At 36.1% G+C, this 72089-nt stretch overlaps 3 protein-coding genes and 1 pseudogene across 4 annotated transcripts in view; 1 reads left to right on the top strand and 3 right to left on the bottom strand.

Annotated features, from left to right (window-relative positions):
* RECQL (RecQ like helicase) overlaps positions 1 to 17121 on the top strand; it is a 33250-nt gene extending 16129 nt beyond the window's left edge. The window contains exons 6-15 of the mRNA XM_019630370.1: positions 3404 to 3602; positions 8565 to 8731; positions 9492 to 9573; positions 10587 to 10735; positions 10823 to 10940; positions 11458 to 11596; positions 13091 to 13182; positions 14223 to 14442; positions 15387 to 15516; positions 16112 to 17121. Of these exons, the coding sequence (XP_019485915.1) occupies positions 3404 to 3602; positions 8565 to 8731; positions 9492 to 9573; positions 10587 to 10735; positions 10823 to 10940; positions 11458 to 11596; positions 13091 to 13182; positions 14223 to 14442; positions 15387 to 15516; positions 16112 to 16264 (1449 nt within the window). The 3' untranslated portion in view covers positions 16265 to 17121. The remainder of the gene's footprint in view (positions 1 to 3403; positions 3603 to 8564; positions 8732 to 9491; positions 9574 to 10586; positions 10736 to 10822; positions 10941 to 11457; positions 11597 to 13090; positions 13183 to 14222; positions 14443 to 15386; positions 15517 to 16111) is intronic.
* On the bottom strand, positions 1840 to 2696 carry LOC109375144 (U6 snRNA-associated Sm-like protein LSm3; annotated as a pseudogene).
* Positions 17000 to 39295, bottom strand: PYROXD1 (pyridine nucleotide-disulphide oxidoreductase domain 1). Of its 2 annotated transcripts, XM_019630371.1 has the most exons (12): positions 39093 to 39295; positions 36726 to 36806; positions 32254 to 32373; positions 29624 to 29752; positions 27632 to 27705; positions 24504 to 24664; positions 23719 to 23819; positions 22543 to 22678; positions 21576 to 21688; positions 20874 to 20996; positions 18061 to 18198; positions 17000 to 17424 (listed from the first exon to the last, which is right to left on the bottom strand). In XM_019630371.1, exons 1-12 carry the CDS (start codon positions 39174 to 39176, stop codon positions 17176 to 17178), a joined length of 1509 nt encoding a protein of 502 aa, XP_019485916.1. In that variant the 5' UTR covers positions 39177 to 39295; the 3' UTR covers positions 17000 to 17175. The 2 variants fall into 2 exon arrangements, with proteins under 2 accessions (XP_019485916.1, XP_019485918.1); XM_019630373.1 differs by lacking the exon at positions 36726 to 36806 and having other exon boundaries at positions 17010 to 17424; positions 39093 to 39251.
* Positions 39296 to 66294: 26999 nt separating this feature from the next.
* Positions 66295 to 71437, bottom strand: IAPP (islet amyloid polypeptide). The gene is made up of 3 exons (XM_019630369.1): positions 71349 to 71437; positions 70938 to 71029; positions 66295 to 66590 (listed from the first exon to the last, which is right to left on the bottom strand). Exons 2-3 carry the CDS (start codon positions 71012 to 71014, stop codon positions 66401 to 66403), a joined length of 267 nt encoding a protein of 88 aa, XP_019485914.1. The 5' UTR covers positions 71015 to 71029; positions 71349 to 71437; the 3' UTR covers positions 66295 to 66400.
* Positions 71438 to 72089: the final 652 nt, after the last annotated feature.

Below are 72089 nucleotides of genomic sequence, written 5' to 3'. Positions count from 1 at the left end.
CCTGATAAGATTCATGCATTTTGTTGTATTTGGTTCATATATCCATAGATTTCCCCTTATTTCTTTTTTGTTTCTTGTGCAAATTACTGTATTTGTTGAAGAAACCAGGTTTTTTGTTTTGTAGTTACCTACGTTCTGGGTTTTCCTGATTGTATCCTTGTAATGTAGTTTAACTTGTTTCTTTTAGTTAGATCTAAAAGCTTGATTGGATTTAGTTTTTTTGGTTTTGTTTTGTTTTTTTCCTGGGCGTGTATGTCCCGTGGCATCACTAGGGAGTTACATGATACCTGGTTATTTTTTGTGATGTTAACCTTGATCAGTAGACTCAGGTAATATCTGTCTGCTCTGTAATTATCAATTTCTCTGTCAGCTTTTCCTCTAATGGTTTTAGCAGCCACTGATGATTATTGCTTATCTTAGAGCTATTACTTAATTAGGGGGTTATAAAATGGTAATATCTGATTCTATCACTCCTTCAAGTATTAGCTAGACTTTTTCTATAAAGAAGAACTTTTTCTTTATTAACTCTCTTTACAGATTGAAAATTCCTCCCCTTTCTTTACCAATTTTCAGAAAGTTTCCAGGATTCTCCAGAAGTGGTTAATAAGATCTTTTTTTTTCTCTTCAAGTATCATTATAAACATGAATTTTAAAAACATTTGATATATTTTAATTCACAGTTATTCTTTTTTATGCTGAAATAGTCCCATCTTTGTGCAGTGAGTGTATTTAAATTGGCTCCTGAACCTTTTTTTTTTTTCTTCACCCCATAGCTTTTGACTCTTTGCTTTCTTTTATAATAAGGTACTGAAGGCTCATTTTCTATATATTTCCTGTCAGACCTGGAATCAGCCATATCTCCAAGAAGTCCTGGCTCCTTTAGTTTTTCCCATATGTTTTTGTTTTATTTAAATTCTTGTATCATTATAACTGCTCTCTCATTCAACAGAATGAACCTACGGAGAACTTTGCCTTCTAGTACTGTACATCCTGAAAACCGAAAAAGCACTTTACACACACACACACACACACACACACACACACACACACACACACACACATACATTTCAAGTATTTAGAAAGGTGCAGATAAGTACAAGTTCATACCATATCCCTACTGCTTGAAAAGTTAGGGAGAGAAAGGATAAGTCAAGTCCAGTTTTCATGTCATTTTTACTTGTAGTTCATAGGATGAGAATAGAACTTTTTTTTGAACCTTGCTTCTCCACTTATTCTGCCAGAAGTTCTATTTTTTTGTTTTTTTTGGTTTTTTTTTGTTTGCATCTGCCCATTTCTGAGGATATAGGCTTATGTTTGCTCCCCTAAGATTTCTAGGACATTTAGGACCAGTTGTAACGTTTAGTATACTTTGGCTATTTCTTAATAAATTAGGAATATCTCAAGGAGTTAACAAACTGCTTTGCTGGGATGAAGAGAGCAGCTTAGACTTGCTCTTTCTATCACGTTTACCATTGTTTCTTTTTTTGTATTAAAAAATCAGAAAAAGGAAACATCAAATTTAATTTAAGTTTTAAGAAAATCAGAAATTGTCTGAAAAAGCAATGGAACAAATCATCTAAAAAAGGAAGAGTGCTGCATCATGGTGATCACATTTATTGGAAGGGGTGGAAAAAAATAAAAATGCCACTTCGCTTAACAATTTGTGAGTTATCTGCAAATCAACTCCTTTCAGGAGTGGAAGAATCCTTGGTCAGTTTTTAGTATCAAAATTTATGCAGGTTTTTTTTGTTTTGTTTTGTTTTGTTTTTTAATATTCTTACATTTAAAGAGGCAATCCCACAAAGTCTCCTGTTTTCCACACAGGATAAATTCCTTGCTTCAACCAGCTCTCAATGGAGGGGCAACTAGTATAACACCTTCTTCTCAGACAAAGGACACTGGAATATTCCATTTCGTTGACTTATATGAGGTCGGACAGTTAAGTTCATGAACTTGTTGCAACGATGTTGCTAACCTTTTTTTGATATCAGAGGGATCATTCATTATGAATTTGTACCAATTGGACAAACAGTTAACCAAGTTTACTATTTGGAAGTGCTGAAAAGGCTGCGTGAAAAAGTTAGATGAACTGAACTTTTTGCCAACAATTCATGGCTCTTGCATCACAACAATACACCAGCTCACACGGCACTGTCTGTGATGGGGATTTTTAGCTAGTAAACAAATAACTGTATTGGAACACGTCCCTACTCTCCTGATCTGGCCCCCAATGACTTCTTTCTTTACCCAAAGATACAGGAAATATTGAAAGGAAGACATTTTGATGACATTCAGGACATAAAGGGTAATATGATGATAGCTCTGATAGCCATTCTAGAAAGAGAGTTTCAAATTTTCTTTGAAGGGTGGACTAGGTACTGGCATTGGTGCATAGCTTCCCAAGGGGAGTACTTCAAAGGTGACTGTAGTGATATTCAGCAATGAGGTATGTAGCACTTTTTCCAGGATGAGCTCGCAAACTTAATTGTTCGACCTCGTATACCTCTTCATATGTTTCTTTATCAATATCTAAGTAGTCACAGTTTCTTCCATATCTCCCAGTATCATATTTAATTGTTAATCATAAGCATGTAATCTACCTCAAAGCTCTCTGTCATTTTGCATTTTCACATAAAATGAGCCAGGGGCTCTTCTATGGGGTTGGTAGTTTATTGCTGGTTCAAGTCGTCTGACATGTTTCAAACCCTCACATCATTGTTTCTTTATTTTTCCTTTCATCCTAATTAGGTGAGAAGGAAAAATATGACACTTACTGTGTAAAATATTGTATAAAATAGTAACAGAGCACTAAGAACCTAATAACTATTAACTCTGAAGATTTACTTTTGTTATATATATATATATAAAACATATAAATATATATTTCATTTTATGAAATCTTACTTCAGTGACTAAAATACCTTATAAAACCTAAATGAAGAAGTTATGAGTAGATTTGATAGCATCATTAAAGTAGCTAATCAAGAATAAATTGTGTTCGCAGACATATGTAATGATTACAAATATAATGTTAATATTTACAAAACACTCCTTTATTACCATACTTATTGGATTTAGGTCACATTTTGGCATTTATTATGAACAGTTTAGAATTGTGCCTTCATAGAATAAATGCTTATTGTTGTGTCCTGACATTCATGACTTGTTCTCCTTTTGTCAAATGAGATTATTCTTTTATTAGCAGTTTGGGTGTAGGTCAATAACTAAAATCCTATTTACACAGCTGCCATGCAGTTTAGTCTTGGGACATGGTTCCAGTTTTAATGAATTAAACATTTGCTGTTACAACAGCTCAAGGCTATTGCTTTTGAGTAATAACCCTCTTCGTTTACCACTTACTACTCCAGCCTGCTGTCATTGTGTCTGTTTTTCCTTTCAATAGAGTCACGTGAAATGGGTTCATGATGAAATGGTAAATAAAAACTCCAAGCTAAAGCTAATTTATGTGACTCCAGAGAAAATTGCAAAAAGCAAAATGTTTATGTCAAGACTAGAGAAAGCCTACCAGGCAAGGAGACTCACCCGAATTGCTGTGGATGAAGTTCACTGCTGCAGCCACTGGGGTCATGATTTCAGACCTGGTATGTATGTCGTCTGCAGAAAACTCGATGCCAGGGGCTATTTCCTTACTCAGCTTTACATGATGGGGAAATCCCCGCTTCCATTACAGTTATTGTCTCGGGTAGTTATTACTCATTTTGTCTTGCCTTAATGTAAGGGGAGCCCAGAGGCAGAATCTTTAATCTCTTTACTCTCTCCACATAGTATTTAATTGCCTTTATCCTTTGAAACGTATGTTTATTAGGAAATAATATGCTCTCCACCTTTAGCTGTGAGATTTAGTGACCTCTCGTTCTCTCTTACACTTGTTGAGGGATTTGCATCTGCTTCCAAGTTGTCGTCTTCAGCCCTCATTCTGAGTGTCATTAGCTTCCACTTCCGGACCTGTGCCCGACTAGCTCCTCAGTGGTAAAGGGTCATGGGATATTTTACTCTTTTCTTTACTCTTCGCACCTAATCCTCCAGTCATACATAGCCTGAAGCAGATTACTCAGACTTGTTCTATGCAAAAAAAAAAATCTTAAATTAAAAAGTCCTGCTTTATGATTTCAACCTGTTTTTCTTCTGAACCTTCCTTCACGCTCATGTGGACTCCCTGGGTTCCTCCTTAAACCCTCCTCGTAGGTGTCCATAGCCCCAGTTTCTACATGACCGTCACTCTTTTTCCCATCCAGACGCTGTGGTGTTGCCACTTCTGTTATATTTCCCCTGGATTACCAGTCTGCTTCAGGCACGCACCGGACTGAGATGCTGGATCCGTCCAGGCTTCTGCTTTCTTCATTCCTGCTGTTTGACTGAGAACATTGTCGGAAATGAGTTGCATGACTGCATTAGTATGCACCTCAGTCCAGCTTTCATCATGCTCAGTTATCCTTCTACTTGTCCCTATTTCATCTCCTGTATACATTTCTCCCAACAAATGTACGTCTCCTCTTTCATTCCAGATTGTATGTGTTTGAGTCTTTTTTTTCCCCCCTTCTGGTGAGTCTGGCTTTAAAGTTTGTGTATTTTGTTTATCTTTTAAAAAAACCAGCTCTTTGTTTCATTGATCTTTTTTTTTTTTTTTTTTAAGAATTTTTATTGGGGAATTGGGGGATGGGATGGGAACAGCATTGGGGAATTGGGGGAAGGGGAACAGACAAGTTGCTGTCCTTTTGTTCTTCAGTCTAGTTGTGGAGGACGTTGCTTCACTGGTCCAAGTTGGCACCATCATTGGGCTCTTCCTGGGCGAGGCAGATCAGTCGCTGGCTTCTGGACGCCACTCACAGCGGCTGCTGGCTGCTCACTCTGGCTGCTGGCTACATACGGTAGCCCATGGCAACCCACCTGCTGTCGCCAGTGGCTCACAGCAGCCCAGCTCCAGGTTGAGCTGTTCAGCATTTTAGCTGTGGAGGGCAGTGTCACTGGCCCTCATATGTGGGATCTGAACTGGGGCCCTCTGGCGCCCCAAGCCAGCTCTTAACCAACGCGCCACTTGGCTGGCCCCTCATTGATCTTTTAGATTATGTTATTAGTCTCTATTTCATTTATTTCTACTATGATTTTTGTTATTTCCTTCCTTCTACAAATTTGGGCCTCGTTTGTTTTTCCTTTTCTAGTTCCTTGAGGTATAAAGTTAGGTTGTGTATTTGACATCTTTCTTCATTCTTAATGTAGGCATTTATTGCTATGAACCTCCCTTTTAGAACTGCTTCTGTGAATTCCCATAAGTTTTGGTATGCTGTATTTCTATTTTCGTTTGTCTCAAGACATTTAAAATTTCCTGTTCATTTTTTCATGTGTATCTAATTTAGCCTGACTACTGCTAAATCTTCCTCACCTCCCCCCAAAAAACCTTCCTTTTTTTCTTTCATTTCTGCAACTAGGACTCACTATTTGCCCTGTTCTACTAGATGTTCTGACCAAGAACTTTTGGTTTGCTTTCCTTCTCCCCACTTCTCTCAAGCTATTTCCCATTAAGTTTTCCCCTATCCTAGAAAATCATTCAACCACTCACATATTTGCTCAAGCCAGTTTTAGCAGTTACTTCTCAGTCAGGGTCCAGTCAGGAGACAGAAACCATACCAGTTATTTGAACACAGAGAAATTGATACAAAGAATTAACTAGGTAAAATTTGGTTATAAATAGCCAACTGAAAAAAGTAAAAGCTCTGTGGTATCATTGAGGTAAAAACTGAAGAAGCAACTACCATTGCTAGGGCTGGGGGCATAGGAAGAAAAGGTTGGAACTAACAAGGTTTGGAAACCTGGAGGAGGGGCCTCGTGGAGCTGAAAGAAAGAACTCCTTGGTGCTGGTGCCTCTTAATGGAGGCAGAGGTGTATGGGCCCATGATGAAGCTGGCTCTCCAAAGATTGGGAAAAGTGCCACCTGTATTCAGCTGCTGCTAAGGAGAGACTGCTGCTGCAGGGAGGAAAAAGCCTTGCTGGGATGACGTTGTCGAGAACACAGGCAAGCCCCCAGTTAGTAAACAGGAAGGAATAACACCCTCCTTCGTCCCCAGCCTTGTACTCTGCCCATCTAGGACCAGTTGGCAGAGCAGAAAAGTAGTGTGCACATTCCCGGCCCCAGCACCACAAAGCAGAGGATGGACGGGTGGAGTTGGAGCTGAGAACAAATAACTTAATAGATGACACGTCATCCTTGATTTAGTCCACCACCAAGTCCCATTAGCCCGACCTCTAAATTGAATCTCAAGCTTGTCCACTTCTCTTTGTCTGTACTGCTGTCTCTTAAGTCCAGCAGGCTCCTTCCCACTGGTCTACAGTAGGCCCCAGCTAGTCTCTTACTCCAGTCTTACCCTTTTCCTGCTCATTCTCCACACACCAACCAAAGTGATCTTTTCTACATACAAATCAAACCATGTTACTCCCCTCCCTAAACTACCCAGTAGGTTTTCTTTGTACTTCGAATAAAATCCATATTCTTAACTGGGGCCTGTAAGGCCATATGTGATCTGCCCCCTATTTGTCTTTGATTTCCTTTTCTTCCCCCCTCATTATATGTTCTAACTGCACTGAGTTTATCACTATGAGCACTTAACTCTCTCTGATAATAAGATACATTCCACTCATTGTATTGTCTGGTTTCTTTGCTTGAATTCTAGTTCCCTCTGCATAGCATCTTTGTCATGTTCACCACTTTCTCTCCAGTGCCTAGAGATATTCTTGGCATATAATACGAAGTATCGGACATGTTTGATGATGAACGGGTGAATCTTGGACTGTTTCCTCCCCTTTCCCTGTCACCCCAACTCCCCCAGGACCCTGATGGTCACTAGGACCTATGGGGTCTGGTTCATATGTTTTTTTCTATTCTTTCTTTTCTTTCTGATCCTGTATCATGCCTTATTTCTTATTCTCTATTGTTTTCTAGTCTGTTGCTGCCACCTTTTAACTGGTTTTCCTTTTTTTGGTCTTTTGCCTATTCCAACCCATCCTTTGCCACCAAAAGATGATTTCTGAAACCTAACTCTTTTTATGTGTCTTGTCTGCTTTTAAAATTGCACGATAACTCCTCATTTCCATTAGTAGGATAAAGCTTCTTAGAATCAACTAAGTCTTACCTTAAGCCTGCCTTTCTCTTTATACCCTTCTGTGTAACAGTGTCAGTCAGGGTTCGGGCAGGGAAGCAGAGCCTAACTATGACTGTTAGGAGATAAGGGATTTATGTTAGGAAGTAGACCCCCCACAATCGTGGGAGGAGCTGGGGAAGTGAAGGTCTGAAGAGGGAGTGGAGGCTCAGGGAAAAGTCCCCGACTAGTCCTGAAGCACTGGCGTGGGAAGAGCAGCATGAGCTTGTAGGGGAACCTACAGCTGGCACAGCCAGTGCCAGAGGCGGCTGCAAAGGGGACGCTCGCGAGAGGTCTCTGGTAAGCCACTTTCTTCGAGTAGCTGTTGCCTCTGGGTTCGCTGCCAAGCAGCTAGTGGGGCCCCTGTTGGTGAGCAAGGCCTGTGGTCGTGAGGAAGAGCTGACGGAGGAGTGGAAAGAGCTAGGACAAGCTAGACCTGGCTGGGCGTCTCTCCATCAGCCTCTGTGCCTGGAGAGGCCTCAGGCAGTAATGGCAGCTGGTTCACTTCTGCCTCCCATTCCTTGCTCAAGTTCCTCTTTGGGGCCAGATCTAACTCAGAGCCATACAGGGAGTACAGTTCCCTGCTTACCGGAGTTGACAGTAGCTCCATCCAGCACTTTGCTCTGTGGTTTAGACCCACAGAACTGCTTGTTGTTATCTGACCCTGCCGAGTAATGTCGTACGTCTGCCGTGTATATGCTGCTTCTGCCTGCCGTTTTCTCCCTCCCTTCCTAGTGAACTTCAGCTCATTCTTCAGGACCCAACTCAAGTGTCGGCTCCTTGCAAACCTCACAACTTCCCAAGCAGTTAGTCTCCTCTAGTTTCATAGGCGACATTTAGCAAGTTCTGCCACATTTTCTTTTCACTTTTCTCCAAATAATTTAAGTACTTAAGGATAACTTATCTAGTGATTTAAATGTGTATGACAAGGGTGACCCCAGAATGGTCCCCCTGAAGCAGGTTATATAAAAAGCAGTGCCCTCACCAACCTTTTTCTGGTCTGCACTTGTCGCTCTTGGGTGCTCCTGGTGGGAGAAGGGTCCTGGCTGGTGGCCTCTTTCACCTCTTGTCATCTGTAATAGAGTCAAACACTATGGCTTCTCCCACAGCCTCTTGAATTCTCTGTGCAGCAGGTGTAGACCAGTGCATAGCTGCCTGGAAACGTGCAGGTATTCCCTCTCTTCAACAAGGAGTTCCACTTGTGGCCAAGAGCAATGTTTTTGAAGAACCCGTTAAAAGTATAATAAAGCCTGCCTATTCAAGAAAGGCCGCAAGTGCAGATTTACTGAGGTCGAGAAGTGTGGACATCAATTACACAGCAGTTGTTGATTATCTGTATTATGTTAAAAGGCTTAATTTACTCTCTTCCTTAAAGGATGGAAAGAGGGCCACTTTGTATTTTCTTTTTTCCAGATTATAAGGCACTGGGTATCTTAAAACGGCAGTTCCCTAACACAGCACTAATTGGGCTGACTGCAACTGCAACAAATCACGTTTTGAAGGATGTTCAGGAAATACTGTGTGTTGAAAAGTGTTTTACTTTTACAGCTTCTTTTAATCGGCCAAATCTTTATTATGAGGTATGTAACTTTTATATCGGCTTACAGCTTTAGTGAAGGATTATGGCAGAGAGGTTACCTTTTCATTATGTTCATTTACATGAGTAACAGTTAACTACATTGAAAAGTTTTTAAAATCAGGAGGTAATTATAAGCAGATTCATTAATGAATGCTTTCTTCTTATATCTCTTGTGCTTTTATCTCTTCTACAGTAGGTTAAGTAGAAGACACTGACTTGTTAAATTTATGTACTTTTTTGTAAGGATGGAGAGAAAGCACAGACTGATACCAAGGACCCTAACGACATCCTACTGAAATTAATTAGAAAATAATGCAAAATTAATATGTCATTAAAGATTTGCTAATACTACCTATTTACATTATATTTGATATATAACCTTGAAAGTTAAATAACCTAACAGCTGTTTGTTCTTTCTAATCCTTTTAAGAATGGACTTCATATTTTTCCAAGTTTTTGTTAAATAGTTATTTATGCCATTGTTTATGGTTTTATAAAAGTAGCAGCAGACGGTAAAGTCTGAATTTTTACTGCTTTTCACTGCTTCTGTGCCTCCTCATCTCTGGTAAATTCAAAAATAAGGATGAAGAAGAGGCTGGGAGGTGGCAGGGGTGAGGCAGACGAGGTGAATCAGACGAGGGAGTGAGAGTAACAGAAAGAAACGCTATGCTCATGAAAGAATAGTGTCTTGAAAGTTTTAAGTAAGTGATTACTTGGATGGTACTCATTAATATACTTTTTAATAAGTTAGCTTTTTTTAGGTTCGGCAGAAGCCCTCAAACACTGAAGATTTTATTGAGGATATTGTGAAGCTCATTAATGGGAGATACAAAGGGCAATCAGGTAATAAAATAAACCAACTTTGAAGAATGAGAGGGAACTTTAAAAAAAATTACTAATATTGCACTGATACAATATGCTGATAAATGATTAGCACCAAAATATATGAATGTATGGCGGAAGAAACTTGAACATGTTGTAGCAAAATTAATTTGCTCGGTGATCTTAGAAACTGGGTGTGGCATTTGCTAATGATTATAAGAACCTTAAAATTGATTTATTTTTGCTTATTTATACTTAATTGCTTTAAAGAATGGATTTAATGACATAATGTTCATTTTAAACAGCACATTTTAGTAAGTATCCACTGTTTATAAAATAAAAGGTAAGCACTGATGTTCTAAACGGATATAAAATATAGTCCCTTATAGGAGAGGCCACATTAAGGAAATAAATAGTACATATTGAATGAGTTAAGTATAGGTGGAGTTGAGCATATGTATACATTCATTCAAGGATTAATAAATAAGCAAGTGTTCCTGAAACAAAGAGTCTGTGTAAAAGTAGCATTTCAAAACTGTCCTATGGATTTTTGGGAGGTATTAATGGGTGCCCTGGGTAGAAGGAGTTCCAGGGTGAAACAAGTGCGAAAGGCCGCTGCTAATTATTCCTCCTGAAAATTTAACACATTAGAGGTTCCGACCAGCTCTGCAAATAAATAAACTTGTTTAATTTTGTTCAGTGCAGTTCCCCAAACTCATCTGCATGTGAAACTTTTTCCCCAGCACACTTGCTAACATCTTATGGAGAAACCAGTGTGAGCAATACTACGTAGTGGGAGATAAAGTTGGAGAGAGAAGAGAGGTAATGGGAGCCAACACTGGTGGCTTGGCTCGTTTCTGCTGGGGATCAAATCTTGAATGATACCACAAAGTTAATGTGTTCAGGGCTTGGACTTTTTCATAGATCCTTTTCCCCCCATGCATTGTATTAATCAGTATTTGAGTGTGTGTGTTAAAAATTCTCTTCCAGGAATGCATTGTATATATCTAACAACTGGACATATTTTCCTACAGGAATCATATATTGCTTTTCTCAGAAGGACTCTGAGCAAGTTACAGTCAGTTTACAGAAACAGGGGATTCATGCAGGTGTATACCATGCCAATATGGAAGCAGAAGATAAGACCAAGGTTCATGAAGGATGGTCAACCAATAAAATTCAGGTTAAGTATACATCTTCAATAGTAGCCTAATTCACCTTTAAGAATATTTGAGCTTGACTTAACATGTAAAATGTTAAAACATTTTAGGTAGTCGTGGCAACGGTTGCCTTTGGTATGGGAATTGATAAGTCAGATGTGAGATTTGTGATTCATCATTCAATGAGTAAATCGATGGAAAATTATTACCAAGAGAGTGGACGTGCAGGTGTGTATAACTTAAACCCAGAAGTCATTTTTTCAATAGCTTTTCCAGAAAGCACACAATAAATGCTGTTTAATAATTCTGTATTTTTAATCTCTATTAGCTACTATTTTTAGAGTAAACCATTAAGTCTTCCAGTTTTATACTTATTTGCCTATGGAGAAATTACATTTATGTTCTATTGGAGTGTTATGAATTATTTCTTCTTATGTTTACTAAGATTATTTGATGTCCATCTTTGCCTCCTGAATTTTTACTTGGTAGTTTCCAATCTATAACTAAAATAACTGGATTACTTATGGACCCATTTTTTAACTAATAAAACTGATTGCTGATAAGTCTCTAGTTATTTTTTTTTTTAATTGAGGGCAGCTATTACGAACTAACTTTCACATCTGTCTGAAATTTCTAGATGTAATATATTTAGACAATGAAGCATTGCCAGCTAATTTTACATATATTATTTTTGCTTGTTTTGAATTTTTAAAGTAATGCAGTCTCAACATCTTTCATACTACAGGTCGAGATGACATGAAAGCAGACTGTATATTGTATTATGGCTTTGGAGATATATTCAGAATAAGTTCAATGGTGGTAATGGAAAATGTGGGACAACGGAAGCTTTATGAGATGGTGTCATACTGTCAAGACATAAGCAAGTAAGCCACATACTTTTTCATAACTTTTGTTAATTAAAGACAAACACAATTTGAAAGTCTATGATGTTACTTTGAGTACTTAGAAAAGTCAGTAAATACACTGATAGAACATCAAGTGCAAACATGTAAAATCAGCTGTGTGAAGGGTGGAAACCAGTACATGAATCTGCAGGACCTGCCTTAATCCAAGAAAAGATATTCTCTCTCTCTCTTCTCTCTCTTCTCTCCTCTCTCTCTCTCTCTCTCTCTCTCTCTCTCTCTCTCTCTCTCTCTCTCTCTCTCTCTCTCTTTCTCTCTCATAAAGGTTTTGACACAAATTGACAGTTCAAGCTTTTTTTCTCTGGCACTTGTGTACAGCTACGTGCATTAATAATTTTGAAAAGGTGTTGTAAGAGATGTTTTGAGAGTTGAGCTTAGGAACACATACCATCCTACCAAGCTGATGGGCTGATGAAATAATTGAGAGCAGGATCAAGTTTCCCCTTAAGAAATAAATGTAAATCTATTTAGGGTGGCTCTAGTTAGAGCATATAGCTCTCTGATGGCTTCTTGGTCTTAGTCATCTTTGTACTCTTATTGCCCATCCCATAAAAAGGACTCAGAAATTTTGAAATGATAAGCAGTGGCTGGACAGTGACAGAAAATGTAATTTTTTTCCTATAGTTGCTTCAATAATCTAGTTAAAGTAATGAGAAAATGAAATTTTTCTTAGATGTCCGGTAGATCCCATGAAGCATGTTTTGGGGTTTAGACTTGAATTGATACTGTGAAATACGAGAAAACTTTTTTGCTACCAGGAAGATTAATAGTTGTAAAATATTGAATCTCAAAATGAATCTCGGACTTCTTAAAAGCTGTATTTATCAAGTACATATGGAAAAAATATGTGGTGGGCAGACTAATGGTCCCCAAAGATGTCCACATCCAAATTGCTGGAACCTGTGAGTATATTACCTTACAGGGCAAAAGGGAATTAAATTAAGGTTATAAGTGGAATTAACATTGCTAATCAGCTGATCTTAAATTAGGGAGATTATTTTGGATCATTTGGGTGAGCCCAGTGTAATCATGAGGGTCCTTAAATGTGGAAGGAGGCAGAAGAGGGGAGGAGGTCAGAGTGATGTGATATGAAGATTCAGCCCCCTGTTCTTGGCTTTAAGGTGGAGGAGAAGGGTCCAGGAGCCAAGCAACACAGGCAGTCTCCAGAAACTGGGAAAACCAGTTCTTACAGGAGACAGATTCTCTCCCCTGGAGCCTCCAGAAGAAATATAGCTCTGCTGACATCTTGATTTTAACCCAGTGAGACCCATGTCAGACCGCTAGCCTCTAGAAACGTAACATAATAAATTTATGTTGTTTTAAGCCACTAAGTTTTTGGTAATGATATGGCAGCAACAGGAAACTAATACAATATATAAGCCTGTATTTTGAAATAGGGATTCTTAAAACTTTATTGGATGACTTTATAATTTGTATCTCTAAATGTGTTTGCAGATGTCGCCGTGTATTGATAGCTCAACATTTTGATGAAGTGTGGAACTCAGACGCGTGTAACAAAATGTGTGACAATTGCTATAAAGACATTTGTGAGTTCATTGATTTTTAAACTTTTATAGGCTCATAGATATGAATAGGACTACACAAGGGCAGTATTAGACCCCAAAATGGATTTGAAAGATTATACAAGGTATGAATAGAATCTTCCAGATTCAAAAGTAACAATAGCTTTGAAACAAAGGCAAATAAAAAGGCCATATGTTTATGCATATATTTTATATTGCCATGCTGAGGGCATGTGAAATTTTTAAAAAATGAAGGAAAAACTTTAAATTCCTCTGAATAAAAATGCTACTTACATAAGAAAAGGCTAACCTCATCATAATCTCCAGTAGTTTATAGTAACTGATTGGGGAGAGAACTTTAGTGCAAAATAAGAGATTATAGTGAATCATTTTTGATCCAGATAATGGCTACTCATAAGACACTAATTTACCGTGTTTTAATGCTCTATTTTAGCTTTTCTTTCATCCTTTGGTTTTTAAGAGCTAGACTAACCAGTTCCTCACTGAATTCTGATGCTTTGGTGGATGAAAGTCACCGCAATTTTAATTTTGCAGCTAGAGAAAACTTGTTTGTGAGTTTATTAGACCATGTTAACAAGAGCCTGATATATAAATTAGGATGCTAGCTAGTATCAGTTAATAACTGGGGATATCTGTCCAGGACATTCTTGTGTCCAAATCAGAGTAGCTGTGAAGCCATACTCATTTTCAGACTAAGGCTTAATGAGCACACATCAGGTAAATATGCAGGATAAACTGGCTCTCCCATAAACACCTCTTGGTATCTGCCATCATCATGACTGGCAGACACTCTGGTTCCTAGAGCATACCCAAAGGCCATCTGATAACCAGCTTATTTTCTTTACATCACTGTAAATGCCAGTGTCTTAGGCCTATGACTTGGTTAGTGCTGGAGACTTGGGAAATGGCCTAGTTTTAATGCAGAACACATTAACAAATCAATCTGATGCCTTGTTTTTAAACCCGTTTTACCACTTAGGATAGCCCATCTTTGCCCTAATTTCTAACCCCAGTTGCCTATAACCATGTCTCTTTCATTATAGCATTTGAAAGAAAGGATGTAACAGCCTACTGCAGAGATCTCATCAAGGTCCTGCAGCAGGCAGAGGAAATGAATGAAAAGCTCACGCCACTGAAACTGATGGATTCCTGGATGGGAAAGGGTGCAGCAAAACTGAGAGTAGCAGGCGTTGCTCCTCCCACACTTCCTCGTGAAGACCTGGAGAAAATTATTGTGCACTTTCTTCTACAGCAGTATCTTAAGTATCTACAAACCCATTTCTTGTCCTTTATGTTGTCTTTATGACTATTTTAAATAGCGCACTATACTTTTATTTTTTATTCATGGAATAAGTATATACAGAGGGTGCTAAAAAAATATATACACATTTTGAGAAAGGAAAAAAAAACTATATTAATATTGTTATACTCTAAGTATATACCAATAACAAAAGATGAATATAAGTCACATTTGACTTCTGCAATTACAAGAGGTGCCCCAAGTGGTTACCATCAGTGTAATTTTAATAATTTTTTCCTTTCTTAAAGTATATATACATTTTTTTGGCACCCTCTGTATTTTCCCAGATTACTTTGAAGAAAAACCCTAATTTGGATATATAACAATAACAATTGTAGAATACTTTGTTATAATTTTCACGTATATTACCTCATTTAATCTTAGCAACTTTGTGAGATGGGTAGAATAAACATTCTCATTATCTTAATTTTAGAAATAAGGAAACTAAGACTTTACAGGCATTAGTTATATCTCAGTAGATCCATAAATAGGAGAGATGTTAAACTTAATAAAATGGTAGAATGTCCAAAACCAGTATTACCAAAAAAATGATGGTTTATTCAATCACAAGAATTAAAAATTGGCCAAGTAAAAATGGATAGAATATTTTCTTCCACAGTCATGAGTCTTTCTCATTTTTATAATTGCAGAACAAATGGTTTTGCAGTTGTTTCATGTGAACTTTGAACACTATACAAAATTTACCTAATAAGCTACTTTAATTGATCAGTGTGTCAAAAACACAGAACTAAAATACTTTCTATAAAGATAAATTGCACTTTTATAGTGTAAGTTTATTTTATATCAATATATTACTTAAAATTATTGCACTTCTGGTTATTTTTATAAATTTCATTGTTTTCTGTAATTCAGAACCTTTCTAATTGTTGGCTTTTATCTTCTGCAGAGAAGACTACAGTTTTACAGCTTTTGCTACCATTTCATATTTGAAAATAGGACCTAGAGCTAATCTCCTGAACAATGAGGCACATGTTGTTACCATGAAAGTAAAGAAGTCCACGCAGAGCTGTTTCAGGGTAAATGACTGGCTATTAATTTTCAACTATTTTAAAAATACGTTAAAGCCTATGGGATGCTTTTAACTAGTACTCTCCTAGGCCCAGTTAAACATAAGAGGTAAGTCAGTTTTGTTCTTAGAATTTGGGTATGGAAGAAAGAAAAGATACCTTTGTTTTCTGTGCAGACATTAAGTGGAAGAATTTAGACTAGCTTTTTAACATAGATGAGGGATTTCCAACCTTTTGGAATGTTAATAGTCCATTTTAATGTCTGATTTTGTGTTGCGCCCTGCCCTTGTGATACTGGTCATGATCAATGTTGGCTGAGAAGCCTGCTGCTGAAAACCAGTTATAAATACTATCGAGCCTGCAAAAGCATGTGATGCACAGTTGTGTCTAAGGACACTTCAGGCGCCCTTTAGGGGTTCTCTGATGGCAGAACCCCTTTTATTCAAGATGGGGCTCATTCATATTTCAGTAGAAATTTGAAGATAAAAACCAGACCACTGGACACTTAAAGAGCTGATACAGAAGAACTACTGAGATTTTTAATCTCATGAGGAAAACAGAATAGCCCAATTTTAACAGTGTTTGCTTTGTTACTGTTTTGTAGATTGAACCATCTGAAACTTGTCATTCTAAAGGAGCTGATAAAAAGAGGGAAGAAAAAAAGTCAGGTAACTTCCAGAAGAAGTCTGCAAACATGCCTCAGCAATCTGCTTCTAAGAGTACTGGGGCTAAGAAAAGAAAAATTGATGATGCATGAGAGGAGTGTTTCTAAATTTTCCAAGGAAAGTATTTATGCACGTGTGCACCATTATTTTTGTAGTTAATAAAAGTTTAAATTTTAAGGCAATTTCATTAATATTTTACACACGTGGAGCTATATTTTAAGAACTTCTTTCTAAACTGTTGAAGACTTGAGAAGTTGAGACCTGAAAATTTAAGAGCATGAATTGTATAAATTTAAAGTATGAAATGAGGGGGGAAATTTTTTTAAATGTAAAACCATTTAAATATAAAATACTTAAGAGAATAACTTCACATAACTATCTTAAGCTCTTTATGCCTTGATATACCTAGTTATATATATTTTTTTACTATCTTTTGACAGCAGTGTTATTTTACTAAAAATTTTACATTGGCTCATCACACAAAGTGAGTGATTTCAGGATATAACAACATGTAGAAAGCAAACAAAAAAGGAATAAGGTAGCAATATAAATAATATCAGCAAGTAAGATGGCTACATCTCTGTATAATTAAAATAAAACTATAAGCTTGAAACTGTAGCCCTATTTTGATATTTCACAAAGAATGGCTCTGGTCTACTAACCAGACCCAGCTGTTGTCTAAGTAGATAACAGTCTAGCTAAATTTGGTCCAAAGCTAAATCATGAATGAATGTGTCGAAGTTTAAAACACAGAAATGAATAACTTGAAAATCCTTATCTAATTAGTGGTCAGTTTTGTGTTACCAAAAAATATATCTGTAAATGAATTATTTGAACTGATTTTATCTTCAGAATTTTATTTTTAAATACTTTTCCACAAAAATCTTATCACGTCTGTATTTTTAACTTCAGTGTTATCATCATTAAATCAGTGTAGTCATTTCCTTTATTCACTTGAATGTTGTCATATTTGAAACTTTACGTGGTTCTTGAAATGCCCTTTTTAGTCAAAATAATCTTCTATGTCAATGTTTGGATCTAGTAGATCTTCTCCATATGATGAAAGATTCATCTGGTTTAATATTAAGTTTTCAAATGTTTCTTCTAAATCGGTTTCACCAATTAAGACAGCTCCCATCATTCGCCCATTTTGCATGACGACTTTGACGTATTCTTGTCCTTTGGTGCATCTCAGCATTAATTCATGATCTGAACCCAAGCTTTGTGCATTGTATTTCCCCAGCAATACGACCTATATATATGTAGGGATAAAAAGGTTATTTTGGTGAGTACCAAAAAGGAAAGGTAATATCCAATTATTTTGTGTTATGCTAGAGAGGCCAGAAGAAAAATCTGTTCACAAAACTTCATAGCTAAGAATGTCATTGGGGAAGGTTTTAAAGAAAACATTTGAATGGCATGCGTTTATTCTATAGATAACACCATACAATCTATATGAACATTAAAAATATCCAGTGAACAAACACATATCTAAGACATGGACTACATTAGCCTGGAGTCATGATTTAAAGTTTTAACAAAGAACTGTGTTAGATCTTTCATGGGCAAATTACTTAATATCCCTGAACCCTGTGTATGTGTGTTTCTCCTTATCAGTAAATTAGGAAGAAAAAACGTGCCTCAGTGTAATGTAAAGAGGATTACGTAAGATAACAGTATAGTGGGAAGGTAGGTAATGATTATCAGATGATTAGAAATTAAGATCAATAATACTAGGTACTGATTTGCAAAAAATTTGAAAATAGGTCATTTTTTAATAAAATGATTAAAACCATATAAATTTTTATTCAACTAAGAAAATTAAATGATCACAGTTAGTTATAAGACAAACAAGTGAAAAAGGTATTAAATTGCTTATCTATCTTACCTTATAGTTAAAAAATTTTGTTACATGAGCAAAAAGTTCAAAGCTGAAATCCATATCGATAGAATCTCCTACACTGGCTGCGGCCATACACTTCGCTGCATACCATCCCATCTGTCTCGCCTGGGTCCACAGCCTCATCTGAAATAAAATATGTGACACAATATAATTTTTCACTATCATTACTTGAAAAATGTTACCACCTTAACCTTGTGAAATTCCTTAAAGGGGTTCAATGTTTGACAGTCCTTAAGATTGGTTAAATCCTCTTTGCCATAGAAGCAGTCACCAATCCACATGAACCAAACTGATTTTGGTATTTGATACTTCTAAATTACTGCTTATAAAAATAAAAGATGACACCAACTTATATGTTTCAATAAAATGTCTATTAAAAACTACTAAAATATTGCAGGTTACACCAGGTGAGAACATTTTAATTAGCCAGTCCCCTCTTCAGAGTAAGTTTCTCACCAGCATTAATAGAGATGCCATATTATTACTGAAAAATTTGTTCCTTTTCCTAATCCTCATCTTTTGGTGCTAGATAGTTAAGGCCTACTATGCAATTTAACCTTAATGGTCAGACAGACAGATTATATCATTTGTTGCCCAGCCCACGACATCATATCAGATTTCAGCAACTGATTCTCTGGGAAGTCAGTTAAAATTCTCTATAACAATATTCATTTCTCCTGTATTGTACTGTACTGTACTTCTACAAAGTTTCAGGATTCCTTGGTATAAAAGAATACTGGCCTTGGAAGGCAGATTGGCATATCAACTCTTCTATGTGTTTATTTAACTTTCCTGCGCCTTAGTTTCTTCACTTGAATCGTAAACACACACCACCTCCTTCATGGCATTGGGAGAAGTAAACAGGTTAGCCTATAATCAGCAATTAGTTTCATTATACCCTTATGTGTTTCTTTTTTGTGTGCAAAAATAATACCACAACCATGGATATAAGCTTCAAGCATTTCTGATACAAGTGATAGATCACTATCTTTTTAAATTGAGTCTTCTCCCTGTAAGTAAGTTAGGTTTGCTGAAGCTAGAGGCAAGGTAAGGGAGCAGAGTAAACCGAACACAGTAAAACTAGAGAATGGCTAAAGAAAGTGGCCTGCACTATACACTGCTGAACTATTTCCTAATGTACACCAGGCTCAAAGTCCCTCAAGTTTGCACCTGGGAATATGTAAGACAAATTATTAGTGTACTTATTGCTTCTGCAAATTAAGAGATGGGGTCTAGGGCCAGCTGAGTGCATTGGTTAAGAGTTGGCTTGGGACGCCAGCTCTGAGCAGCAGGGCCCCGGTTCCGATTCCACATGAGGACCAGTGACACTGCCCTTTACAGCTAAGATGGTGAACAACAGCTCGACCTGGAGCTGGGCTGCCGTGAGTCACCGGCGACGGTGTAGGCTGCAGTGGAGTTACTGTGAGTGGCTGACAGCCAGCGTGAGCTGCCGTCCAATGGCCGGCGAGTGACCGCCTCACCCAGGAATAGCACAATGATCATACCAACATGGGCCAGTGAAGCGATGTCCTCTACAACTAGACTGAAGGTCAAAAGGACAACTTGTCTGTTCCCCTTCCCCGATTCCCCCAATGCTGTTCCCCTCTCCCAATTCCTCAATAAAATCTTAAAAAAAAAGAAAGATGGCGTCTACTAGATTTACGCAAAGCGAGACACCTGCTTATTTTGGGGTATTTCTTTCCTATATCAGAGTATGATGCACATTAAGGATGTAATTTCTCCTAAAGAGTTTAAAATGTTTAAAATAATCCCACAAACTCCAACTCCTACTTGAGAGTTTGTGACAGATAATGCCACAAAAATGACATAGGAGGATTGTAGACAAAACTGAAAACAAGCTAGTTTGAAGCATTTTAGGAAGAAGCTGAAAGCACTCTCATTAATGATGTTATCTCTGCTGTACATAAAGAAACACAAAATAATGAAGCTGCCTCTTAAAATGACCCAGCCCTTCCACTACCACACTCTATAGTTCATCTGAATTAATGAGATCCCTACCTGTGGAGCTGGTCTTTCCCCAGATAAGTGTTGACTGGTTCTTTTATCTCTAACATCTGCTTATGTCTCCACTCCTCCTAAAACATCCTCACCTGTACCCAAGGTCTGAGCATCTTCTTCTAGTATTTTTGCTCCACTATTAGGAAGTAGGCAACGCTGAGGGTAGGAGGAAGTCTAGATCCAGTTGGAAGCACTTGTTAGGCTGAGGAAGGCTGTCCACTAAAAGAACATTTTTTTTTTCAGTAGCAATTCCCATAGGAACAGAATGTTTTATCTTATGGCTTATAATCTCAATAACTGCTTGTTGTTTTTTAATCCAAAGCTGTACTGTACAATATAATATGGTGGTCAGTAGCCACATGTAACTATTTAAATTTAAATTGATTAAAATAAGTAAAATTCAGTTCTTCAGTTACATCAGCACATTTCAAGTGCTCAGCAGACACATGTGGCTAGTGGCTACCTGACTGGACAGTGCAGAAGTATAGAACATTTCTGTTATCACAGAAAGTTCCACTGGACAGTGCTGATAAGAATCTGAGTAAAAAAGTAACAGCTCAGAACTCTTTAAATTAAAAGATATCCTAGCCTATTCTATCACTATAATAGTAACTTACCTAAAGGGAAAACCTTTTTTTTTAATATCGCAAAAAACTCTTGCCATAGCTTCCTACTTAAAGTAGAAAAACTGGAAAACCAGAAAGTTGGATTTGCTGGTATCAACGCCTTTGCTTTCAGATGGACTCTGATAAAACATGTGATCACATGTGCTGGCTTACCTGCTGCCAGACGGGGCTGGGCTGCCAGGATGCAGTGCAAATGTCACCTGCAGCATAGACATCAGGAAGGGACGTGTGCATGTGATCATCCACTTTCAGGCCACCATCTTCTCCTAGATCAAACTAAAGAATGTTCCTCATAAGCATATGTGGTAAGCAAAATGAAATACGACTTTTCATTGTAAAGTAAGAAATAAATTTTTACACCATGATATGCTCATCTTTAATGAGAAAGTGAAAAACAGCTGCAAAGTTTAGACAACTAAGCTGAATTCCCAGGGAATCAAATTCCTACTAAAGACAGACAAACCCATAAGATTCTTAGAATTTCAGCATCATAAATGTTGAACAACCATACGACTATCCCCCATTCATAATTACAATATTCAGATTTTGTAAGCTTCGAATACTAAAACAAAAATATAGCTTTGCTAAATAAGAAATCACATTTAAGAATTCATAGGTGTCAGTATCTTTCTAACATTTAGATAAATTATGCATTATGGCGTACTATTTAAGGACTCTAAAACAGTAAAGAAATACTGCAAAGCAAGACATGAATATAAACTAAATTGTTTTCAGCTACCCTAAGTTACTTTTGTACTAAAACAATGAACAAGTATTCATGCTTGAGAATTAGAGATATTAATAAATAATTAATATTTAGCAATATGCATGGTGGGACAAAAAATTTCACCTTACATTGTTGCCACAGAGAAAAGGTTCTATATTAGGTATAACTCCTGTAGCACTGACAATGAAATCGCAGCCATATATCTTTTCATTGGTCAATTCCACATATACAGGCCATATCTCTTAAAAAAAGAAAAAAAAGAGTTTGTTCTCAAATGTAATGCATCAACTTTCTATAGCATTATGTGAATATAATAACTAGAACAAAAAAAGAAAAAGGCAGGCAGGAGATGATTTTAAAACAACATTCCTTAATAATTTGGAAAAGGCACATTTGCTAAAACAAGTTTAAATCCAGTAACCTCATCTTGTTTTGGGTATCATTACAAAGCTATGGCATTCTAAACAAATTTCCTTCAAATTTAGACAAATTCTAACAAAGTAAATTTAAATAACTTTATAAATTATTTCTTTAAAAATAATAATAGAGTATACTTCACTGAGAGCTTAGTCTTAACTAGGTTACTCATCAATGTTTTCCTTTTCTATTCATATTGAAACTAACACTCCCTTTTCCTATGGGAAAACTCAAAGAATTCTGAACTGGAATATTTCATATACTAGGTTTGGCTGAGCCTATTTCACAAATGACAGTATTCTCAAAGGAGTGTGAAATAGGAATTAGAAGATATGAATCTTAGTTCTAAATTTATAGATTTTCAATCTGTTTGATTTTAGAGAAGTCACCATCTCTGAGAGCATCGGATTTTTTAGCTTTTTATTTGTTTTGTTTTCATCTGTAAGATATTCTGATTGACTCAGGGTTATGATAATCAAAACACAACGAATAAAGCTCTATACATTTTATTAGAAAACTTAGAAAGTAATGAAAATGAACACTTGTTAAATTATGGTTTTGTTTTTACTTCTCATGTTTAAACTTTATACGGAAATTTGAAGTTGTTTTTTAATATAGAAAGATTAAGTTGTCTTCCTTTTAAATAAGCAGTTAGATATTTTTTATTTTGTTACTTACCTTTATCGGTTATAAGTGTCTGATTATGATGGTCCCTTGGAAATGCCAAGGACTTTTTCTTAGAAATTTTAAATTCTTGCTGAAGGTAGATTTTCTTTACTTCGCACTTAGTTTCAATGTGAATCTTACGAGAAAACTAAAATAAAAAAATACTGATCACCACAATACTTCCAGAAAGAATGACTTGGGTTACTAGTGATGAAGAAAAACTTTATAATACGCTTACAGAAACATAGAAAAAATAATTCTTATAATATAAATGAAAATGCATTGGATGACCAAAAATAAGCCTCCCAATTTGTGTGAAAGGAATGAGCAGAAATTCATTCAGTACTGAAGAGATCTAGTAGTTAAATTGGCCAAGTAGCACCAAGGGCATGGTGTTTAGTATAAGCCTCATTGATAATTACATGTATTATTTTTTTAAATTACAATTGTTATAGACTATAAAAACCCCTTAAGAGCCGGTTTAAGTTTATTTACTGTTATATCCCAGAACCTTAGTAAAGTGCCAGTTAGGTAGGAGACACTCAATAAATGTTTACTGAACTCAACTGCTGAAATTCTCAGGTTAAAAATACTATTAATCTTAGAAGGTGCAAGAAGAAATGATTTTCAATAATTTTCATCACAAACATTAGCTACACCATGAAGCCAACCCCTTTCCAACCTACAGAAGGCCGCGAAGAAATCATACACAGTAATAAGAACTACATGTATATCATCCTTACAATATTTAAATACCACAGCCTTTTAACAACTATTAAAAAAAATCTAGTAAATGAGTAAAACCAAGTCATCTGCTTATACAATTAAGATATTAAATGTGTATTTTATTTAGAATCCATCTAATAACCTTTTAAATATTGTAATGCATCTGAAGTGACCTTTGAGAAAAGATTAAAATAGGACAGGTGTACTCACTGGAAGTCTGTGTATGGAGATCTCTATCTCTGGAGAGTTAAAAAGAAAGCTGAGGGTCAGTTTTAGATGAATATTCACCTATCTGTGGTGGGCAAGTGGGCCAAATGGACTGAAGTCCTTTCCTAGTACAATGAATTTTAAGTAAAGTGACGTAGCAATTCTTTGACTATATATTTGTAACCAGTCTTGAACAAATGGTTCAAAAATTTAAAGCTGCATTTGGACATGTTTAATCAGTGTATGAAAACATACCTCTTTTGTTCCTTTAAGATTCAAGCCTTCATGCCAGTCAGGTCCCAAGGCACTGCCTATATTACTGGCATTGGCTTTCGTTCCTGCTTCCTTTTTTCTTCCTTGAAGAGATAAACTCAGTTCAAAATTCAAAAGATAAAAAAATTGCCAGGCAGAGAATTATGCTTCTGTTCTTCACCTTTTAGGCAATGTAATGATTATCATACATACAGCATAACTAAACGAAGTCATCTATATTATTCATTTTATTCATTATTTTAATATTTTGTGATGCAGAGCTATAAGATGGATAATCTTTCCATCAAGTGTTGAGTATAAACACATTCAAAGTGTTATGTATATACACTAGTTAATAGGAAGGGTAAGAAAATTAGCCATCAAATTTTGAAAATTTTTAGCACCCCCCCAAACTATAAAATTCTTTTATAAGCCAAAAGTTAAAAATAAAAAGCTCTTTTAAACTAAAAAACTATGAGGGTTGTACTTGTTTTTAAACTCATTGCATTTTTTATAAAATTACCTTAAGTGTTGTCTAATTATAGCATCTGTTTACAAAGATGCAGATGGGCTGGTTTATTTAATTCATTTTAAATTTCCTGTTTTAATTATACATATTTTTCATGAAAATATATATTTCCTAGAAAATCTAAAGTCACAAAAGAATATAGAATTAAATATCTATATTCCTAGCTCCCAAATATAGTATTTTGCTAAATTTTCTTACAGTTTTTTATTGGTTAAAAAATAGTTTCATCTGAATTAATACGCTAGATGTTATTATTTACCTTCAGTTGTATATCTGGTTCTTTTATGTGCAATTTTAGCTTCTGGTTTTTCAGCAATGAGCTCTGAAGTCAAGAATTCAGCTGCTCCTGCATCGAAGAAAGTATTCCCAATAGCTTTGTCTTTAATGGCCCAAATTACTTCACATCCTTCTATTTCATACCTGAAAGTAATATTAAAGTTACTTCAAGCAATTTCAAAAGTCTCAGCAGACATTGTTGTATCTGCAAATAACAATTCTCTCCTAAGGCACAAGTAAAGAAAATATTTTAAGGAAAACTCAGAAAAAATGATTACACAGAGGATGTTAACACTCTTTCAGGAATAATAAGAGTTAAAGTAGAATCAATAATAAAAGAAGTTTAATCAGTTTACTGAAAGAACATATAAGTGACAAATATATATATACTGAACATCAAAAAAATTTCATTACAATGAATATCATCTCAGTGTCCAATTTCTACAACACAATTATTTAATGTCCCCCAGGTTCCCAGGAGTGAGCAATGTTTTATCTGGTTACAGTGTAATCAGTGATGGATGGCTGGATGGTACATAGCTACCAATCTGAGAGTAGTTTTCTTCTTTGGTAACAGATATTTTATGTACTCAAAGCACATTATGGAAGGAAATCGAAAAACAGATTAGGGTTATAAACTAAAATCTTAACTTTATGATAAAGGAATAATTACCCTGCAGTTAATTCCCCTCATCTCAGAAATTTCCAAGCCATCTAGCCAAAGAAAGATCCAGTTCACAGAAACATCAAGGATCTAAGAGGAAGAAAGGAAAGGACGTGGTACTTAGAAGTCACTTTCCATTATTCATGAGGGAGCCAGGGCTCCTAAGCAGCTGATGTTTTATCTCTAGGTTTGGACACTAAGAATGTGGTTTTTTTAATATCAATTTCACGAAGTCCCTGAAGTCCATTATAACTTACATTATTAATACTTGTTTTGGTATAACTGATGAACTGGGACAATCCTGGACAAAACAGGACATATAGTTATCCTAACTATACTAAGATTTTATTTGAACTTGCTGTGGTAATAAGAGTATTGTATGTTAATGTTATTTTAAACATTTATGGTACAAAGTATTGCCATCTTTATTTCACAGACTGATATAATGTTACTCAGGTTATTTTTAAGACTAATCAATAAATCGATGATAGAAAAAAGGTTTAGTTACATATGACTCTAGGTCACCTTATGTTCATGCTTTTTGGCATATGGTAAAGGAGCCCCATACCTCATCCAATGGGCCTTTGCTTTTCTCTGCTCTCCTATGCCAGCAAAGAATATTTATAGTTACTAAATGTCAGATTATTTGAAGAACAATCTATTTTATGATGCTCAGGTCATATAGTATTACTGATAAGCAGAAAGCAGAATGCAAACATATTGGGTAATAAATTTTATATTTCATTTACATATGGGGACATAGTTACCATGAAATGCTTTCCTTAACTTTTACGTTGGAAATTTCTCTACCATTTTTTGCTATTAAAGTTACATGGCGGTGTAACACACATGAGTATAGCTTAAAATACTTGATGCTTGCCTAGCAGGCCACAGTTACTGTAAGTAACCACAAGTGACTCCTGCACATGCTGGACCGCACAGGACACCCTCTAATCCTCCTCCTCTATGAACTGTGTCCTCAGAAAGATGCATAAGCATGAAGGGACCATCACACACACGGGAAATAACTGCTTTCAGTTTTAAAACAGACAACAGTGAAGTATTACAGTTTTGCGAAGTTATGAAAATCTATGTTTGAAAATGAAAGGATTAACCTATACTTGGAAAGAAGAAAACAGATAATAACTGAAATGAAAGCATACAAAAGAAAATTAGTGTTAGCCTCAGTGGAACATGGGGGCTAGTAATGTCCAGCAAAAGTTTGGGTGTTGTTTTTCATCAAGAAAAGGCAAAGGCCTAACCATTCAGCGAACCTGAACTGACAGAATAGCTCCATACGGGACCTTTCTTAAACTTTCAGAGTTTACTGAGTATAAAATGATGAATTTTATCCAATTACATATTCTCCAATCTCCAACCTAAAGAAAGTGAGGAATAAGATTAAATATTGTAAGACTTTGAATATTTTTTAATGTAAGAAAGCATTTCATTGTAAATAATAATAATAAGTAGTATTAGGTTACACTTTTGGTGAAGCTAATGGAGAACATATGTCATGTGTACATAAGGATTTGAAGCCCCTCTTACAGTAAATCTGTGCCTCTCCCTTTTGGCCGTTTGGTTTGGATACTCTAGTTTTTTCTCTGCATTTCTCTGTACAGTGCCACAAACTTCGTGATTACAATAGTGACCACCACTCCTAGAACTCAGGCAATTTGAGAGTTCTTACCGGCTCCCAATGGGATTCACCATCCTCTAAAAAAAGACGGGTAAAAGCCTACTCTGAGAGGTGGAATGGATCAAATTAAGACAGGGCTTTGGCAGTTTCCTCACTTTGATAAGATTTGTCTGTCCTCTTTGTAGTCAGACCTAACTTTCTGGCCTGAAAAATATCCAGACTATTCCATATGTCACAAAGAAAGTGAATCAATGCTCTGTAGACCACAGTAGGATATTCTTCAATGTTTTTTGAACTTAAAATACCATAAGACAATAATATTTCATATTAATTAATGTGTTCACATTTCACAAACTTCCAAAAACCAAGAGCTGGGAGTACCACATATGCTGAAACAGGAGTCACCACCAACCCTTTGAGTTTCATGAGCCAGACAGGTAACAAGATGAGTGAACCAGGATGGGTATAAGCAATGAGAAGTGGTGTGGATTATGACTAGACATCGCTAAAGGTGTACACATTTAAACTGGTTTCCAATATAGTGCATGCTTATAAAACATATGAGTCAAATCTAGCAGCTCACCAGTGTGATCCTCTGAGCCCTAAAGCATGCCCTAAACTCATGTTCTATAAGGACATTTCCGCAACTATGAATTCCATGAAAGCTAAAAAAAATAGATTTTTTTCCTTGAAAATATATGAAAAACAATTATATTTATCTTTGATTTTCAGGATAACAAAATATTTTCTAGTCTGCCAATAACACAAATCACAGAGCAGTTTTTAAATAATATTTAAATATACTTACACTAATTCAAGTGCGATACCACCATTCCCTATGATCATTATTCTTTTAGCTTTAGTAAGCTGTTTCTGAAACTCCTATATTAAAAAGAAAATAAGTGTTGTCTATAGAGGGCAATACCGGCAGCAAGAAGCCTCACTGCTAATAAATCTCTCTCTCCCACTCTGCCAGGATGCACCCTCCCGATTATATTACAGATGTTCCCCTCTATGTTTCACCCCAAACTGCCTTTGTAACAACGCCTCTCCTGATTTTCCTTGCCTTTTATGTCATCACATTTAGAGCAGTACTTCAGAATTCATCACGAGGCGCTGTCTTTAGTTTACAACATTTCCAACTATTTGACTGAGTCAGTTTACTAACATGTTGATGTATATCCTAGACACGGGATTCTTCTATCCAGTCAGTACTCACTGCAGTGACTCAGCACTTAAACCCTGTAGGAATGAGAAGCCCAGCAGCACGGTGGTTGGGAGCACAGACTCTAGAGTCCCTGGTGCTAGCAGTTTCTCACTTGGGCAAGTTGCTTAGCCTCCTGTGCCTCAGAGTCTTCAACTATAAATGGAAATAAGTGACTCTATCTCAAGGTTTCTGTAAGCATTAAGTAAGATGAGGTAGATAAAGCTGCACGGAGTAGTAGGCACATAATAATATCTAACATTTATTTTTAAAAAACAAGACAGTATTTGGTACTTCCACCTTCCCATCCCCCCAAAAAGGAGACAAGCCAGCGGTCAACCTTATAGCACTTTCGAAAGTACAGGACAGTCCCATTGCTTCTGGATGATGTCTGAATAGCTCAATTCCTCCTCCTATGTCATTACGATTTCTATTAAATTGACCCCAAAATTTATTGTAATGTTCAATAAATAACCACTGAAATTAACTTCTTTAAAATTCTACAAGAAAAAAACCTGAAGTTAATTTTAGCTTCTCCTTCATTGAGGACAGTTAATAATTTAAGAAAGATCTGTAAAGAGCACTGTACATGGAGATGAATGGCAGGAGTTTCAACTATATTTCTGATAAACTTAATAATTACCTTAGTAAAGGTAAATTACAAAATCTCTCCACCTCAGCCTCCTATTTGTAGAGTGGGAGTAATGACTGTCACATAGGATTATGAGGATTCAGTGAGTTCATGTATGTAGAGTGCCTCACTGGAATATAGTTATGAACGCAATCTTTGATAATATGAACCTAAAATGTTTACAAGATAATCGACTTCTTCTAGTTTTCTCTAAATTCCTAATTATTTAAGAATAAGCTGAAAGTAAACATGACCAATTTTCAAGAATATAAAACATTATTACATAAGTGTAAAATCATCACCTCATGGGACAGAACAACAGGCTTGAGGTAAGACAGTACTGTGACTGGAAACCAGGAAGAGCTTCTTGGTAAAAAGGGTCAATAAACCCTGAAACAAATTACCAAAAGACGTATAACGCCGCACAGGTAGTTTCACCTTACTGGGATAGTTATCACTGTTCTTGAGCAGAACAATAAACCAATTGACTTTTTCACTTTTAGGATTCTGACATGATTCGGTACCACAAAGATCTTCTGATTACTAATTTCTTTGCCCAGAAGTAAGTTCAGTAAGTTTTGGATATGCTTTACCTTTCAGGTAAAAGATCATTACATTATTTAGGCTGCAAATCACATATTCCCAATCAGAGTAGATTAATGAATGTGTGCTCAATGTAAGCTGTAACGTTCAGCATAGTTGTTATATCTGGGATATTGCATAATGGAAAGAAAATAGGATAGCTCATGAATAAAAAAAATACAAATTATCAACTAAAAACAAACTGAAATTGGCAGTAACAAAATATTATAACTACTTTCTGGTTTATGGGTCATGAAAACAACAAACCTCTTTTCTCCTACAGTTTAGGAATTTACATTATAAGTAGAACACAATAATTCAAATGTAGAGAAGTATAAGAAATCTTCATGTGTCTTTCCCATGACCCAGCCTCAGAATGTTACCTGAGCACTGTCTGTATCACGGATCCCTAATACATAAGGATTTCCTTCACATATCAACCTTGGTTTAGCTCCGGCACACAGGCAGAGTTTCTTATATACATGCTGACTGCCATCTTCTGTTAAAATGCACTGTAAAAACATAGAGCAATGAAATGGGAAAGGGGAAACATTCATACATGGGTCTCATTTCACTTTAAATTAAACATTCAAGAAGACAAAAGCAAAAAATATATTAAGGTTGCCTCTTGGTGGCACTCGATACTTTGTTACAGCAATTGCAAAGCTAAACTTAAGAATGCATTCTTCAACCCAGTGATTCTTAATCATTTTAGGGCCTTGAACCACTTTGAGAATCTGATGAAAACTAGTTTTTCTCCCATGGAAAAAAGAGGCATGTTCACACAAAATTTTGCATGAAACTTATGGAATCTCATGATGTTTGGAAAGGATATGGACCTCAGGTTAAAAATTAAACAGAAATTCTGAAATAGAACATCCTAATGGACATTTCTATCTCATTGGAAATTACTATCAGAAGAATTAGTGATTTTAACTGTACCATACCTTCATCTCTGTTACAGGTACAAGGGAGTAGTGTGTGGTAGAAGAGGTTACAATATGTGTTCTTAATCTAAAAAGATGAGAAGTGCCAAACAACTACTTATATACTTAAGTATCAATAGCAATCATTTAACCAGCAAACTACATGCTCTTTGGGGATTATATTTTCACATAAGTGACATACATGTTAACCTGAAATCTTAGGATGTACTGGGGTTTTAAAGTTATTTATACTAATTTTTAGTAACATAAAGGTGAGTCTAAAAAATACATATTAGAGACCCACTGTTTTTGTTCCTTAATAGTGAATGAAAATCTACAGATCAGTAGTAGCATTTAGAAAGCAGATATACCTAAGTACATGTTACTACGAGAGATGTTGGACTTGGTTGGAGTGGTGTTGGAGATGTTGGACTTTTGTGCCATGAGTTTGGAATTATAAAACTTGGCAAATCAAAACATAGAACTTACTACCCATTCCGACATTTGTTACCCGTTAACTCTTCAGCTGCATAAAACCAATAATCCAATATGGTATAATCCATAGAGAAATTTCATGTAAGTCTTCTTTCAGATAATCTGGTTAGAATTTTATCTGACAAACAGAAGTTAGTTATAGGCACTGGCCTAATTTAAAAAGTATTCGCATTTAGCTACTGTGAAAACATAGACAAAAACTCTTCATTGGCTACTGTTAAACTTTTGGAAGTAGACATGGAAGTAAAACATTATCTCTAATTCAATAAAGAATATAAAGGACAGGTAATGAGACATTATCTCATTGTAGGACACTTTTTAAATGATAATGGGTGGCATTCTGATTCAGTCAAATGTCCTAATATATGTAAATTCCCTCACAATTCATTAGTATACTTTTAAGTTTACTTCAATTTTCAAATTAATTGACGTGGATGTTATATGGAATAAGTACTACTACTATAAGTATTAGGATATTACTCTGGTTTTTGGATTCAGATTTTTAATTCTTTTTCATAAAACTCAGTACTTTTTCTTAATTTTTTTTCCCCTGTCAAATTATTTGTTTCAAATGTGATGTACACGTGTTTTATCTTTAAGGGAGAATTCATAAAATTAGAGTGGCTTTAGAGAAACTACTACAAACTCTACTTCCCATCTTGCCTAGAGCTCATGACGATGATCTGGTAACATCCTTTCTTGAGACTACCTTATTCCTGAGACTCTTAGCTTGGGCCTTGTATCATTTTGGACTATTGCAAATACCTTGTAATTAGGTTGTTGGCCACTAGCCACTCACTCCACCCCAGTTCGACCTTGACGATGCTGTCAGATATATCTTTCTAAAAGAACATCTATTTCATCATCCCTGCCCCACTTAAAATCTCTTTACTATTTCTCTATTGACAATAAAATAAACTCAATTTCTTAGCATGACATAAGAAGCTCTTCACAATCTTATTTCCTTTTTTCTCTGGCCTTGTCTGCCAAGCTCCTTTACTTATCTGCACCCCAATCCCCCTGACAACCTCACTGTTCCACAAGCCCCTTTTCCTTTCTTGGGGTCTTTGAAACATGCAATGTCCTCTTCCTGGAATGCCCTTTTGCATCTGCAGAACTGTTAATTCATCCATCTTTTAAAACACAGCTCAAATATTACTGAATCTGTGAAGTCTTCTTAAATATCTAATATCAGAACTTCGGTAATATTTCAAAGGCTGTTTTTCACATGTCCATATAATTATACGTATGCATGGCTATATTCCCTATGACACAGAGCTCTCAGGAGCAGGTTCCTTTTATAATTGCCATTGTGTCCCAGCACTTAATGTAGTGCCCAGAAAACAGGAGACACTATATAAATGTTAATGCTAATTTGAAGGTAAAACCTAATATGGCAAACTAAACTAATCGTATAGTCCCAAAAAACTCACAAAAAGGTATACGTTTTTCTAATAATAATGGAAATCGACATCACTAAAATTTAAATGCTGGGGACTTTGGTGGTGGCACAGATGGGGTCAAAGGAAGGCAGGCAAAACCTCACCAAGGTGTAACAACGGAAAATGTCATTAGGAAAAGAATTCTCTTACATGTTCTTCACTCTTCAGTTGCTTTACTCCAGACTCTATAACCTTAATGTTGGGAAAGCGCTTTTCTAACATGGTACTTGGTTGTTCTTCAACGTCAAATTCTTCCAACACTTTAGAAACCTGTATTAGATAAAAAAAGTAAAAGTATACATTTAAAAAATGATTTTCTTTCAAGAATTTAAAATAATAAAAATACTTTCATTTCTGTTTTATATACCAATTCCATGTTCATAAAACAAAAAAGTTGGCCAACTGCACCATATATAGTGGAAAGAGGGCTAGACTCTGCATTTTAACACTTGAACTCAAATACTAATCCCACAACTTTTGGGCAAGTCAGGTAGGTCACTGAGCCTTAGTTTCCTGGCCTGTAAAACGGGGCTGCTCACTGACAAAATGAGGGCTAACACTGCTTATTTCTATATGCTTTAAACAAACAGCTTATCTGTTTCCTTATCCTTGCAACTTTCTCTTTCCACTTACTAGCTAACCTTACTGTGATCTGGTCTTTGGACTCTTCTCTCCTGTTCTCCAAACCATCAGCATCCTCTCAGACTCACTTCCCCTCCTATCTTGCTAAGACTCCACTGTGGATCATTTCACCAAATGTCTAAGCCCTTTATTTCCTTGCTCTCTTATCCTTAACCATTAATTACCCTGAAAACTCCCAACCATAGATCAAACTAGCTGCTTTCTCTAGTCCCATACCAGGTCTGCTATAGAAGAACCACACACCTTACAGATTGGGATCCGACCTTAGCTGTTCCTTAAACATTACATGGAAATCCTACTACATGCCCAGCAGTTCTCAAACCTTTTAGTCTCAAGACCCCTTTACACTCTTACAAATGACTGAGGACCCCAATGGGTTTTTGTTTGTTTTGAGTTATACCTAGCAATATTTGCTGCATTAGAAATTAAATCTGAGGAAAAGTTTAAATATTTCTTAATTTAATTAAAAGTAACAATAATAAATCCATGTTAAATATACTCAATGAAAAATAACGTTTTCTAAAACAAAACAAATTGAGAAGAATGGCACTGTTCTACATTTTTTAAAAACCTCTTTAATGTCTGGCTTAGTAGTAGATAGCTCCTCCATTCTGCATCTGCATTCAAACTATTGCACCATGTTGTTTTTGTCTTACACAAATATGCAGCCCTTTCAAATAACTACATTCTTCTTTGATGCCACACTATGACTCAACAAGTGATGGTTTCTTAAAGATTAGATGCAATGTAGAATTTAAAACCACATCAAAGAATCCTTCCTACTCTGTTCCTGGAAATCCATTGGACCATCCTGCACTTTGAATGCATCTTCTAACATCACACATTGGTCATGTGGACAATACTGGTTCAGTTACGGAGGTCTTCCAAATATTGACATATTTCATAGCAATATAATATTAAAAAATCACATTTATCATCACCAACAATCTCATCAGTAAAGTCTTTAAGTACTTTGAGACTCACAGTGAAGAATGAGTTTTCCAAAATTTTCAATTTTTGCTTGAAAGCTCTAATTTTGTCATATTGGCAACAAGTTCTGTCAGCTGTTTTCCTTGAAGTAAAAGGCTTACTTCATTCATTTTCCAAATACGAATGACCAGTTTGTCAGTTGTTCTTTCAGGAAAAATTGATGGTCCATGATAAAAAATAGCTAGTTCATCTTGCAACTCAGCAACTGCACAACTGCTTTTCCTTGAGACAACACTGAACTCTTGTATGTAGAAGTGCTTTATGCACACATCCCAGTTCATCATACAGAATATTAGCAAGATGTGCACTTGAGAGTCAAGATTTAATACAATTAACATTTTTTAATGGATTTTACTTTTTTAAACTCACTGTGTGGCAGTGAAGAATACAATGACTACTACTACAGTTTAGCCACCATTGCTTTTCTACCATCAGTGCAAATGTTAACATAGTGAGAATAAATAACATCTTAGAAGAATAAATAACATATTCCAGTCCCTCAGTGACTTTTTCAAACTTTCACCATTCTATGTTCCCCAAACTTAATTCAGCCTCTTTATTTTCAGCAAATCACCTTACTTCTATGTTTAAAGCAGCTACTAAGAACTGTTACCACTTCTTTCCCATTATCTATAAATTTCTCTGCTATCAGTCCCTTTCCTTGACCTACTCCCAACCTTTCAAAGTGAATCCATTAATTTGTGCTCCATTTCACATTTCTCACTTTTTCAGGGTTCTTTCAATGCAACCTCCTAAGTATTGCATTCCTTGCTTCTAAAAGGCAGGCTTTGGCATTCATTCACAATGTGTTATATGTATAAAAATATGCATATATTGGCCACTATAGGATAATTATATTGTATGATTACTATTCTTGCATATTTGTTGCCCCAATAGAAAGTAACCATCTGAGAAGGTTATACTCATTAACTATGAGGACTCCAGAGCCAAAGTGCCTGTATTCAAAACCTGACTATACACACCTTCAAAATTTACCTAACCTCACTGTGACTCATTTACATTATCTGTAAAGTGAGGATAATATAAGAACGTGCTTCATAAGGTTAAAAATTAAATACATTAATATATTTAAAACATTTAGAAGAGTGCTTAGTGTATTGTTAAGTGCTCCATAAATAATGTTATTATTAATCTTTTTCTCCTTTAAAAGTTACTTAAGTCATGAATACATGCTATTTTCAACACTAAACAAATAACACATAATATAGAATAAAATGCTAAAGTCCCTCTTTACCGCTCTCCAAATCTCACACTTCCCCCTACCCCAGAGATAACCACTAATGACTTTTTGGTGTATGTTCTATACTTTTAATCTCTGTATCCTGGGTGCCTAGCACATAGATGCTCAATAAATAATAAAAAGGATGCAATTTCTAACTTCTAAACACTAAGAATAACTGACATTTGCATGTTTGTTATTTTAATGCACTTTTACATATATTAGTATAATAAGTCCTCACCTAAAATCATCAATAGGTTCTGCAACTTTAAATAAAATGACGTACAACAAAACCAATTTTACCATAGGCTAACTGACATAAACAAGAGTTAAGTTCTTATGGCATCTCTTCAACATTTTAACAAAATAACATTGACCGAAACAATGTTACTTAAGAACCTGCTGTGCATCTTAAGCCCACAACTTTATTAAGTAAGCAAGGAATGTATTCTAATATTACAGGTGAAAAAACTCGATACAGAGACTTACCAAGGCTACACAGCCAGTGAGTAACAGAATTAGGCCTAGAACCCAAGTTTTCTTCTATTGTACAAAACTTACAAAATTGCCAAAAACTGAACTCAAGTCTTAAAACTCTGGCATGATTACATCAAATTAAGTCTTCTGGAAAGACATTAGATCTAGCTATACATCTTTCTCTTATACAGTAGAACCTTGGATTGCAAGTAACTTGGTTTGCGAGTGTTCCGCAAGACGAGCAAACATTTCTTTTAGGTTGGTGCAAAAGTAATAGCGCTATAGTAATGGCGCTATTACTTTTGCACCAACGTAACAGTACATTTTAACTTGGTAAACGAGCGATGTCTTGGAATATGAGTAGTTTGTTTCCAGAACGAATTATGCTCGCAAACCGAGGTATTACTGTATATGTGTGCTTAAGCTTGTAATTAAATATATGCTTTTTTCTTTTAGAGATTATTAACAGCCATAATTGTTCTCTGGTTTTTCCCAATCCCATAACTTTTTGGCTATACCTAGGTACATACTAAGATAGCTAACATATCTCTAGGCAGGTTAAAAAGGAACAATATGGAACTAACTTACCCTTGGTCTTAGGGGTTAATGTGAACTTTACCGGTTTACATATGAGAATGATGTGGGTTAACTGTATATTGATCTCTTCCCTGGGAGACAATATACAAAATAACTTTTATAAAATATAATTTAAGATTGGAAAGTATGTCTGTGGATGATGTGTGGTTTTTCTTCCTTGACATCAAGTCTATTAACCTTTACATGAATAAATAATAAATCTTAGACAAAATGCAAAAAAATGTATATTCTATTATCAGGATATTACACAGAAAACGTGTATTAAATAAATCAGAGACTATGGTAGCAGTCTTCACTGAAGTATGGAAAGAAAAGATTTGATTTACTCCTTTTTATTCATTTATTTTTTGCATAGACATCATAACACTCATAATTGTAGCCATTGTAGCACATTTCATAGCATCATTCCCCAAAAGAATCTTATTTTAAATTTTCTGAAAAGTAATTCAGAGTGGGAGGAAAAAATAGACAAGACTAGATTCAACTCAATATCATTCTGGGAGCTTTTGGTATTCAATCTGAATGATTCTAAACTTTGAGCTATGATTTAAAAATGAATATCAAAAGAACATTTGTTATTTTAAGCAATTAAAATACTACAGTTAACACTAACTGCTATATAAGTTACTGCAATTTTTAGAAATTAATACTAAAAACATTATACAAAGGCGCTTACCTGCTTGAAATTTGTAACTGCTTTAATAACAGGAGAAGCTGTTATCAGGAGAATATCTTCTGATGGAAAGTGAATCGCCAACTTATTTTTAAAAAAGTAGGAAAAAATATGATACATAACTTTAGATATTAGTATATATATAGTATGGGGGATAAAATAGGGGTAATGCAATTTTAATAAAGTTATTAACCTAGGAAACTTAAAAACTCATTATCCCTCATCTAAAGATTTCCATTATCCTGGGTCTTGTTCATATTTATGGGGTAGTGATGAGTAGTGTTCAACTCTGATATTGATTAAAACGATTAATACATTTACACTAAACACTAACAAAGATCTGAATAAGAAAAGTGACATAAAGAGCTATTCCTTATTTAAACTATCTTATATGCCAATTTAAGTTATCATGCAGAGGATAAGAAGAAACTATCTTCGTAATTAACAATTAAACCAACTTCTATTTATTGTAAAATATTTTAATTTGCCTTCAGTGGGATAAGATTACAGTAGCAAACCCTCAATAAGAAACACTGAGAATCTTGGCCTGACTTTTCCTAAAGGCTTTGGCACTCCTATCCTGCCTTTTCCAAATGCTCGATCAGTATATATTCTGGAAAGATCAAGCCATTTTAATATTAGCCTTAACAAAATTCAGTGCTTTAATTCACTATCGCGTCATCATTTTCCCCTAGCTACAAACATCTTTTTCTCACTTTAAACTTCTTGAAAGCATCTTCCTAACTCATGTTCGTCAATTCCAGCAGCCTCTATTTCTATCCCTACTATATACCATTAAAACCGAGCATGTGCACTTCACCTATACATTCTTAAAACCCACAGATTCTTTTTACTATCACCTTAATTAGCCTTTCAGTAACACCTGACAATATTATCACTCTCCCCATCTTTCTTTCCTTTGGATATTCTGTAATTTTTCCCCTGCTTGCTGTTTCTATTGCTAAACCAGGCCCTCAAAACTTCCTTAAACTACGAAAATCACCTTTAAATTGGCCTTCCAGTCTCATATTCAACAACTGCTCCTGCCACACACATTATAACTAATCATCTTTCAAGAACGTTCATTTGATAACCGTACCCCAATGCTCAAAATCATCTATTTATAAGTTCTTGTTAAATTCGTAGCGTGACTTTTAAGATCCCTTATGATCTGGTTTCTGCCAAGCTTCCTGGCTTCATCTCTGCCTACTTCCCCCAAGCACCATCTGGTGCCAATGTTGATCCACCTGAAATTATACTGTTGCCTCCCTTTGGAATGTCTCTTTTCTTGTCTACCTGGTGACCTTTGGCTCATTCTTCCACACTGAGACAAAAGGATATCTCCTTTAAAAAAGGATATGTCTTCCCTAATTCACTCCCTACCAACTCCACAGGCAGCCCTAAGATAGCAAACACAGTGTCGAAATGATTTATTTACGTCTTTCCACTAGTCTGCGAGTACCTAAAAAGGAGGTACTATGCTGTTTATATTTGGCTAATCAGCCCTTAGTACAGTGCCTGGATCACTGGTGAGTAAACAGAAAATACACATCCAAAGATTAAAAGTTAAAAAAAACAAAACTTTAATTTCTTGCACTATTTCTTATGACTTCAGTGATTCCTTATGTTTTTATCAAAATAACTTAGCCCTCTTTGGAATATCTGTATATATACAGAGGGTGCCAAAAAATGGTTTTTTATCCATATTTTAAGAAAGGAAAACTGTATTAAAATTGTAATACTTACTATATACCAATAATAAAAGATGAATACAAGTCACATTTGACTTCTGCAATTACAAGAGGTGCTCAAAGTGGTTACCATCAGTGTAATTTTAAGACAGCTTTTTTCCTTTCTTAAAATGTGTATACATTTTTTCGGCACCCTCTGTATATAGAGTCTGATTGTTCACTGAATCAGAAAAGCATTCCCTGGCTGCATTTAATCCCTTGCCGGTTGTTTTACAAAACTCTACTAGAGATGAAATCTCTTCCATCTTGGGAGTTCAAAACACAGGAAACTTAATGTGAGGGTTACGATGCACTAAGGACTTGGCACCTATCTGGAAGCGGAATGAAAAGAGGGCTGACTTTTCTGACCAAGGGCTTCCTAGTGACAAGCCCTCCGGTCTGCCCTGACGTTACTAGGACCCGGGCCTGGTTCCGTCAGCGTTGGGGGTCTCCCCTACTAACTGAATCGCCACCCCTCCTCTATGTGCCTGAGGTGGACCTCGCGAGGAACCAAAGACATCATCTGAGGGCCACCACGCAGCCTCTAATACCTGGGAGCAAGGAGAGCCGGGGAAAAGCAAGCGTCCAAAGAGGGACCTAGAAGGACAAGGGGAAGGGGCAGCAGCGGAGCCCGCCCTACCTGCTCCGCACAGGTGACACCCGCGATGCCACCGCCGACCACTACGAACTTCCCCGCCGCCGAAGGAGGGGGCGCTGCCTCCATGCTGTAAGCCTTCTCAGGGTTTACGGACGACAGCGGGGAAGCCGGGGAAGTTTACATTCCGAAAGAGGAAGTCGCGGGGCGGGGCCGCTTCCGGTGCCACGAAGCCGACCTACGGGTGCCCAGGAGCCCACGTTCAGCCCCTTTGCCTAGCGGCGCTGGGCTGCTGTGCCGAAGCCCAGAGGGAGTTCCTTGATCCCAGGGCTTTGCGTTGGTTACTACTGTCACACCTGAATGTAGTTTTTTCACGTAGATTTGATAAAGAGCAGACAAAAGGAACTGGGTCGGCAAAAGACACTTGGCAAATTGTCTCAAGACCGACCCTTGTTCTCACGGTGCAGAGCACTGTTAAAATAAATAAAATGCGCTGAAGTTCTCTCTGTAACGTCCATTGAGAAATTAGACATCTTAAGACGACACAGGGTCCACAATGGGCTCTAGGGAAACTCACTCACCCTTTCCCCCCAGCAAACTCTGAAAGTGCATCGGACCCTAACATAGCATTCATTCTCTTCTCAGCTGTCAGACCATCTAGCTAGCCACATCGGGCCTTCAACCGAATGAGGTGCCAGTTCTTGTGTCCCTCAGACTCCAGGGGATATAGATATAGCCCTCTAAAAGATTCCTCTTTAAAAATTTTTTAAAATATTTTGTATTAAAATAGAGCTAACATATGGGTGTACATCATAGTTATTGAACAGTACCCAGCCGGCACTATACAGCGTTATTACCACATTATGGATTATATCCCCTATGCTAAAGAAGTGATCACCATGATGAGTCCAGGAACCATATGACACTATACCACGCTATCACAATATTATTGACTATATTTCCTGTGCTGTATATTACATCCCCAAGACTTATTTGTTTTATATCTGGAATTTTCAACCTCTTACTCTTCTTTATCTTTTTGCCCTGTTTAAATTTTTCAGTTAGAATTGACATTCAATATTATTTTATATTAGTTTCAGGTGTACAGCGTAGTGGTTAGACATTTTTTATAATTTAGGAATTGATCCCCCTGACTATACACTATACATAGGTATTACCATAATATTGATTTTATTCCCTGTACTTTACATCCCTGTGACTATTTTATAACTACCAATGTATAGTTCTTAATCCCTTCACCTTTTTCACCCTACCCCCAACTCCCCTCCCATCCATCATCCAGATAGAACTAGTACCGATCTGACACCATACATACTTATTACAATATTATTGATTATATTCCTTATGCTATACCCTTACATCTCCATGACTACTGTGTAACAACCAATTTGTACTTCTTTTTTAAAAGATTTTATTGGGGAATTGGGGGAAGGGGAACAGACAAGTTGCTGTCATTTTGTTCTTCATTCTAGTTGTGGAGGACATTGATTCACTGGCCCAAGTTGGCACCATCATTGCGCTCTTCCCGGGTGAGGCAGGTCAGTCGCCGGCTTCTGGATGGCTGCTCACTGCGGCTGCTGGCTGCTCACGCTGGCTGCTGGCCACACACGGTAGCCCATGGCATCCCACTGCAGCAGGGGCTGCAGCCTACACCGGCGCCGGCGACTCATGGCAACCCAGCTCCAGGTTGAGCTGTTGTTCAGCATCTTAGCTGTGGAGGGCAGTGTCACTGGCCCTCATATGTGGGATCCAAACCGGGGCCCTCTGGCGTCCCAAGCCAGTTCTTAACCATCGTGCCACTCGGCCGGCCCCAGTTTGTACTTCTTAATCCTTTTTCACCCACCCCCAAAACCCCTCCCATCTGGCAACTATCAAAATGTTCTCTGTTCTATGAGTTTGTTTCTGCTTTATTTATTTGTTTTGTTCTTCAGATTCCACTTATAAATGAAATCATATGACATTCGTCTTTCACTGTCTGACTTACTACCCTCAGAGCAATACCCTGTAGGTTTATTCACGTTGTTACAGAAGGCAAAATTTCATTATTTTTTAAGGCTGAGTAATATTCTATTTGTGTGTGTGTGTGTGTGTGTGTGTGTGTGTATGTATACCATGACTTCTGACAACCATATATATACATACACACATATATCACCTGTTCTTTATCCATTCATCCATTCGGGGACACCCAGGTTGCCTTTATATCTTGGCTATTATAAATAACGCTTCAATGAACATATGGATTAGCATGTCCCTTCAAATTAGCATTTTGGGTTTCTTCGGATAAATACCCAGCAGTGGAATTACTAGGTCCATCTTTGTCTCTTGTGTAGCCTTTGTTTTAAAGTTTGCTTTGTCTGGTATAAGTATTGCTACTCCAGCTTTTTGTTTGTTGTTTGTTTCCATTTTAATGAAATATCTTTTCCCATTCCTTTACTTTCAATCTATGTGTGTCTTCTGATTTGAAATGAGTCTCTTGTAGGCAGCATATCTTGTTTTCTTATTCATTCAGCTCCCCTATCTTTTGATTGGAGCATTTAATCCATTTATATTGAAAGTAATTATTGATAGGTATGCAGTTATTGTAATTTTATTATATTTATATAATATTTATTATATTATATATATATTTCATCTTAAAGAAGTCCCTCTATTATTTCTTTTTTTTTAAGATTTTATTGGGGAATTGGGGGAGGAGAACAGCGCTGGGGAGTTGGGGGAAGGGGAACAGACAAGTTGCTGTCCTTTTGTTCTTCAGTCTAGTTGTGCAGGACATTGCTTCACTGGCCCAAGTTGGCACCATCATTGCGCTCTTCCCGGGTGAGGCAGGTCAGTCGCCAGCTTCTGGACAGCTGCTCACAGTGGTTGCTGGCGGCTCACGCTGGCTGCTGACTACACACGGTAGCCCATGGCAACCCACTGCAGCAGGGGCTGCAGCCTACACCGTAGCCGGTAATTCATGGCAACCCAGCTCCAGGTTGAGCTGTTGTTCAGCATCTTAGCTGTAGAGGGCAGTGTCACTGGCCATTATATGTGGGATCCAAACCAGGGCCCTCTGGTGTCCCAAGCCAGCTCTTAACCAACGCAACACTCAGCCAGCCCTATTATTTCTTATAATGCTGGTTTTGTGGTGATGAACTCCTTAAGCTTTTTCTTGTCTGGGAAGCTCTTTATCTGTACTTTGATTCTAAATGAAAGCTTTGCTGGGTAGAGTAATCTTTGTTGTAGGTCCTTTCTTTTCACCACTTTCAATGTTTCTTGCCAATCCTTTCTGGCCTGAAAAGTTTCTGTTGAGAAATCAGTTGACAGTCTTATGAGAGCTCCCTTGTGGGTAGCTAACTGCTTTTCTCTTGCTGCTTTGAAGTTTCTCTCTTTGTCTTTAACCTGTGGCATTTTAATTATGATGTGTGTTGGTGTGGACCTCTTTGGGTTCATCTTGTTTGGGACTGTCTGCACTTCCTGGGCTTGTATATGTATTTCCTTTGACAGGTTAGGAAAGTTTTCTGTCATTATTTCATCAAATAGGTTTTTAATTATTTGCTGTCTTTTTTTCTCTTTCTTGTACCCCTATAATGCGAATGTTGGCACACTTGATGTTGTCCCATAGATCCCTTAAACTCTCCTCAATTTTTTGGATACTTTTTTTTTTTTTTTTGCTGTTTAGATTGGGTGTTTTCTGCTACCTTATCTTCTAAGTCACTGATTCGATCCTCTGCTTCATCTAATCTACTGTTGATTCCCTCTAATGCATTCTTTATTTTCATTATTGTATTCTTTATTTCAGATTGCTTCTTTTTTATGTTTTCTATCTCTTTATGGAAGTTCTTCCTGAGATCCTTGAGCACCCTTATAACCAGTGTTTGGAACTCTGCATCTGGTAGTTTGCTTGTCTCCATTTTGTTTACTTCTTTTTCTGGAATTTTCTTCTGTTATTTTATTTGGGACATGTTTCTTTGTCTCCCCATTTTGACTGCCATCCTGTGTTTGTTTCTATGTATTAGGTAGGGCTGCTATGCCTCCCATTCTTAGTACAGTGGCCTTATGTAGTAGGTGTTCTGTGGGGCTCAGTGGTACAGTTTTCTTGTTCACCTGAGCCCAGAACCTCAGGTGTGTTCCTTTTGTGGGTTGTGTGTGCCCTCCTGTTGTAGTTGATCCCCAGTTGCTATTTGCAAGTCAATGAAAGGGATTGACCCTCAGAGCTCACTGGTTGTGAGGACTGGCCATGACTACAGTGAAGGAGTCATGGTACAGAGGCTGAGATTCACAGAGGAGGACCTGTCTCAGCAGGGCTCTGGTGCCTGCCCAATATGCCCCTTGGGTGTATCATCCTTGGAGGTGGCTAGATGATGCTTCAGCTTGTTTTGAAATTGGCCACCGGGGGCACCAGCCCCAGGGCCACCTCACAGGGGACTTGCTGCAGGTCAATTTCAGCAGTAGCCTGAGCCCCACCTGGGGCCACCTGGCAGGAGCCACAAAGAAATGCACAGGTGGACACTGTCTTTGCCATGCTTGGAAGTGTTTTGAAAGGCCAAGCCACAAATTAAGGCCAGCTGCTACTAGTGCTGGGCTTAAGACTGCTCAGCCAGAGGTACAGGACATGTTCAATAGAGATGCTGCTTGTCTGGGTTCCATGAACCTTTGAGAGACCCTAGGAAGGTCTACAACATGAGGTAAGGCAGGCGGTTTGTACAAAAAAGCCATGGAAGCAGCTTTGATGTGCCCGGATGTTGGGGCGGGGCGGGGTCTCACATTACCAAGGTGTGGGGAATGAATGGCATTACCCAGCTTGATGGAGACTCAGATATGGAGTCCACCTGCGTCTGCATGCTGGGAAGGGGGAGGGCTCAACAAAGAAACAACAGCCTCTGCCAACTCCTTCTCCCAGAGAAAGCTGCCCCTCCAGCTCCAGTCCTGAAGCCAGACAACTCAGTTCCCCAGCATGTGTCCCTGCTGCCTCTCCAGCTGCTGCCCCAGTGCTGGAGTTCTAAGCGAGTGATTCTGTTGGTAAGTCCTTGTGTTTGGGATTCTAGTTGCTCTTCATCTCACTCAGTCATCATGTCTGCTGGTTTTCACAACCAGAAATCATGAGGACTTTTTTCCCAATGCTGGAAACATGTGCTGGGGAGAGTCTGGGATCCCTCACTCCTCCGGGAGAACCTCTACAGTTGAGATATCCCTCCCAATTTTTAATGGTCATACGCAGGTGTGGGACTAGCCTGTTCCACATCTCTGCCCCTCCTATTAATCTTGAGGTGGCTGCTTCTGCATGTCCTTAGTTGTAGGACTGTGGTCCAGCAAGATTTTAGGTGATTCTCAATGATGGTTGTTTTGTAGTTTAGTTGTCATTTTGATATGATTGTGAGAGAAGGTAAGCACAGCGTTTATCTACTGTGCCATCTTCAGAGGAAGTAAATACATCTCTTGAAATCTTCCTCATTTATGCTCGGGACAGGCCTTGTTGGGGTTTGAATTTTTTGCTAGTGCCAAAGGTGGGCATGCCCAAATTTTCTCAACTTGCCTTTGTGTGGGGCAGAAGGGAAAAGGGTGAGGCTTCAAGGCTGTCAGCAAACATCAAAAATGGAGTCGGGCTCTAACAATAGGTAGCCTTCTTGTGGTTTCCAACTCTCTTTGGTAGGTTTATAAAATTTCCAAGGTCTTCGCAAGCCATACAGGGGAGCTTCATAGTTCAATTTCAAAACATATTACCAGAAAATGTTCTTATTAAATTATAAGTACACAAGGAAATTCCAAAGCTAAATACAAATTCTTTTTATTATCCCCCAATTTTCTATTATAAGAAATTGAGAATTATCTTTAGCCTTTTCAACTTTTTGAGTCATGATTAAAATTTCCAAAAGATATCCTTCACAGTATGAAATGATATTATGACACAATTTGCCTATCCTTTTCTGTATACTCCAAAGAATATTAGGTTTGGACCTTATAATAGCTTTCATGCTATTTTTGAATAAAACATCTCTACTTATATTCCATGGCATTTATTTGTTAACTGCTATATTTTCCACATATAAAATTATTGTGACAACACTTGAAGGAATTATTATTTAATTATCTTGGTGCTTAATTAGTTCCCATTTTGGCATGCAAGGCAACATTTTAATATCAGCTACATTGTAGATAAGAGAAATTCAGATTGTTTTCTCACAAATAATAGAGCATTTTTCACAGCTAGTTATTATACTAAGGGAAGAGAAAGGAACAACACTCTGTGTTTATAATTTTTATTTATTAAAATCACTTGTATTGCCCATAAAATAAATAAAGGCATAAAGACGGTAAAGCACATTTCCTTCCAAATGAGAAAAATGTTAAATTATGGTATCAAATGGATGTAGCTAATTTATTTCAGTTGATATAAAACACTGAAATTAGAAATACATTGTACCTCTTTAAGAATTTTGTGTGTTTTAAACAGAAAAATATTTCTATTGTTTCAAATAATTCTGCAAATAGTGCATTATCTATTCATTTATTTTAAGTTGAAGTTAAGCCAACACAGATTTACATGAAAGTTTAAGTAAATTTCTCTTTTTTAGTCTTGAAAATTTGTTTAGGTTTACATGAGACTTCAGAATTTTAGATGTAAAATGATTTTTACTCAATTTATGTATGGTAACAACAATGATACACATTGAGTACGCTTGCCCCAACACATCAAGCTAGAAGTGAAAAGAAAGTCTCATTTTATCATTAGTCTTGGGAGATATAAGTTTAGCCAATTTCTGTTTAGTTCAGGTCTGGTCATTTATTGTATGGATCACATTTTGAAGAACAGCTGTTTTTAAAGAAAACATTTTGTATAACACCAAAAAGTTATTATTTTGGCTGTGAAACTGTATTCACAGAGGGAAATTTTTTTCTTCAGGAAGGTGAATCATTTGTTTAAAGAGACACATCAGCTGGCTGTGCTGTGGTTCATTTTTTGACATCTTTGAACTAATGTAAAATTTTGTCAGTTATACAATAGTTACAGCTCTAGAGAATTGGACATCCATTTCTTTCTTCCTTTCTTTTGCCCCAGCCATCTGCCCCAGGAACCTACATGATCTTTTCTGTATTTATCAATGTTCTTGTTGAAAAAAAATGTTAGTCAATTATCAGATGGCCATGACTTATGGAAACATAATGTAACTCCCTTTCTCACTTTAAAAGGTCATTCAGAAATGTGTCAAAACATCTTACAAACCTAGTACAATTGCAAAACATGAATAACTCTTTTAACAATATACCTGTTTTCCCTTATATCTCTAGGTCCTTTTTCTCTCTTTCCTATGATGATCCAGTTTTTTTCCACCTGCACTTAAGTCCACTTGTTTTTGAAAGCTCTATTCTCTAAGAAGTTCTCTTCCTTTCCTGTACTGCCTTTATCAGCACATCTGTTCCTAGTTGCTCATCGAATACACATTGTCCCCTTCTTCCTTACTAATAGAATCCCAATTTTGTTTAAATTGTCAATGCGCTACCTAAAAATATCTTTTTCCAGACACTTCGGCAGCTGGGGTGGCCACGTGACAGTTCTGGCCAATGAGTAGTGCAAATCAGCCAGGGATTTGGGGAAAGCCTTTGTTCTCCTGATAGAGGAACCACTAGCTCCTCCTCTTCTCTTTTTCCTTCTTCTTCCCTGGAATGTGGATGTGAGATTAGGGTTACAGAGGAGCTATCTTGCAACCGTAAGATCACAGATATGAAAATAAAGATGTATTTGTTAATAATGTAGAGGGGAGAAGGTGGAAGGATCCTTTTCTAAAGACTTAATCAAGCTGTTTTTTAAACACTGGATTGCCTACCTACAGGCCTCTTGTTGCTTGAGGCAAATAAATTGCTGTATGTTTTAAGCCACTATTAGTTTTCTGTGCTTACCGCTGAACATAATTCTAACCTAGCCCCCTTTTATTTAATTACATAAGCACAGAAATATTTGATTCACTCCAATATATTTAAGCCATATTTATTCCTATTACTCATCTCTGATTTCCCTTCAATGTGCGATATGAAAGTGAGCAAAACTGAAGGCAACATTCTGTATTATTTGCAAAATCAAAGAAATTGCTTTTAGTCCAAAACAGTTCAATGATTTATTCTGGCATTTCTCACTGTGATTTATCTGCGACATTTTGCTGCAGGCATGATGTGATTTACAATTTGGGGACTTCATTGACAGTTTGATTTTATTATGTCATTCCTGATCACACTGGTGTCAATTTAAGTTAATCACTCTTGAAAACTCAGTTCAAATTTATCTTTTTGTGAATTTACTTTATGAGAAGGAATGACATATTTTATCATACATAGATTTTAATTTGCTAGCCTTTCTATAGTGAGGTTGCTTAGCAATAAGCAGGAAGTAGGCCAATGTTCAGACTAACATAATTAATACTTGTGTGTACCTATATGTATATCTACATCTAGATCTGTATTTGCATATCCATACAAGGTTGGACAATTAACTTTGTGAACTCATCCTAGAAAAAGTGCTACACACCTCATTGCTGAATATCACTATAGTCACCTTTGAAGTACTCCCCTTGGGAACTTATGCACTGATGCCAGTGCCTAGATCACCCTTCAAAGCAATTTTGGAACACTTTCTGGAATGGCCATCAGAGCTGTTGTCATATTACACTTGATGTCCTGAATGTCATCAAAATGTTTTCCTTTCAATATTTTTTTATCTTCGGGTAAAGAAAGAAGTCATTGGGGGCCAAGTCAGGTGAGCAGGGAGAGTGTTCCAATACAGTTATTTGTTTACTGGCTAAAAACTCCCTCAGAGACAGTGCTATGTGAGCTGGTGCATTGTTGTGATGCAAGAACCGAGAATTGTTGGCAAAAAGTTCAGGTCATCTAACTTTTTCACGCAGCCTTTTCAGCACTTCCAAATAATAAACTTGGTTAACTGTATGTCCATTTGGTACAAATTCATAATGAATAATCCCTCTGATATCAAAAAAGGTTAGCAACATCATTGCAACAGGTTCACAAATTTAATGATCAGGTTTCGTATTTGTATTTAGATCTGATTGATATATCAAATAGTTGTATAAATATAATTGTATCGATGGCAATGGCTTTGTTTCCCTCCCAATCATCATGGATTCTATTTAATGATTTAATGTGTTAAATTTCTAAGTCCAAATATAGTAATTTCACGAAACTTTGTACTAGTCAAGATTAGTCAACCATGCTCAATAAGCATGTTTTACTTTTGTAATAAACAATATAATAAAATGAATTAAGAAAAGAACATTTGAGTTATGCAAATGCAAATCAGTATGATCATTTTAATGTCATCTGAAAGTCTTTAAATTGTTTCATTTGCACTTATTTATTCATTCAAAAATATTTACTCATTCAACAAATATTTACTGAGCACCTAATATGTACCAGAAATTACTCCAGGCACTTGGACTAAAACAAACAAAATTTCTGTCCTAGCAGGGAAATACAGACAATAAATAAATAGGGTTGTATGTTACAAAGTGCTAAGTGTATGGAACACATAACAAGAAAAATGAAGTCAATAATATGCATATTTTTATTCTTTTATTTATTTTTTATTAGTTTCAGGTGCACAAAACAACATAGTGATTAGGTATTTATATACCTCATAAGGTGAGAACCCCAATATGTCTATTACCCATCTGACACTGTTATTACAATATTATTGACTATATTGTCTATGCTGTACTTTATAACACCCTATTTCTTAAAATTATAATTGATATTCAATATTATTTTATATTAGTTTCAGGTGTGCAGCATAGTGTAGACATTTATATAATTTATGAAGTGATTCCCCCTATAAGCCTAGTGCCCATTTGATGCTACACATCATTTCTACAAAATTATGGTTTATATTCTCCATACTGTACTTTACATCCCCATGACTATTTGGTAACTACCAATTGTACTGCTTTAAGCCCTCAACTTTTCACCCTGTCCCCCAACTCCACTCTCATCTATCACCCCGATAGATCTAGTACCCATCTAACACCATACATAGTTATTACAATATTATTGATTATCTTCCTTATACTATACCCTTATACTATACCCATGACTACAGTGTAACAACCAATTTGTACTTCTTAATCCCTTTCCCTTTTTCACTTACCCAAACCCCTCCCATCTGGCAATCATCAAAATGTTCTCGGTATCTATATGTTTGTTTCTGTTTTGTTTGTTTGTTTATTTTCTCCTTTAGTTTCCACATATAAGCAAGATCACATTGGATCTGTCTTTCTCTGTCTGACATGCTGTACTCAGCACAATATCCTCCACATCCATCCATGCCACTACAGATGGAAAGAACCCATTTCCATCCATGGTAGGGCAATATTCATTCCATTGTATATATTACTGCCTACTTTTTATCCATGCATCCATCGATGGACCACAGGCTGCCTCCATATCTTGGCCATGATAAACAATGCTGCAATGAACATAGGGATACATTCCTACCCTTGAAGTAGCATTTTGGGTTTCTTCAGATAAATACCCAGAAATGAGATTACTGAGTCCTTTTTTGTCTCTTTTTACAGCCTTTGTTTCAAAGTCTATTTTCTCTTTTATAAAGTTCCTTTTTGTTTGTTTGTTTTGTCTCTCAGCTTTTTTTGTTTGTTTTGTCTCCATTTTAATGAAATACCTTTCCCCCATCCCTTTACTTTCAGTTTGTGTATCCCTTTTGATGTGAAGTGAGTCTCTTGTAAGCAGAATATGTAAGAGTCTTGTTTTCTTATCCATTCTGCCATGCTATGTTTTGATGGAACGCTTAATCCATTTACATTGAAAATAGTTGTTGATAGTACATAGTTATTGCCATTTTATTATTCGTATTTTCAATTTTTTTTCTTCGTCTTTTTTGTCTTAGAGAAGTACCTCTAAGATTCCTTGTAATATTGGTTTAATGGAGATGAACTCCTTTAGCTTTTTCTTGTCTGGGAAGCTCTTTATCTGTCCTTCAATTCTAAATGATAGCTTTGCTAGGTAGAGTAATCTTGGTTGTAGGTCCTTATTTTTCATCATTTTGAATATTTCGTGCCAATCCCTTGTGGCCTGCAAAGCTTCTATTGAGAAATCAAAGTTGGTGGCCTTATGGGAGCTCCCTTGTAGGAAACCAACTGCTTTTATCTTGCTGCTTTAAGGTTTTGTCTTTAACTTTTAGCATTTTAATTATGATGTGTCTTGGTGTGGGCCTATTTGGGTTCATCTTGTCTTGGATTCTGTGCTTCTTGGGCTGTATATCTATTTCGTTTACCAGATTAAGAAAGTTTTCAGTCATTATTTCTCCAAATAGGTTTTCAATTCCTTGCTCTCTGTCTTCTCCTGTTGGTACCACTATGACACAAATGTTGGTATGCTCGATCTTGTCCCACAGGCCCCTTAAACTATCCTCAATTTTTTGGATTCTTTTTTGTTTTTTTGCTGTACTGATTGGATATTTTTTGGTACCTTATCTTCTAATTTTTTAAAAATTTGTTTTTATAGGTACCAAAATTATGCATGTACAAATGTCAATAATTTTACAAGACTTGCAACAAAAATAATAGTCTTTGTTTATTTTTCCCATTTCCAAATCCAGCCTTGTCTGAGGCAACTATTTTAATATTTTTCATTTTTTTTCCTTTCCTGTATCACTTATTTTTTTAAAACTAAGTAACTGGCTTTCTGCTTTTTATCTACTTCCTCTCTTAAATAACCCACTCTACATATTTCTGTATATATGTACATTAAAATACTACTTTTGATAGCATTCTTATAATATAGTCAATTATAATTTTGATTAAATAATTGTTCAATGTTTATATAGTTATGACTGTAAATATTATTCACAGATGATATTGTACTATGATACTATTTCTTCTCTTATGCAAACTTTTTGTTTCCCCTGGAGTTGATAATTGCCTTACTGTTTTTTGTTTTTTTTTTCATTTTCTTTGTTCTTATCACTAAATCTCCCCAAACTGTCCAAAAAATGATGGTATAACAGGAATATAAAAAAATTAACATATTGAGAACCTACTATGTGCTACTTACTACCCTCATGAAGCTTACATTCTAAATCAGTAAGTTCAAATACTTAATATTCTAAGTCACTAAGTTCAAACACTGAATGTTCCTGTTCAATAACTTCAAACACATTAGTAATGTATTGCTTGTGTTTTTTTTTTTCCTGGAAATTTTCCTCCTAAAGCCATTCATAATCCTGATCCATTTAAATTGTTGCTCCCCATTTTGCTGCATAGGAATTTCTCTTCATTGTCGTCACAGAAATTCTCTTCAATTGGTTTGCTTGTTTCCTCAATCCAACGAGTTGTTCTTTTCATTCTTTTCCTTGTTTTACCCCCTCACTTGTGATGAGTATGCCCAGTGCAAAATGATAGCTTGGGACTCTGTTAAATTTCAGGAGGAACAGCAGACCATTAAACCAAGCATGGAACCCCACTGAGCATGAGGCTGTGTGTGACTGCACAGATGACACATCCATGAGGTTGGCTCTGTTATGAGGTTTAGAAGGTTTAAGAAATTATAATCTAAAACATATCTCCTCCTAATGCTATTTTAACCTGGGTAATAAATAAAAGAAACTTGACCTGAAGAATTATTTTGGAGGAAAAAATTATTTATTGTGTTTTTTATCTGGGATTTTTACATCCAGAGATACATCATTTCCCACCACTGATATGACTGGGGCTGATAGAAAATGAGGTTTGCTCTTCCCATCTTGTATTACCTGACAGATTACCCAATACCTTGGGGGTAAAATGAGCTCCCAGGCTCAGATTACAAGACATCTGAGAGCACAATTACTTGAAAAGAAAACAACAGGTTGTATTACAGATATAAACAGAAAGAGAACATTAGAACAAATACAACAAAAATTAAAAATTTTATAGTATAATAAAGAGGTAAAGGATGATTATTAACAATGTGAAATAAGAACAATAAACCATAAAAAGAACAAAGAAAAAATGTTATGAATAAAAAAAATAATTGGCATAATGAATACAATAGAATAAATAAAGCTTGGGGAATGATGTAATGAAACAGAACACCAGGAAATCCTCCAGAAGGAAGTAAAAGACAAAATAAATTAGGAAAACATAAAAGAAGAGCCAACAGGGATGTGAGAGCAATCTGGCTGTGACATCTGTCACCCCATTGATCGCCAGGGTTGATTCAGCTGATCTGGCTGGCTAGGTGGGTGTCCCCTTCCTCCCTCACTGCTCCATGTGCGTCCCTCTTGAAGTTGCCTGCTCGGTGGAAGAGGACGACCTTCCCTGATAGAGGAGAGGGCCGTTCTTCCGTCAAGGGTATATGAGTTGCTGTGCTCCCCTGCTAGAACCTCCAAACAAGCTCTCAAGGTCCGTTTGTAGGAGAACATAGGGTAGTCAAGCTTCCAAGACTCCAGACACATCCAAATGAGGTGCTGCATGTGGCAGTCTGCCTTTCTTTAAAAAAGAAGAAAAAAGAAAAAAAAAAAGAGCCAACAGACAAGAAGGTTAGAAATTCTAGTCTCTCAGTGTAAGAAAAACCACCCAGTTTTCCCCTCCTGTCTTTCTTTCTGTTTCCTTTACTTTCACATTTACTGTCACACTCATAATACCTCTGATACCAGATGTTTTCCTTTTTTCTTACACCAAGCAATCCTCTGTGACACCAGCTGAGTGTCCTATAATTCAACTTAATTCTGATACTACCTACCCAGTGACAGCATCTGATCCCACAGGTTAAGTCCTACAAGACTATCCCCTGCCCCACTTCAGATGCCAAGATCAGAGATTCCAACAACCGCCTCCTTGGGTTCTATTAGTTTTCTAGAGTGGCTCACAGAACTCACGCAAACACTTAATTTACATTTACCAGTTTATTAACAGATACAGATGAACAGCCAGGTGAAGAGGTACATAGGGCGAGGTCTGGGAGGGTCCTGAGTACAAGCGCTTCTGTCCCTGTGGAGTTGGGGTGTGTCACCCTCCTGGTGCGGATGAGTTCACCAACCTGGAAGCTCTCCGACCCCATACTATTGGGATTTTATGGAGGCTTCCTCACACAGGCATGATCAGTTATTAACACCATTTCTATAATTCTGTCTACTCTGGAGGATGGGATATAGGGCTAAAAACTCCAAGCTTCTAATCATAGCTTTGTCTTTCTGGTGATCAGCCCCCCATTCAGGATCCATGCAGGAGCCCACCCAGAGTCACCTCAATAGAACAAAAATGCTCCTAGTGCTCTTATCCCTTCTGAATTTATTAGGGTTTTAGGAGCCCTCTTTAAGGGGAGGAGTCAAAGACAAATATTAGAACAAGAGGTATTCCTAGTGCTCTTATCACAGGAAATTACAAGGGTTTGGGGAGCTGTGTGCCAGGAACTATGTAATATGGCTTTCAGAAAAAAAAAAGTGTGAAGAAAGGGAGATAATTTCCAACACAACTGATAATGTAGTTAGTTTAAGGTAGTAAGAGACAAAACTAGATAATGGCAGACAGAATGAAGAGGGCACTTTAAACCAGATAGACATTTTGAAAAGCTGAATACTTTTAAAAAACTAATTAATTAATTAGTTATAGCAGGATAAGGAGGGCGTGTTTTGTGATTTACTTACCTTTAGGTTCTTGCCACCTGCTGCTAAGTAGATGGTCAATAAATGGGGGATTGTTGAGTAGTAGATGTAAGATTGTTTTTAATGGAAATAATTTTTTTTAAGTGGGTCCAAAAAAAGTTCAAAGCAAAATTAGATATCTCTTAAACTCAATATCTGAAATATCGGCTGTACATCGAAGGGATTTACACATGGATTTCCTAATTCAAGCCCATGATTTGTTTGACAGAGACTAATATATATTTTTATTATCTCACAAACCCATATGCTCATCAAAAGGAAAGTAGATGACTTAACTGTGATACATTCATCCAACAGAGCAATAAATTATTTTTATGCAGCAATAAAATAAATTAACTACAATAATATATTATAGTATGCAACAAAATGAATGCATTACATCAATAAAAAAAATTGAGTCCCATCAAATTATATGCAGCCTGAAACTCTCTTTATAAAGTTAAAACAATTAGACATACACACGCATGCATGGGTTTTCTCTCCTCCTCCTTCCCTCCCTCCCTCTCTCCCTCCCTGTCTTCCCTTTTCTCTCCCTCCCTTCATAATTGCAAAACTATGTAAAAATTAAAGCAAGGAAATGATGAGTAAAAATTTCAAAATAAACACAAGATTCAGATGGATGGTGACCATGGACTAGTTGAAACAGGAGGTGGATTAATGGGGGGAAAACAGATGGTTAAACAAGTAGTTTATTGACAAATTTCTAGGTTATATAAATAAAAACATACCAGGCATGGGCAATGAGGAAAACACACTGTGAACCAAGAAATATGATTAGTCAAATTCTGCATTCCTGAGATCCATAAAATAAAATTTTTCCAAATGAAAGATTTTCTAAAAGGCTTACATTTCACCTGGTTTCAGGTTTTTAATTAATTAATTAATTAATTAATTAATTAATTTTATTAAATTTATTGGGGTGATATTGGTTAGTAAAATTATATAGGTTTCAAGTGTACATTTATATATCATCTATATATTGCATTGTGTGTTCACCACCCAAAGTCAAATCTCCTTCCGTCACCATTTGTTTGACACTATGCACATTTCAAAAATAGGGCACAGAAAAAATTTATTAGGGGCCATGCTTGATTAATCAGTGATCGTTGAGAGAAGAGAACTTGTGCAATGGGGTGAAGGGAACACGTATAAGTTTGATGTTCAGAGGGATATAAGCAGGATGTGCAGCCTCTGAAGGAAGCTTCTGTACAGTACAACTCAGAGATATAACCATGATCTCAAAAGTTATTTCCAAGGGGGCCGGCCAAGTGGCTCAGTTGGTTAAAAGCTTGCTCAAGAGTGCGAGCTCTGAGCAACAGCGGTTCAATGCCCGGCTGGAGATGAGCTGCTGCTGAGCTGCCAGCAGGTGGCAGGATGGCTCAGCCAAAAAAAAAAAAAGAAGAAGAAATCAAAAGTTATTTCCAAAGACGAGGATGGTAATGGGTCACTGTTCACACATTAATTCATTCCAGTACTTCACATTGGTATCTGTTTAGCAATAAGTCCCAGTTTTTACCAGAACTCTGCTGACACTACCACAAACTGGCACTACTGCTTCCAGAAGCATTGTTCTAAATCAGGGATTCACAATTTTTTTCTGTTAAGGACTAAATATTACATACTTTAGTTTTGTGGGCTATGAGGTGCTGTGACAACTATTCAGACCTGCCATTGTAGCAACAAAAGCAGCCATAGATAGGGCGGCTGAGTGTCTCAGTTGGTTAAGAGCTCGCTCAAGAGTGTGAGCTCTGAGCAACAGGGTCGCTGGTTCGATCCCTGGCCCAGGCTGAGCTGTGGCTGAGCTGCCAACAGGTGGCAGGATGGCTCAGATTAAAAAAAAAAAAGCAGCCACAGATAAAAATTTAAATGACTGAGTATGGCTGTGTTTCAATAAAACTTTAATTACAAAAATAGAAGGCAAGTCAGATGGGGCCCCAAAACAGAGTTTGTGGAACCCTGTTCTATACTATCCATCCAATAATCAGTCTTTTATCTCATAGTGGGGGGATGTCAATACAACATGCTTGTTAGCATGGTAAGATGGTATTTATGCCAGACCTTAGGGTTATGTTATCCCCCAACAGTTGCCACATCTTCTAATGTGAAAAGAAACAGAACACTATGATCCAGACGATAGAATCTTTACAATGGAATAATTATTATCTTTACAGTCCAAATTTGAGATGAGGATTGGAGAGAAAGCAAACAGTAAAAAGAGTTTGAAGGAAGCTTCTCAGTTTTCTTTAGAGATCCAAGACTTATCAATGCTTTCAGAAACCAAGATGTCTTTCTGGGGGTGATCCTAAAACTCTCTACACCTTCACCATCTGTGTATTTATAAGTCTGAAACGGTTCGAAAACAAAAGTAAACTTTATACTACCAAGCATTCAGAAATTATTTTAGGATAGCTTTGGGGATCTTTGGACATATTTTTTTTCCCATCCAGTTTAGACTGGATAGCATGCATACTTTTTGCAGTTTGGCATTCTGTCTTGTATGCAACAAAAAAACAAACCCCACATTAAAAGGGTGACCAAAACAGCTTCATGGCCTGCTCCCCTGATTCATATGCCTGCCTAGAGCTTTAATTGGGCAACTTATAGGACCAGTATCTTCAACATGATATGGAGCACACTGGATTTTCATCTCACAGAGAAGGGACTGAAATATTTCTTTAGAAAACAATTTAAGGTCTCTGGCTCTGCCCAGCTCTCTCTCTTCATAGCAGCCAAATTGATTTTTTTTCAAAACACAAACTTGATTAAGTAATTTCCCTACTCACATCCTTTAATGGCTTACCACTCCCAATAGAAAACAATCTTAACTCCTTGCTGCGCATACAGCACTGTATGTGACCTGACCTCTGCCCAGCACCCCAGCTTTATTGTGTCCTCCTCAGAGTATAGTTCACCCTGTTCCAACTACTCCAACCTTGTCAATCTCCAAACTCGCCACAATTATTTTCTCCCACCCTACGGGATGTAGCTTCGTCTTGGGGCTTCTTAAGAGAAATGAAAAGTTAGAATTTCCATGTCCACTACGGATGAGTTGATAGGAGGGATCAGAACACCTCTTCCCCACAGTCTACCCCCCACTCCCAGCCCTCTTTTAAAGCAGTTCCCAGATTTTGTCCACAGGAAAGCAGGATGGGAGGACATTTTTGTGTCCATCCTTCTCCAAACTTAAACAGTTGGAAACAATGAAAGAAATCTCACCTGCAGAGGCTGAGGAGCAGTACAAGTAATATCTGAGAATTATTATCATGGGTAGAAAGAAGACATTTTAGAAAGAAGTCCTAACTGATTTGATTATTAAGTACTTATACATACACACACACACACACACACACACACACACACCCTTCACAGTTTTTAAAATATATTTATTAAATTGGTCTTCTAAAGGGGCAGGGGTCCCTCTTAATCTTATTATGTTGACTTTTTATGTTCTTCCCTTCCTTCAGTCAGAATGAACAAAACCTATGAGGTAGAGATCTAGACTGTTTTGCTTATTATTATATTCCTAGCCTGTAGAATAGCATTTGGCATGAGACAGGCACTCAGCAAAAATTTGTTGAATGGAAGAACAATAATTTCAGCAAATCCTTGGGGCAAGGGCTGTAATTATTCCATAGCTTAGATTAAAAACCTGAGGCTAATGAACTTGTCCAAGATCACAGCTAGTCAGTGGAGGATTTGAGCTCAGCGAGCACTTTAAGTATTCCGTACCATTAGTATCAAGTTTCCCCTTTTAAAATATCAATCAAAGCTCTCCTTTCCAGCCAATCCCATATTCTGCCTGGATATGACCACCTTAGTCCCTGACGTGGCCTCTAATTTTCCACTCATCCAATCTAGCTAGAAAGTTACTGGTAGAATAATTGGTACACACTGGTGTTGTCACGTCAGCCTACTGTACAAAAATGTTGGTCCTTCCCCCAAATGTTGCTGCCACCCTATAGAAATGAACGTTCCTGTGTACAGCAGTTCTGTGCTTCCAAGTTTATTTCTATTTGGTATCATCGTTTCTTAGCTTATCCAGCTACACAGAAAATGTAACTCAGGCTCAATTTTTAAGCATTTAGTTTACTGAGTGAATAAACTTGTAAGCAATTCTTTGACTTAAAAAAGACTTGCTAAAGTCTTCTTAATCGCAAAAGAAAAAATAACTGAGAAAACTGAGGCTGGGCAAGTTAAGTAACATAAACACATTAACTGAGTTTTTCTGTAGCCTTTTGGCATAATGTTATAGTACAAGCCACAGCCACTTAATGGTTAACTGTTCAAAAACAAAAAACAAAAAACCAGCAAGGAGGAGCTTCTGGTTCCAAGCGACTAATCTTTTCTATAACCTGATTTGTGCAACCCTCAGAGCCAAAGAAACTTTACTAAAGGATTAAATGTTATATAAACAAAGATCGCTTTATTTGCAGTTCTCTGGAGAACAAGAAGCTCCAGTTTACATGGGTGCAGACCTTTATTTATATTGGTTCCTCAATATATAATTTAAAAAAAAATCTGATGGTCTTACAGTATTGAAACAGCAGTGAGTGGAGATGATGGTGAATACTGAGGTAAAAGAAATTCATTTATTTGGGTTATTGTGGGTTGCATTTGGGTCATTTTTGCTTGGAAAAAATATAAGCTAAGTTTAAAACTCATTTACAAACATGAGAAAACCTTTAGGTTTTCTAATTAACTTGTCTATAATTTCCTGATAGTGACAATTCTTTGTAATGTAGGATAGTGTAAGAGGAATAATACTGGTTTTTCACAAACACAAAGAAAGATATGGGTATATACTTTGACTTTTTTTCAAATATGTAGTTACAAGTAGTTTGGAGTATTGGAAATGAGTCTAAATCAGAAAATGTTGTTTTCTTTCTACTTTGTCCATGGCCTGAAAACCCCTCTTTGTATATCCTGTTCCTCGAAGTCCATCATCCAAGTTTCTGATCAGGACCTATATGTTGTCCACATCCCTTCCTCCCCCTTCTGAAATCCTAGTGCACCACACACACACACACACACACACACACACACACACACACACACGCACGCACACCCACTGGAGTTTTTTTTCAAAACTCAAAAATGAAATTTCTTTTTAAAGGCCAAATAACACAAAATTGTCAAAAGAAAAAGTCAATTTGGTGCATATCTTTTTACATTTTTCTATGCTCATGTAAAATTATATAAAATATACATAATTATATGTTTTTATATACACATGCTCCTCACCCGGCTTTTATCCACATAAATGGGATCATCATTATATACATGATTTGACTTATTGCCGTGCTCATTTAACCATGTACTATGGTCCTTCCTCTAGGTCAGCACATGTATCTAAGTAATTCTTGGTCTACAGATCCGTAGAAAGGAATGTGTTCATTTCCATAGAATAGATTTCCAAAAGTGAAATTACAAAACAGAAAGTGTACTGCAGTTCACAAGCCCACCATTTCTCTATTCCATTGGCTATCATAAATCTTTTAAAATTTTGTTAATTTATTATATGAAAAAAATAAGTTTGCATTGTTTTGAATTGCATATCACTGGCCAATAATGAGTTAGTATCTTTTATATAAAAGACTTTTTATAAATCTTTTTGTCCATTTGTATTTCCTCTTTTCTGAACCCCACTTCACACCTATGTTTTTTTTATCATTTTTTTTACATTAGCGATATAAACCCCTGCCTCTTATACATATTTCAAGCATTTTCTCCATACCTTTTATTAACTTTATTTACAGTATTTTTCTTTTTACCTTTGTGTAATTTGTACTATGAAGTCAATTGTAATTTTTTTCCATTATAGTTTCTTGGTCTTTTGTCTTTTTGAAGTTTTTCCTGACCATAATAATATTTTCCTAATTTTTTTCAAATATTTTTATATTTTACATTAAAACCTTTAAACTATTGCTCTTTTTATTTTCAAACATAGCCCTGATTCCCTAGGGCTATCACTCTATTTTCCTTCCAGATGATGATCTAATTACTACATCAAGGTCATTTTTTAAGTAAGCTGTAGTTCCTCTGATGAACTATTATTGAAGTGTTTATTATATATTACATTTTCATTTATACTGGGTCTAGTTATGGTGATTTGTACCAATGAATTGTTTGCCTATTTTTTTTTGCTCACAACTTGCTGTTTTAATTAGATCAGTGTAACAGAAGGTTTTAGTAACGGCAGTATGGCAGGTGCCTACAATCTTTTTCAATTTCAGGGCAGGATGAGGTGTTCTTTCTCCTGACCTCAAGCCTAGCGAGTGTGACTTTAAATTTGCTCAGAGGGCTTTATATTTGTCCTCTGCAGTTTAGAGGACACAGAGGACTGGAGTCTGACTCCTGCTTAAGAAGTCTAAAAGAGACAAGGCAGTGTGTAGCTCTGCCTGCCAGGAGGCAGAAGGAAGAGAGGACTCTATTTTAAAAGTAGTGGCACCACAGTCAATGGTGGGTCAGCTGGAGCTTGTTTGGGGTTATCTTAGCTATGGACTGTTTGGATTATATGCAGCAGTGTTGAGACTTCAGTAAAAAGGGGCTAAAAGTGTATGCTGGATATCTAAATTTGAAGGAGAAATTGTGCATGACTAGTCAGATGAGGTGCATGGTGCATTTACCTTACCAAAGACGGTGGAGGTGAGAGATCGTGAATGCAAGGTGGGATCTCCAAAGACTCACAAAAGTGGCCATGAGAGTCAGTTTTAAATACCTGTCCTTGCCAAAAGAGGCAAGGGTGACATTTCTTGTTTCAACTCTGGAGGAGACAGAAGCTGCCTGTTCAGTTGTAGGGGAAGAGATGGGTATGTTGGGGTGGGGAAGGTTGGGAGAATCTGGGGAAGAAAATAGAGAAACAACCTGGACTCTCCCAACACCAGGCTTTAGATACGTTGTAGTGGAAGGAAAGAAGCTTTAATTTAAATAAAATTCTTTTTTTAAAATTAAAATTTATTGTGGTGACAATAGTTAGTAATATTACATAGGTCTCAAGTGTACAATTCTGTAATACATCATCTATATATCACTCTGACACCAGGCAGAGTCAGTTCTCCTTCCATCACCATATATTTAATCCCTTTTACCTTCATTTACTGCCTCCCTCTCCCCTTACCCTCAAAGTGAATTGGATATATGAATCCAGAACTGAATCTTTTAATGGGATTAAACATTATCAGAGGGTTTTTTTGTTTGTTTTTCTTTTGAAAGTCAACAGAAAGTAGCGAGACTTGTTTGAGATTCTGTTTAGTGTCAGGAAAGTATCTGGCCCCAGAAAATGAATTTGATAGGCAGCAAAGGGAGAAGAATAAGGCCATTTTCTGATATTCCCACATAAATCCTATTTGTTCAAGACATTTGCACTTGCAATCCATTTCTGATGTAAATATTGTTTGTGAGCAGAAGGGTGGATTATTTCAACTTTAATGTCTTTTTTCAATAACACATCCCTTTCAATAAACATGGTTCTTCTCAAAAAGATACCAGATTATAATTTTGCCTTCCTGCAACCCTTCTTTCATTTCAGTATACCATTGCTGGTTTTTCTACTTAAATATTTTCTACACATAAATATTGTGCCATTTAACCTGAAAACATCTTTTGAATCATGGGAATAGATTTAACTTTAGAAGCATGTCATCTGCTTAACAAACTCAGGGTCTGGAGGCTTTAATTAGAAATAAATGTTAAAGATTTAATCAAGGATCTTAGGGTTTGCAAAATGGAAACACAGCTAGGCAAAACCCAGAAGTGTTCCAAAGAAGAAAGAGAAATTAACAGTTCTTAGAGTAAAAAATGCATTATGAGAATTATCAGTCCTGCATTTGTAGACCTGGGATTCGTCCAGGACAGTTATCAGTCAGATGTCAAGTGGTCTGGATGATGAATGACTGGTGGTCTGGAAGATGGGTACCAGGAGATCTGGTCACGTCTGGTGTTCTGGATAATGGATGTTAGATGGATATCACATAGTCTGGATATGTGAGTCCTTTAGGGAGGAGTCAGAGGGTTACCTGGAGGTCTGGTGTAGGTCCAGGTTTTGACACACAATGAACTGATACATATCCAGGCATTGATGCAAGACTGGAAAGTTCAAAAGTTTAAGTTCCCAAGCAAGTTAGGATAAGAATAGAATTGCTTCCTCATGCCTCAACCTTAATAATGTTAATAATCAGCAGCTTGATTAAAGTGACTCCATTTTATATATTCCCTATCTTCACTCTTTCATCAAACCTATAGGAAGGGAATTGTTAAGGACAGTCAACACATCTGAATCAAATTTGCGCTACTCTATAAAGGGAGATTTTTTAAAAGTAGAATTTATCATTTATAAAAACGATGATAATTTCAGAATTTTATATGGCATTTTAACTCTTCAAAATAGCCATTTATTTCTTATAAGACAGGAAATAAAATTACATGTCCCATATTTGAAATAAGGATAGAAAGTAAAAAATGTATTAGGTGTTAACTTAATATAGCTACATAGAGGTGGAACAAGGACTAGATGAAGCTTAAGCTTAACAATTTTCAGTTATTTTGTTTAGCAATAAAGGCAACAGGAGCTATCAATTATTGAAATTCATAACATGTCAAGCTCTGTGACAGGCACTTTACATTATTTATCTCATTTTTTATTATATGCCATGCAGATAATTTATTTTTTTTAAGACCCAGAAAGAGAAGATTTAGATATCTCCTATTTGAATCTATTCTAGGAAGTTTAATGAGACCTACTAGAAAGAAAAGTGTGTAGGTGGTAATAATACCTAAGCTTTTCTGAGGCAAAATTCCAGATAAAAACATACAGTAAAAAGTAACTATAATAATTATAGTTTTTAGACATGTAAATAACATGTCCTGATGCCTTCCTGTATAATAAATGGAAAAACAATTTACCTCAGATTACTGGTCACAGTGACCAAGCTCATTTTTGGCGATAAAGCAGTGCATTATCCATTTTAGATGATTTGACTCTTAAATATACCAAAAGGAAAACATGTACTAGAGATGTGTGAGTTTCAAAAGATAATAAAGAGCCTCTGCACATTATGTCTTAAAAGAGCCACAATTTAAGCCTTCGTTAGATTGTTGAGTAGTGGTTTTTGTAATGACAAAGTACAAAATGTTCTTTTCTACACTCAAATATACTCTAGAAGACTAATCCTACATTTGCAGCCTTTTACCATTTTGTAGCTATTAGAATCTCCTAAACATCTTGATCTGTGGGTTTACTTTTTTCTTATTTTTTACTCAGAAGTCTGAGAATCAAGGTGGGGCCAAATGTGAAAGTAATCAAGTTATAATTTTTTAACACCTCATGCTTTGTTCAATGCTATATCCTACTATTTTAGTTAATAATAATCATAGCTAAAATTCACTAAGTGCTGTATTGCCAGGTAGTATTATATACTAAGTGTATTTTATGCATTATCTCTATCCTCATATTTCTGTAAATCAGATATTATTATTTTTTCATATGTAAATGAGGGAATTGAGGCTAAAAGAAGTTAAGAAATGGAATCAAAGTTTTGAAAAAGAGCCAGGATCCTAACAAAGTTCTGCCTGATTCTAAAAACCCCATCCTTTCTACTATACCGGTGGTCTTACTGTAGTCGCTTTCAGTGTCCTATCGATTTTTTTGTTCTTCTACATCACAATAGGAAATCTCTTAAATGCTTAATTTTACTTTAGAATTATTAAAGTTAACCACACTGAGACAATATCTCCTGGTATAGACAGATCCTAACTATGAACTCAAATTCAAATAGATTTCAGGAAACTGAGCTTGAGTTTCCTGGGACTCAAAGGGTTTGGTTCTGTTTCATGGCCTCTGCTCCTTTCCAGTGGCATTTCTGCAGTAGGGTTCTGGAAAAAGAGGGTTCCTAAGAATCCAATACAGTTTGAGGAAACCTGATGGAGCTTCTGAGAAGCAAATGATTTCCACTGTCTTGCTTGTTTCCCTGTGTTGTCCTGCCAGCCTTCTCTACCCTGTCGACCCAGGTTAACATTTAGGATCTTTATAACCAGAGTAGAATTGGTGCTTTAAATTCTGATGACGCCTCGCTATGTGCAGGAAAATGGTTCCAAATTTATGCAGGCCCCAAAGCCCAACCAGAGAAACTGTTAGCTTACCATGACTCCTTTATGCCTTTCCCCCTCTGTTCCTCCTTTTGCTTTTCCTTATAGCTGACCCTTCACCATTTTTTCTTATTTCCAGGTGCCTATTACATTCTCCTAGGGTTTTATTCTTACCTAGCTGTTAAATAACTTCAACGAGGGTTTTAATTGATAATGATAAGGATTTCCCCTTCAAGGGGGATTTGTCTTTGAATGAGAAACTCTTCAACTAAAAGGCCCTTAAAATACAAAAGGATGAATTTCAATATATACTAGAAAGTGATTGGGGTTAATGCTGGACAGGGGTTCTGCTCAAGACCTATTGTGTTGCTTGTTCAGATAATCCATCTTTCTGAAAGTGGAAGCACATATTCAATAAAGGGAAATGAATTATCACACACCGGAATCCTGTTTTATCACAATTATAGCCATGTGTGGGACCCCAGCCGCTTAGCCTTTATGTAAGCTCATAGTAATAATTTCAACATTTCTGTTATATAGGCCCCGTATTCACATGTTTATAGGATAACCAGGCCATTGTGCCTATGAAGATAAAGAGATTTTAAAATTTAAGTCTGCAATTTTTTGATAAAATTATTTTCCTTTTTATAACACTTGTCCATAATTTCAATTTTAAAAGTATTGAATTCATTAATATGTAGTTTGCTATATATGTGCTAACATTTGTGGTCCTTGAAGTTCTATCCTTTCAGAATTTTAGAATTTGTTCTCACTCTTCTTCTAATCTACTTACAACCCAGATAAACTCTACCAGATATGCTATTTCTGTATTGTCTGCTATTTCTTTCTTAGGATTTGTATGCCACTTCTCATTGATCATAACCTTTGTTCTAAATAACAAAAGAAATGTTCCCACAGGGAAGAGAAGTGGATTCTTTTTTACCTTTATCTTATATAGTTCCGTCAAAACTTTGTAACTGAAGAGATTGTGCAAGACAAGTGCCTTTGCATCATTGGTTATTGGAACAGAAAGGTATCTAGTGACATGAGTCCTATTTAGAATTTGGGTATTGTTTTCATTATTCTATTTCCTTTTTTGTTTCTTTGAATTTTTTCCACATTGTTTAGGGCCCACTTTTGTTGCCTACCTTTATCTTTGTTCTCCCTCTCTCTCTCTCTTCAAATCCTGTTTATTTACTATTAATAACAAAAGTACCCACTGTTTTGCCAGACCATTCCTTTGTGTACAGTTACCAGGCCTATAATATCTACCACTGATTAAACACCAAAGATGTGCCAGGTACTTTGCATATTTTATTCCTACTCTTTAATAAATTTAATAGAACTTTACAATTGTTATTTCTGTTTTACAAAGGGAGCTCAAGATGTCACACTATTAACTTTATTATACTGTATTAAATCTTTACTTTATATTAAAATTTACTCATTTATTTGTTTGTTACTCATAAAATACATTTATTTAAACAGTATTTATTAGCACCTGTTATGTGCAAGTAATGGGCTTACCTATTGTGGAGATTACAGAGATAGCTCAGACATCCTTGTCCTCAGGTACTTTTCAGGCTAGAATAGGACATAACACCTGTGCATGTATAACCAAAATACGAAGCAGAAGCCATCAACTTCCTCGAGGTAGTCTTGATACCTGAACCACTAAGATAATATGAAATACAAAAGTGAGCTCAGTAAACATTTGTTAAGTGACTGAGTGAATGTTTGAATAAACTGATATCAGATGAGTAATACAGATATCATAAAACATAGACATAAAACAGTCTATGTAAATTCAGAGGAGAGCTGGAAGGATCCTGAGAGGTTTCTTAGAGAATGTGGCATTTGAGAAGAATGTAGTATAGACTCCCAGAGGGTAAGGGGAAGATATTGCAAGGTGAGCAAATTGTATGGGCAAGGGTATGAAGGTGGGTGAGTGTGAGTATGAAATATATAGAAGGTTAATAGACAAGGGAAGCAGTAGCAATGCAGATGAAAATGTGCTCTGAAGTCGCATGGAAAGATCTTAACAGACTGGCTACTGGATGTGGGCCTATTCAATCAGCAGAGTTTTCACTTCACCACAGAAGAAAAAAATTTTAAAATATTTCAACTGAGTCAGGAGCAGGATTTAATTTATTTTTGTTTTTAAACAGACTTTATCTCATTTCAGAAATCTAATGCAGGAAGGGATTGTTTAACAAGGATACTTATTATTGCTGGTTTTCTAATTTTCAGAATCATAACTTGACTATTGGTTGTTTACAATTAACCAAGTTTCCAACTACCATTTTCTTCTTTGTTCTCAAACTCAGCTCATAAAAATATAGCAAAATAAATGGCTTTTTAAAATAAAAATCTATAGCAAGAACATTTCATTTTTTAAGACATTGCCTTTTTATTATGGGGTCTTAATTACTATTACATTTAAAACCATTTTAACATTACAATTTATAGGTACTGGCAACAAAACATGTGACACACAGACTCAACTATTCAGGCTTGAAATAAAAAAGACATTAAATTATACAGGAAATCACTAGAGTATTTATACATAAGCAGTAAAAACTGTAGCAGTATTATACATTGCCTTCTAAAGGGGTAAGTAATTCAATGGTTCTCTGTTTAAAACCTCAACTGTATTCCTCTTGCCATATGTATTGGGTCCCATATTGGTAGATGAGAGAGTGGCACCAAAATTGTTGCTGGTACAAACTAAAAACTTTGCCAGGAATTGTGTTGCACATGTGGCAGTGTTGCGTTTCCATGTTTCCACCTGAGGACTGGAAACATGAAACAAATAAGACCGGTTAAACTTAGATGCAGGATTGGATACAGCTATATGACACCATATATCTCATATTGATGACAACTAAAGGAATCATTTTCACAACAGTCACTTAGTGTTTTGATTTAGAATCATCAGGATGACTGACAGACTTTTTTTTGACACCTTGAAGATGCAGCAGAATCATTTTTTCACTAGGAGATCATGTAACAAACCTTCCATTATAGTCAATGTTAAATTTCATAGCATGATCCTTTCTTTGGAAATTCAGACTATATTCCAGATGATGATGATAATAATAATAATAATAATAATAATAATAATAATATGTGTTTGTCTTAAATTCTTCTAAATCTTGTTGATGGGGGATGGTAGAAGAGAATAAAGGGGGTCAAATATGTGGTGATGGAAGGAGAACTGACTTTGGGTGGTGAGCACACAATGTGATATATAGATGATGTATTATAGAATTGTGCTCTTGAAGCCTATGTAATTTTACTAACTATTTTCACCCCAGTAAATTTAATTAAAAAAATCTATTTTCTGATATATAAAAAAGATTTAGAATATAAAATATTTATGTAACCTGAAAAATGTGAAACTAAAAATATGTATCTTCATTTCTGACATCGTTATAATAAGAATTAAGCAGTATAGGTTTAATTTTTGTTAGTTCCCTGAGAGCATTAAATCAGGAGTATTATAGCATCTCAAGGGTAATTGCACTCTGACTAGTGTGGGAGTTCTATCACTCTTAGCATAAATATGTAAACATTACCATCTTCCTGCCATCTACTTGGTTCCTATGCTTTCAGTAATTTTAGAGATAAGAGTAAGTGAAATGTTAAAACCAAAAGATTTTTTATGTCAATGGTATTAATAGTCACCACATTCTTTCAACCATCTTGAACAATTGCATAATAATATCATAGGTAAGTTAGAAATAATTATCATTAAATAATTCATTTCAATGTTAATTTCTGTTTTTATTTACAGAATATATTTATATCAACTCTATATCTTTGTACCACCTTTTTGTTTCAATGTGCTTTCAAAATGGTATTGGAAATAGATACAGAATAATAGTATTGCTTTCTTTTTTGCTGATTATTAGGCAAGGTAGGGCAATGTTTTAATTTTCAGCACCAAATATATCAAAATATTGGTGAAACTTTGGTTAAGTGTAAAGTGGGAAAGAAACATAGGTGTGAGATTATGCCCAGAAGCCAGTGAATATACATAACCTGGGGCAAAACGCAATATGGATTTTATCTCTCTGTATCTACTTCATGTGGGGAACACTTCATTATCTGTATCTCTGTGTAGAAATAGCCTAAGAGTAAATATTTTAAAATCTGTGACACTTTAGGGGTTTTATTGTCATTTCCTTTCAAATATAGAAAATTCTTACAGAATCAAGTGAACTGGATATCTGTTGAGTATAAATGTATGCTGACAAACCAATTATTCAGGTAAAGGAAACCTACTTTGGGGCCTAATTACCTGGTCTATATATCAATATTATTTATACTATCTATTCAATTTTTGCACGTGTAGTAAGCATGGCCAATGTGTATTTCCAAAGAATGGTTTAATGCTTTCACGGATTGAGCCAGTAATTCATACATTGGACAAAGATTCTAAAAGTCAATTAATGTTTCCTGAAAAATACCAGGAATTGGAATTTGACCCACACAGTTCAAACTAATAAATTTAAATCAATAAAGAAAACTATGGGTCAGATTGGGAAGTTTCAAAGGGATATCTGTCCCAAGATATGATTGACAAATGCCTGGAGTGAGTGTGAAATACCCTATGTGCTAAAGGTCTGAGTGGTACTTTTATAATTCATCTGAAGGATTGTAAAAGGATTTAAAATTACTCTAACTAAACTGTTATCTTATTTGTGTTAGCTTGAAGAGCCATTATTCTACTTAAAATAAATATTATGATCTTTTATGTTGGATGATTTCATAGTTATGAAACTGCTTAGCTAGAAGGGCCATCATTCTACTTAAAAGAAATATTAAGAGCTTTTATGTTGGTTGATTTCATAATTGTGAAACTGCTTTCTCAAGCAAGACTTTTCATGTAAATATAGCAGTGCGTATGTGCAAAATTTTATTCAGATCTATCATTAATATGACAGAAGATGGCTGAAATGGTTAGCGAGGGGCATCACACCCCTACTTTCAGGTGCATTTCCCTATTGACTTTCCAGGCCGACAAGTCAAGCCTGCCCACCAGCTAGTAACAAACACTAGTTTAAAGCTACCGACCACTAACACACATGCACACATGCACTGCAATTCTTGACTTTAATAGAGTATAAGCGGTGATGACTATAGGCCAAAAACTATAACTCTTAAATTCTCTCTCTTTTAAAACAGCTCAGTTTCAAGAGCTTTTTAAAATGGGTCCTGCTTCCAGCTTTTAACATTCATCTGTGGAGATGTGTGAGTTCCTACAGGTAGCTCTTTTTTTTTTTTTCATGTTTTTTTGGGCGACAATTGTTAGTAAAGTTACCTAGGTTTCAGGTAGCTCTTAGTGACTATAGCTTAAAACTCATGGAGTTATACTATTAGCTACTCTCTGATTATCTACAAATGTATATCAACTTTATTTTTTTCAAAGGTGTTTAAAATTTGAGACATTTTCTACATAGGCTTTCTCAGTTTTTAATGAAATTCATAAAACATTACATGGTTGAACAGCTCAGGATGATAAATTCTCCATCCCCTTTAAAAAAATTACCAAATATACTGATTTCAGGAAACTCATAAAAATCAATTAGAAGAATGTTTTACAAGTATTTCTAATAACAATTTGACATAAGAGATTGTGCATCTAGCATAAAAATCATTTGATAATAAATAATGGTATGTACTATTCTAAGTTAAGTTGACCTCATAATAAACCAATATCCATAAAGACATGCTGAGTAAAGGCACTTAGCAAACACCTTTTATGAAAAATGTTTGTTCTTTCATTGAAAATGAAAGAACAGATCAAGATATAGACAGAAATACTAGTTAATACTGCTAATTTTCCTATCATCCTTCAATTGTTCTGCTAGTTTGCCAGACACTTCATGTCAGTTTTAAAGTTATTTTTATCCAGGAAAAAAACCAACAATTGAACATTACAGTCAATTCTGAGAAGAAGATCCTGTACATTAGATAAGCCCTGAAATGACAAAAAAAAGTCTCCTGATGATTCTTATTATTTATTGTGCACAGGTGCTGTAGAAATCTTTACATATTGCCACACGCCTCCACCTCAACAAACATACTCCGAGGGAAAATAGACAAGATGCTGATAATTCTGAGAAGAGTTCTAATATGACTTAAAGCAAACTGTTTGCAAAAGAAAACTTAGTTCTCCTTGGTCTTATAGAGTGTATAAATTCCATTCCACAAACCCATGTGGGGTCAAAACTGATTTAGGCACAAATAAATCCTCATTATATTATTTATGACACATGCATAAATTTGGACTTAAGAATCTTTTAAATAAATGGAGAATTACAGCTTCAGAGGCTTTCCACTAGAAGTTGTAATTACTGCTAACATTTTCATCTGACTTAGTTTTTAGACTTCGTCCAAATGACCATTTAAATGACATAACACCTTTCAAAATAAGTCTTCCTCAGAAATCTTGATGCACATGCTATCGATTGAAAACATTTTCAGGAAGTGTTCACTTACATTTAGAGCAGCTCTAAAGTAACCTCATGAAAAATAATATTTTTAATAATTCTGTTTTATTAACAGAACAGTTAACAAGTTAGAAAGAATCGCCTAAGAGTAAATGGCTTTGTAACTAGTTCTTCTAAATTCAGCTTTTTAAAAATTTTAATTGCTTCCTGATTATTTCTATATATTTTAATTTCCAGAAGGTGATGTAAAAGTTTTAGATATTTCCAGAGCCCTCTGAGAAAAATAATCTATGAAAATATACCAAAAAATTCCACCTGATATGAAATATATGCTTTAAGTTTTTCCAATTTGTTTAAGAATCAGGTTAATATAATAAAAATCTTTTGGTTTTTCCTGCTTCCTGCTCTGCCTTTGCTGCTTTAAGTTCCAACAGCATATTTCTTGACAAAACTAGAACTATCCATTTTTGTCTGTCAGAAGTTCTATCAGAGACATTTATTGGCCACTGGCATTATTCTTTAAAAGAACATAGAATTCAAGGAACAGTAAGACAGCTTAATGTACTGTTCTTAAGGATGATTTAGTCAGAACTCTAAAGGCCCAAGGGTTGTTATTTAGGTAGCAATATTTAATTGTAATTTCCCCATACTTTACACAAAAAACAAGATTTTAAAGTTACTAACGTTTCAACAGGTGTAGCTTTCAGATGGCTTGATGCAACAGAGAGCTTGAGAACTACTGACAGCTTCAAAGTGCACATTGTTTCTCAAATTTTCTGAAAAAGATAATTCAGCACTGAAGTCAAGATATTTCTTTCAGTCTGATGAAAGGAATTTTAAAGTAGAGCCTACTTTAAAAATCTTTTTAAAAAACATAACCTCCAAGAATCATCATTTTATTGATATGGTCCCATATATTGTTCACACAATTTTCAGAATTTTCACTTTCCCAACTTCCTTCTCTACACAATCTGAAAAATTGATATTATGGTACATTTTACCTTTAGTCTTTCTCTGAAATAAGCCATATATTTAATCTCAAGTCTGCTCTTCCCTAAATAAGTAATACTTTCCCAGAAACAGGAAATTCTTTACCTTTTAATGTTTCCATGTCCGCAATATAAGAAAATGCTTTTGATAGCAAGAAAGCTTCATGAAGAACCCCAAGCCAGCATCCCCTGGAGTATTTACCCCCAACTTGCCAACCAGTAATCCAGTTTTTACATACCCTTTCCAGCTTTCCCAGCTCTGACATCAGGCAGCTCAGAAAGAGACTGTCATTATTTCCAACCCTATATATAGAAACTGACTCTTAGACACAGTGGGTCGTTATTACATTAACACATTGGTGAGTATTAATACAGACTGTTTCTGTATAGTTAAGGGTGTGTCACACTGAGTAGAAGTTTAAATTTGCCATCTTTGTGAAATAGCAGAGTGGGTTTCCGAGGATTAAATAGTATATTCTAGTAAGGAATTGATGAAAAGAAGTGATTAAAAATAAAAACAAATGTATTTACATACAAGGCGTGAAACCGGGACATTGAAGGTCTAGTTAAATCTCAATAGCCCAATGGTTTAATTCCATAATCATTTAGTAGAAGACTGAGATAGAAGGGCATGTGCATAAAAAAGGACACCAAAGAGAGTCAAAAGCCATTTATAATGAAGAGAGGGAGGGAGGCTTAAAGGCATCAAAACAATAATTTTCAATTCACAAATTCATTTGTCAGCATTTAAATAGAGATAGACACATAGCTAGCTACACAACTTCACTCAAGCACCTTTTCACTGACTTTTTCCATTATTACATAGAAACATCACATTATTTTGAAG

This window comes from Hipposideros armiger, unplaced genomic scaffold, assembly GCF_001890085.2.
Source record: "Hipposideros armiger isolate ML-2016 unplaced genomic scaffold, ASM189008v1 scaffold_904, whole genome shotgun sequence".
NCBI classification, from domain to species: Eukaryota; Metazoa; Chordata; class Mammalia; order Chiroptera; family Hipposideridae; genus Hipposideros; species Hipposideros armiger.
The sequence above is the reverse complement of the archived record's forward strand: the minus strand, read 5'-3'. Positions and strand labels throughout refer to the sequence as shown.

Excerpts from the sequence above, each read along its gene's own strand:
- IAPP (XM_019630369.1), bottom strand. The coding sequence starts at position 71,014 with ATGTGCACTTTGAAGCTGTCAGTAGTTCTCAAGCTCTCTGTTGCATCA. Across the intron at positions 66,591-70,937 it reads AAAGCTACACCTGTTGAAAC|TCCTCAGGTGGAAACATGGA; the intron begins GTTAGTAACTTT and ends TCATGTTTCCAG.
- PYROXD1 (XM_019630371.1), bottom strand. The coding sequence starts at position 39,176 with ATGGAGGCAGCGCCCCCTCCTTCGGCGGCGGGGAAGTTCGTAGTGGTC. Across the intron at positions 32,374-36,725 it reads CAGTTACAAATTTCAAGCAG|GTTTCTAAAGTGTTGGAAGA; the intron begins GTAAGCGCCTTT and ends TATCTAATACAG. Across the intron at positions 20,997-21,575 it reads CTTTTCTCTGTGGCAACAAT|TTTGATCTAGGAGAAGATGG; the intron begins GTAAGGTGAAAT and ends AACATTCTTTAG.